The sequence below is a fragment of the Ovis aries genome, chromosome 4 (genome assembly GCF_016772045.2).
Source record: "Ovis aries strain OAR_USU_Benz2616 breed Rambouillet chromosome 4, ARS-UI_Ramb_v3.0, whole genome shotgun sequence".
NCBI classification, from domain to species: domain Eukaryota; kingdom Metazoa; phylum Chordata; class Mammalia; order Artiodactyla; family Bovidae; genus Ovis; species Ovis aries.
In genome coordinates this window covers 107,775,785-107,832,553 of record NC_056057.1, presented here as the reverse complement: position 1 = coordinate 107,832,553, position 56,769 = coordinate 107,775,785, and the positions used below count along the sequence as shown (strand labels likewise).

General features: G+C 41.8%; 2 protein-coding genes across 2 annotated transcripts; one reads left to right on the top strand and one right to left on the bottom strand.

Moving 5' to 3' along the window:
* Nucleotides 1-3,764: 3,764 nt before the first annotated feature.
* LOC132659776 (uncharacterized) lies at nucleotides 3,765-30,354 on the top strand. The gene is made up of 2 exons (XM_060415183.1): nucleotides 3,765-4,409; nucleotides 20,866-30,354. Exon 2 carries the CDS (start codon nucleotides 27,621-27,623, stop codon nucleotides 28,527-28,529), a length of 909 nt encoding a protein of 302 aa, XP_060271166.1. The 5' UTR covers nucleotides 3,765-4,409; nucleotides 20,866-27,620; the 3' UTR covers nucleotides 28,530-30,354.
* A 5,994-nt stretch (nucleotides 30,355-36,348) lies between these two features.
* Nucleotides 36,349-41,282, bottom strand: TAS2R39 (taste 2 receptor member 39). The gene has a single exon (XM_060415170.1). It carries the CDS (start codon nucleotides 40,498-40,500, stop codon nucleotides 39,454-39,456), a length of 1,047 nt encoding a protein of 348 aa, XP_060271153.1. The 5' UTR covers nucleotides 40,501-41,282; the 3' UTR covers nucleotides 36,349-39,453.
* Between the last annotated feature and the right edge of the window lie 15,487 nt (nucleotides 41,283-56,769).

Sequence of the window (56,769 nt, the reverse complement as noted above, 5' to 3'; positions counted from 1 at the left end):
CCTCCTTCACCATCATCATATCTCCTTGTCTGACTGTGACCCTCCTGCCTCCCTGTTATAAAGCCAAGCTGCATAATCCAGGCCAGTCCTTCTCAAGTGAAGATGCTAAACTTCATCACATCCACAAAGTCCTTTTTTCAATGGAAGGTAAAGTACTCACAGGTTTCACAGGTTAGAATGTGGCTATAGTTGGGAAAGGCATTATTCTGCCAATGACAGTCGATATTTGGGCACTGAGTAGTCAGATTGCTCCAGCACTAGTTAAATAATACCCTGTGCTTTCCACTAAAGGGCTGCTCTGGTGGCTCAAACGGTAAAGAATCTCTGCAATAGAGGAGACCCAGGTTCAGTCCCTGGGTTGGGAAGATGCCCTGGAGAAGGAAATGACAACCCACTCAGTATTCTTGCATGGGCGATCCTATGGACATCAAGAGCCTGGTGGGCCACAGTCCATGGGGTTGCAGAGTCTGACATGACTGAGTGACTAAATCCAAGCTTTCCACCGCTCTCCCTTGATTGGTCTTCAGATTCTGTGCCTCCTGCCCGACTCCCAACAACTTGCCCCAAGCCATCTGCAGATTCCCAAGTCCCTTGTATAAAAAGGCAGAGTAATGCAATGTTAATACCTTATAAATAGTTCCTGTGCTCAGTTGCCCAGTTGTGCCCAACTCTTTGCATCCCTGTGGACTGTAGTCCACCAGGCTCCTCTGTCTATGGGATTTCCCAGGCAAGAATACTGGAGTGAGTTGCCATTTCATTCTCCAGGGGATCTTCCCAACCCAGCGTAGCAAATTCAAGTTTTTGTTTTTGGAACTTCCTGGAAATTTTTCCCTCGAATATTTCCCATCTGAGTTTGCTTGAATCTGCGGATAAGGAACCCAGGGATACTATTCCTTTCTTCCTGGCTCCTCCCAGGAATGAGGGGCAGCTGAACTGGTGGGAAATGGGGCTGAATTAGAGACTTCACCCCTCTCTTCTTGCATCCCTGGGACAAGCAGCTGTGGGGCTCAGGCCCAGCTGGAGAAAGGACCCAATTTAAATTAGGTGGGAGATACTGGTTTTGATGACAATAGGACTGAACTTTTCTTTTCACTGAAGGTTATGCTAATAGAGTTTGGCCAAGAGAAAGCACTGGTCATAGCAAACACCCTCTTCCAACAACATAAGATGAGACTCTACACATAGACATCACCCGATGGTCAATACCAAAATCAGATTGATTATATTATTTGAGGCCAAAGATGGAGAAATTCTATACAGTCAGCAAAAACAAGACTGGGAGCTGACTGTGGCTCAGATCATGAACTCCTTATTGCCAAATTCAGACTTAAATTGAAGAAAGTAGGGAAAACCACTAGACCATTCAGGTAGGACTTAAATCAAATCCCTTACAAGTATACAGTGGAAATGACAGATAGATTCAAGGAATTAGATCTGATAGAGTGCCTGAAGAACTATCGATGGAGGTTTGTGACATTGTACAGGAGGCAGGGATCAAGACCATCCCCAAGGAAAAGAAATGCAAAAAGGCAAAATGGTTGTCTGAGGAGGTCTTATAAATAGCTGTGAAAAGAAGAGAAATGAAAGGCAAAGCAGAAATAGAAAAATATACCCATTTGAATGCAGAATTCCAAAGAATACCAAGGAGAGATAAGAAAGCCTTCCTTAGTGATCAATGCAAAAAAATAGGGGAAAAAATAGAATGGGAAAGACTAGAGATCTCTTCAAGAAAATTAGAGATACCAAGGGAACATTTCATGTGAAGATGGGCACAGTAAAGGACAGAAATGGTATGGACCTAACAGAAGCAGAAGATATTAAGAAGAGGTGGCAAGAATACACAGAAGAACTATACAAAAAGATCTTCACCACCAAGATAATCATGATGGTGTGATTACTCACTTAGAACCAGAGATCCTGGAATTGGAAATCAAGTGGACCTTAGGAAGCATCACTATGAACAAAGCTAGTGGAGGTAAAGGAATTCCAGCTGAGCTGTTTCAAGTCCTGAAGATGATGCTGTGAAAATGCTGCACTCAGTATGCCAGCAAATTTGGAAAACTCAGCAATGGTCATGGGACTGGAAAAGGTCAGTATTCATTCCAATCGCAAAGAAAGGCAATGCCAAAGAATGCTCAAACTACTGCACAATTGCACTCGTCTCACATGGTAGTAAAGTAATGCTCAAAATTCTACAAGCAAGGCTTCAACAGTACATGAACCGAGAACTTCCAGATGTTCCAGCTGGATTTAGAAAAGGCAGAGGAACCAAAGATCAAGTTGCCAACATCCGCTGGATCATAGAAAAAGCAAGGGAATTCCAGAAGAACATCTACTTCTGCTTCATTGACTACGCTAAAGCCTTAGACTTTATGGATCACAGCAAACTGTGGAAAATTCTAAAAGATATGGGAATAACAGACCACCTTTTCTGCTTCCTGAGAAATCTGTATGTATGTCAAGAGGCAACAGTTAGAACTGGACATGGACAAACAGACTGGTTTCAAATTGGGAAAGGAGTATGTCAAGGCTGTATATTGTCACCCTGCTTATTTAACTTCTCTGCAGAGTACATCATGAGAAATGCTGGACTGGATGAAGCACAAGTTGGAATCAAGATTGCCGGGAGAAATATCAATAACCTCAGATATGCAGATGACACCACCCTTATGGCAGAAAGTGAAGAACTAAACAGCCTCTTGATGAAAGTGAAAGAGGAGAATGAAAAAGTTGGCTTCAAGTTCAACATTCAGAAAACGATGATCATGGCATCTGGTCCCATCACTTCATGGCAAATAGATGGAGAAACAGTGTCAGACTTTATTTTTTGGGGCTCCAAAATCACTGCAGATGGTGACTGCAGCCATGAAATTAAAAGATGGTTGCTCCTTAGAAGAAAAGCTATGACCAACCTAGGGAGCACATTAAAAAGCAGAGACATTACTTTGCCAGCAAAGGTCTATCTAGTCAAGGCTATGGTTTTTCCAGTGGTCATGTATGGATATGAGAGTTGGACTATAAAGAAAGCTGAGCACCGAAGAATTGGTGGTTTTGAACTGTGATGTTGGAGAAGACCCTTGAGAATCCCTTGGATTGCAAGGAGATCCAACTAGTCCATCCTAAAGGCAATCAGTCCTGAATATTCACTGGAAGGACTGATGTTGAAGCTGAAACTCCAATACTTTGGCCACCTGATGTGAAGAACTGACTCATTTGAAAAGACCCTGATGCTGGAAAAGATTGAAGGAAGGAGGAGAAGGGGACGACAGAGGATGAGATGGCTGGATGGCATCACCAACTTGATGGACATGAGTGTGAGTATGCTCCGGGAGTTTGTGATGGACAGGGAAGCCTGACGTGCTGTAGTTGGGGTCGCAGAGTCGGAACCAACTGAGTAACTGAACTGAATGGATGCTATTTTAATTCCTGACTTGTCTGGAAAGCCATGGGCTCTGCCTGGAAGGCTGCTCAAGGCTTTAAAAGGACTGTTTAGACTGTAAAACCACAGGCAGTGATGGGACAAGAGAATGTCACTTCCCAGGGTCCCTTGAAGAATCCAGCTCATTGAAGAAACGTGGTACAAGATGATTATGAGGGACGTGAGCTTTCAAAATTCTACCCACTCACCCCATGAACTCTCTTACTAGAACTGAGAGGCAGCTGAGTGGGGAAGCCCATGGTTTTCCCAGATGATTTTTCTCTCACCTAGAAATTTGGAGAAGGAGGGAGGGGATGGGAGACTAGAGAAGAGTGGGAGAAAGCTAGAGAGACCTGGACTGATGACTACTGGCATTTACATGGGGAAAGAGAAATAAACAGTCTTTCCAGCCTGTGTTGGCACGATAAGCTGGGGCATGTGGCCCTGAAGGAAGGGCTCAGGTCACACCTCTAGCTCCCAGCTCAGCCAACATACTTCCCAGTATGTCAATGTATGGCCTGCCCAAACCCAGAAACCACTGCCAGAAATCTTTGTGGGCTTCCTTTTTTTTTTCTTTTTCTTTGTGGGCTTCCTAAGAACACCAAGGGGAGAAGGCAATGGCACCCCACTCCAGAACTCTTGCCTGGAAAATTCCATGGATGGAGGAGCCTGGTAGGCTGCAGTCCATGGGGTCGCAAGGAGTTGGACACAACTGAGCGACTTCACTTTCACTTTCCGCTTTTATGCATTGGAGAAGGAAATGGCAACCCACTCCAGTGTTCTTGCCTGGAGATTCCCAGGGACGGAGGAGCCTGGGGGGCTGCCGTCTATGGGGTCGCACAGAGTCGGACACGACTGAAGCGACTTAGCAGCAGCAGCAGCAGCAAGGACACCAAGGAGATGGTGAAACCCAAGTTTCTCTCTGCTTGTGGCTGGAGGAACCTGCTCCCTGGAACACAGTGGACCAAGCCAGGGACAAAGACTAAAAACTGTGAGTACACATCATTTTTTTTTTAAATCGTACGGGATATTTATATATGATTATAATGACTATGTGAAGCAGTCAAAAATAACCGGGATATTAACAGTTGTTTCTGAAGGAGAGAGAGAATGATCTGGGGTTAGATGGTTTTGTTTTTGTTGTTGCTGTTTTGGAGATGATGGCAAAACAAGAGGCATGTTTTGTGCAGGAGAAGAGGTGTTGGGATGTCTGTTTGAATGGAGTGGAGTCATCAGGAAAGAGCGCGGCAGGAAATGAGGACGAGGCAGTAAGACAAGACAAAGTGCTGTGTTCCTTCCGCATCAGTGTAGAGCCTGGGGAAATATGAAGCTGGAGAAGTGGGCCCAGCCCTCAGCTGAGCTCCACGTCCAGAGAGGAGCAACGCGGCTCTAGAGTGGTGTAAGGGCAGCAAAGGAAACATGGAAAACAGGTTTTTGGACTCAGTGGGAGAAGGAGAGGGTGGGATGATTTGAGAGAATAGCATTGAAACATGTACATTACCATATGTAAAACAGATGACCAGTGTAAGGCTGATGTATGACGCAGGGCACCCAAACCCTGTGCTCTGACAGCCTGGAGGGAAGGGGTGGGGAGGGAAAGGGAAGGGAGGGAAGGGGAAGAGAGGGAAGGGGAAGGGAGGGAAGGGGAAGGGGTTTCAGGAGGGAGGGGACACATGTGTACCCATGGATGATTCAGATTGATGTATGGCAAAAACCATCACAATATTGTAAAGTAATTATACTCCAATTAAAATAAATAAATCTAAAAACACAAATAGTGGTGTAGGGAGAGGCAGGGAGTAGTGAAACAGAATTCACTTTTCTTCGGGTTCAAATAGGAATGAAGTTTTTGTTTTTTGAATATTTATTTGGCTGCGTAAGTCTTAGGTGTAGCACGCAGGATCTTTTGTTGTGGTGCAGGAACTCCCTAGCTGTGGCTTGAGGGCTTTGTCGCTCCATGGCATGTGGGATCTTAGTTCCCTGACCAGGGATTGAACCCAAGTCTCCTGCATTGCAAGGTGGATTCTCAACCACTGGGCCATGAGGGAATCCCAGGAATGAACGTTGAAAGCTTTACTCCAGGTTCCTGGCAGATAAGGGAAGGAGGATGTTGCTTATGTATCTACCCCTGGGGGTGCACCCTGTCGTCTTCATGCCCAAGAATCTACCCAGGATGGGCAATGAAACAAAAAACCTGGATTTTTTCCTTTTTCCTTAGGTGGGTGGGTAGATATATCCAGTGGAAGCTGGGTTCTGTCTCTGTATTTCTAGCTACCTTCCTGGAAATGGGTACCTCTTACTTTAAAATTGAACGTGGTAAATTTCTTATTTTCTAAATTAAGGAGATTGTGCCCGGTCACATGTGAGGCTCTTGGTGAGTGATTTGTTGAAGGAAGGAGAGTAGGAAGGAAAGAGGAGAGAAGGAGGGAAGGCCGGAAGAAGGCAAGAGATAAAGTCATGCTTTAGATGTGGGCTGGGGGTGTCATCACACAGATTTGCGTCAGAAAGTGGCCCAGAAAGTTATGGAACAGTTCAGCTCTGGGAAGCGAGTGCCAAGGCTTTGGGTCGTGATGGAGGAAGCAGGGAGGTTATTTCGGTGCCAGATTTTCAAGGTTTGTGGTGGGAGGAGTAGAACCAACCTTACTCTGTGACTGAGGATAAGAAATGTTACCATGAAGATGGAATGAGATACCAGTGAGCTTCGGGACTCTCATAACATGACTCTCCCTGAAGAGTTGCTTAATTGCCTTTCTCTGGGAGCATAAATCAGTCAGATAGAAGAGGCCTTTTGCTTTCTTCATTTACTGCCCTGCTTTAAGATCATTTCGCTCTCTCCCTGGAGCCTCAGTCTCCTGCATCTGTCTGGGTGTTTGATGCTATTTGCCTTGTGTCCTGCACTTGCATTTTATTTATTGATTTAAAGAAATTTTTTTTTGTGGGGGTTGTTATTTGCATTCTGTGGCCCCAGAAGAGATTGCTGTTGCTCTGACTAATGTACTTAGATTACTCTTCCCAAAAGAAAAAGCTATGTAGAATGATACGTTATGGATGAAAATAGAGATGTGGTAGGTGTGAGTGCCTAGATGTTCTGTGTTACTCCACCTACATTTGCATCATGTTTAGAGACGTTTCTATTTACTGTGCTCTTTGGTTGCCAGTTCAGAAATTAGTGACATATTTCTTTGAGGCTTTCCTTCACGTGATTTTTTTTATATCATATTTTCTTAAAATGTGCGAATACTACATTCAAGTGAAAAAAAAATACAGTATTTATAGATAAATTGTAGCTACTTCACAGTGGTTTGGTAGTCCCAGTATATTTATCAGTGTTTATTGAAGGGAAAAATTATCAAGATTTTTGATAAAAATCATTAAAGTATTAATGGTATATTGCAAAGTAAAGATTTTCTTAATGGAAAATTGCACCTATTTACCTTTTTAAGAGTAAGCCATGAAATTTTTTTAAAAAACTTTTTATTTTGTCTTGGGGCACAGCTGATTAATGAACAATGTTGTGATAGTTTTAGGTGTACAGTGAAAGGACCCAGCCATACATACACATGTATCTATTCTCCCCCAAACTCCTCTCCCATCCAGGCTGCCACATGACACTGAGCAGAGTTACATGTGCTATATAGTAGGTCCAAGGTCAGGAGCAGTGACTACGCTTTGCTGGACTGGCCGTGCGGACATACCCCACATCTAAGGTCAGAGAAACCACAGTAAGACGGTAGGTTCTGGAGCAGCTGTGAGGAGATACCCTACGTCCAAGGGCAAAAGAGAAGCCCCAGCAAGGTTAGAGGGGCGAATTCACATTTAGAATCAAACCCCATTCCTTCCAGAGATGCTCAGAGGGCTCAAACATACCTTGTGCACACCAGGACCCAGGAACCCCACAGAGACTGAGACAGAACTGTGTTTGAGCATCTCCTGTGGAAGTACGGGTTGGTGGTGGCCTGCCGCAGGGACAGGGTCTCTGGGTGCAGCAGACTTGGGTATGGCATAAGCCCTCTTGGAGGAGGTCACCATTAACCCCACCATAGGGCTGCCAGAACTTACACAAGACTGGGAAATAGACTGTTGGAGGGCACAACGGAACCTTGTGCACGAGGACTCAGGAGAAAAGAGCAGTGACCCCATAGGAGACTGCCCCGGACTGGCCTGTGGGTGTCTGGGAGTCTCTGGTGGAGGCGTGGGTCATGGTGGCCTGCTGCAGGGTAGGGGGCACTGATTGTAGTAGTACATGCATGGGATCTTTTGAGGGAGGTCAGCATTATCTTCATTACCTCTACCATAGTTGGCCTCAGGTAAATAGCAGCAAATTTGGAAAACTCAGCAGTGGCCATAGGACTGGAAAAGATCCGTTTTCATTCCAATCCCAAAGAAAGGCAATGCCAAAGAATCCTCAAACTACTGCACAATTGTACTCATCTCACACGCTAGTAAAGTAATGCTCAAAATTCTCCAAGCCAGGCTTCAGCAATATGTGAACTGTGAACTGTGAACTTCCAGATGTTCAAGCTGGTTTTAGAAAAGGCAGAGGAACCAGAGATCAAATTGCCAACATCTGCTGGATCATAGAAAAAGCAAGAGAGTTCCAGAAAAACATCTATTTCTGCTTTATTGACTATGCCAAAGCCTTTGACTGTAATCACAATAAACTGTGGAAAATTCTGAAAGAGATGGGAATACCAGACCACCTGACCTGCCACTTGAGAAATCTGTATGCAGGTCAGAAAGCAGCAGTTAGAACTGGACATGGAACAACAGACTGGTTCCAAATAGGAAAAGGAGTACATCAAGGCTGTATATTGTCACCCTGCTTATTTAACTTCTATGCAGAGTACATCATGAGAAACACTGGGCTGGAGGAAGCACAAGCTGGAATCAAGATTGCTGGGAGAAATATCAATAACCTCAGATATGCAGATGACACCACCATTATGGCAGAAAGTGAAGAGGAACTAAAAAGGCTCTTGATGAAAGTGAAAGAGGAGAGTGAAAAAGTTGGCTTAAAGCTCAACATTCAGAAAACGATGATCATGGCATCTGGTCCCATCACTTCATGGGAAATAGATGGGGAAACAGTGGAAAGAGTGTCAGACTTTATTTTTTGGGGCTCCAAAATCACTGCATATGGTGACTGCAGCCATGAAATTAAAAGACACTTACTCCTTGGAAGAAAAGTTATGACCAACCTAGATAGCATATTCAAAAGCAGAGACATTACTTTGCCAACTAAGGTCTGTCTAGTTAAGGCTATGGTTTTTCCTGTGGTCATGTATGGATGTGAGAGTTGGACTATGAAGAAGGCTAAGTGCTGAAGAATTGATGCTTTTGAACTGTGGTGTTGGAGAAGACTCTTGAGAGTCCCTTGGACTGCAAGGAGATCCAACCAGTCCATTCTGAAGGAGATCAGCCCTGGGATTTCTTTGGAAGGAATGATGCTAAAGCTGAAACTCCAGTACTTTGGCCACCTCATGCGAAGAGTTGACTCTTTGGAAAAGACTCTGATGCTGGGAGGGATTGGGGGCAGGAGGAGAAGGGGACAACAGAGGATGAGATGGCTGGATGGCATCACTGACTCGATGGACGTGAGTCTGAGTGAACTCCGGGAGATGGTGATGGACAGGGATGCCTGGCGTGCTGCGATTCATGGGGTCGCAAAGAGTCAGACATGACTGAGTGACTGAACTGAACTGAACTGAAATAGCAGGGAGGGAACACAGCTCTACCCATCAACAGAAAATTGGATTAAAGATTTACTGAGCATGGCCATGCCCATCAGAAAAAGACCCAGTTTCCCCCTCAGTCAGTCTTTCCCATCAGGAAGCTTCCATAAGCCTCTTATCCTTCTCCATCAGAGGGCGGATAGACTGAAAACCACAATCACAGAAAACTAACCGATCTGATCACATGGACCACAGCCTTGTCTAACTCAGTGAAACTATGAGCCATGCCATGTAGGGCCACCCAAGATGGATGGGTCATGGTGGAGAGTTCTGACAAAACGTGGTCCACTGGAGAAGGGAACGGCAAACCATTTCAGTATTCTTGCCTTGAGAACCCCATGAACAGGATGAAAAGGCAAAAAGATAGGACAGTGAAAGATGAACCCCCCAGGTTGGTAGGTGCCCAGTATGCTACTGGAGATAAGTGGAGAAATAACTCCAGAAAGAATGAAGAGACAGAGCCAAAGCAAAAACAACACCCAGTTGTGGATGACTGGTGATGAAAGTAAAGTCTGATGCTGTAAAGAGCAATATTGCATAGGAACCTGGAATGTTAGGTCCATGAAACAAGGTAAATTGGAAGTGGTCAAACAGGAGATGGCAAGAGTGAACATCGACATTCTAGGAATCAGCGAACTAAGATGGACTGGAATGAGTGAATTTAACTCAGATGACCATTATATCTACTACTGTGGGCCAGAATCCCTTAGAAATGGAATAGCCATTATAGTCAACAAAAGAGTCCCAAATATAGTACTCGGATGCAATCTCAAAAATGACAGAATGATCTCTGTTCGTTTCCAAGGCAAACCATTCAATATCACAGTAATCCAAGTCTATGCCTGGACCAGTAATGCTGAAGAAGCTGAAGTTGAACGGTTCTATGAAGACCTACAAGACCTTCTAGAACTAACACCCCCAAAAGACATCCTTTTCATTATAGGGGAATGGAATGCAAAAGTAGGAAGTCAAGAAACACCTGGAATAACAGGCAAATTTGGCCTTGGAATACAGAATGAAGCAGGGCAAACGCACTGGTCATAGCAAACACCCTCTTCCAACAACACAAGAGAAGACTCTACACATGGACATCACAGATGGTCAACACCAAAATCAGATTGATTATATTCTTTGCAGCCAAAGATGGAGAAGCTCTATACAGTCAGCAAAAACAAGACTGTGAGCTGACTGTGGCACAGACCATGAACTCCTTATTACCAAATTCAGACTCAAATTGAAGAAAGTAGGGAAAACCGCTAGACCATTCAGGTATGACCTAAATCAAATCCCTTATGATTATACAGTGGAAGTGACAAATAGATTCAAGGATTTGATCTGATAGAGTCCCTGAAGACTATGGATAGAGGTTCGTGACATTGTACAGGAGATAGGAATCAAGACCCAAGGAAAAGAAATGCAAAAAGACAAAATGGTTGTCTGGGGAGGCCTTACAAATAGTTGTGAATAGAAGAGAAGCAAAAGACAAAGGAGGAAAGGAAAGATGTACCCATTTGAATGCAGAATTCCAAAGCTTAGCAAGGAGAGGTAAGAAAGCCTTCCTCAGCAATTAATGCAATGAAATAGAAGAAAGCAATAGAATGGGAAAGGCTAGAGATGCTTTTAAGAAAATTAGAGATACCATCTTTCCATTTCATGCAAAGATGGGCACAATAAAGAACAGATATGGTATGGACCTAACAGAAGCAGAAGATATTAAGAAGAGGTGGCAAGAATACACAGAACTATGCAGAAAAGATCTTTACAGCCCAGATAATCATAATGGTGTGATCACTCACCTAGAGCCAGACATCCTGGAATGCGAAGTCAAGTGGGCCCTAGAAAGCATCACTATGAGCAAAGCTAGTGGAGGTGATGGAATTCCAGGTGAGCTATTTCAAATCCTAATAGATGATGTTGTGAAAGTGCTGCACTCAATATGCCAGCCAATTTGGAAAACTCAGTAGTGGCCACAGGACTGGAAAAGGTCAGTTTTCATTCCAATCCCAAAGAAAGGCAATGCCAAAGAATGCTCACACTACCGTACACCTGCGCTCACCTCACATGCTAGTAAAGTAATGGTCAAAATTCTTCAAGCCAGGCTTCAACAGTATGTGAACCGTGAACTTCCAGATGTTCAACTGGATTTAGAAAAGGCAGAGGAGCCAAAGATCAAATTGCCAGCATCCGGTGGATCATCAAAAAAGCAAGAGAGTTCCCAAAATATATTTACTTTTGCTTTATTGACTATGCCAAAGCCTTTGACTGTGTGGAGCACAACAAACTCTGAAAAATTCTGAAAGAGATGGAAATACCAGACCACTTGACCTGCCTCTTGAGAGATCTGTATGCAGATCAAGAAGAAACAGTTAGAACTGGACATGGAACAACAGACTGGTTCCAAATAGGAAAAACAGTACGTCAAGGCTGTATATTGTCACCCTGCTTATTTAACTTATATGTAGAGTACCTTATGAGAAACACTTGGCTGGATGAATCACAAGCTGTAATCAAGATTTCTGGGAGAAATATCAGTAACCTCACATATGCAGATGACACCAACTTTATGGCAGAAAGCAAAGAAGAACTAAAGGGTCTCTTGATGGAAAGAGGAGAGTGAAAAAGTTGGCTTAAAGCTCAACATTCAGAAAACTAAGATCATGGCATCTGGTTCCATCACTTCATGGCAAATAGATGGGGAAATAGTGTAAACAGTGGCGGACTTTACTTTTGCAGGCTCCAAAATCACCGCAGATGGTGATTACAGTCATGAAATTAAAAGATGCTTACTCCTTGAAAGGAAAGTTATGACCAACCTAGACAGCGTATTAAAAAGCAGAGACATTACTTTGTCACCAAAGGTCCATCTAATCAAGGCTATGGTTTTTCCAGTGGTCATGTATGGCTGTGAGAGTTGGACTGTGAAGAAAGCTGAGTGCTGAATAATTGATGCTTTTGAACTGTGGTGTTGGAAAAGACTCTTGAGAGTCCCTTGTACTGTGAGGAGATCCAACCAGTCCATCCTAAAGGAGATCAGTCCTGGGTGTTCATCGGAAGGACTGATGTTGAAGCTGAAACTCCAATACTTTGGCCACCTGATATGAAGAGCTGACTCATTTGAAAAGACCTTGATGCTGGGAAAGATTGAGGGCAGGAGGAGAAGGGGATGACAGAGGATGAGGTGGTTGGATGGCATCACCGACTCAATGGACTGGGTTTGGGTGGACTCTAGGAGTTGGAGATGGACAGTGAGGCCTGGCATGCTGTGGTTCATGGGGTTTCAAAGAGTCGGACACGACTGAGCAATTGAACTGAACTGAACTGAACTCAAAGAACTATCTTCACCCTGGACTGCAGGACCCTTATCAGGTACTCCTAACTAGCTCATGCACAATGAAACTGGCATGAATCGACTCTTGGATTAATTTCAACTCACAAAAGGCCCCATGCATTGGACTGGCCTATAAAGAAGATGTCTGACCTCAAAATCACCTTTAAACAATGCTCAGAGGAGAGATGATACTCACACCAGGATGAGAAGAAGATGACATCAGAAGTAGACAGCTTGCCCAAGGTCCTTGACCTGACTCTTATGATCATTTATAATGTTTTCTTGACTTCTTGGACCTTTGTGAATGAATGAAATGTTTTTCTATCATAGGCATGATCCTATGTCAGTCTTCCCTGATAGCTTGGTTGGTAAAGAATCTGCCTGAAATGCAGGAAACCCTTCCTGCATCTGGAAGATCCACTGGAGAAGGGATAGGCTACCCACTCCAGTATTCTTGGGCTTCCCTGGTGCCTCAGCTGGTAAAGAATCTGCCTGCAATGTGGAAGACCTGGATTCAATCCCTGGGTTGGGAAGATCCCCTGGAGAAGGGAAAGGCTACCCACTCCAGTACTGTGGCTGGAGAATTCCATGGACTGTATAGTCCATGGTATCAGAAAGAGTCAGACATGACTGAGCAACTTGCACTTTGATCCGATGTTAGTTTTAACAATCAGTCGAGTTGTTGGGTTTGTAGCCAGTTACCTGTGCGTAGTACTTTTGGGTTACCTTGAGGGATTTCTCCACTCCTAGGCTCTAACTCATTGGCCTCAACAAAATTTAATTTAAAAAAATTATAGTCCTTTTTAGGTCACTTTTGATATTACTAGATGGGATCCCCTCACCCATCCCGTTAATAATACCTGCTCTGACCTTGACCATAACTATGAGTTTTCCTCTTTCACTCAATTTCAATCAGAGTAACAGGCAAAATTTTAGCCAAAAAATTAAACCTTGCACAATTAGGGGATGGATTTATGTAGTTAACACCAGGCTATGGTAATTTAAGCTCCTCTGTGTTGGAAAAATTAAATCATACTAAAGATTATCAGTCTAGTTACATTACGAAAGTAAGCTGGGTACCTATGGGCAATGCCAATACATAGTTTTCCTTTAAGATAAGGACTAGTACAGAACAGACTAAGTCAGGTCATACTGGGTATATACTCTGCTACACCTAATGGAAGTTCTTGACTTAAATTCTTCTTTATGACCTTAATAATGCTGCTAGTTATATTATTTTCTATGCTACCTGTTTCAGAAATTTGCTGTTTCTTCCATTTCCAAATGTGTGACGGAGCCTCTGATAAAATGATGATATGTAGTTCCATATGAGATCAAGAATTATAACAGTGTAACTCTAAATATGGGGGGAAGCAACAAGAGGGAATATTTTCCTGGACCATAAGAGGCCTGTAAGGTAGATGGTCCAGAGACTTGTGCTACTTACAAGGCCTAGTCCAGTAACACAACGTGGAGTATCTTATTAGTGAAATCTTCCCCAGACCTGAGAATGAGAATTCCTAGCACTTTGGGACAAAATGATCATCAAATGTGCCCCAAATCGTGGTCGTATTTATGACCCTGAAGGGGTCAGCCAGCTGGAAACTGGCACTTGCCACTACCTCTCCAAAGGTTAAATCATGGCCACTGCAGCTGCTGACCTTCAGTATCCCCTAAAACGAGTTCAGGGTGGAGACTGGAATGAGGAACTCTGTGCTCTGGAAAAAACTGGCAGAACAGGCCATTAAATAGATAGATATTTTCAGGAGAAGATTTTATGAGTCCCAATTCTTGCATCTTCTCATACCTAGAGAAGCACTAACATCATTGATGGTGACATCTGCTTTGGCTATTAAGGAGAAAATTACAATTAAAAGTCAAAATGGAGTGGCTGTGGTTCCAATAGTCAAGGAAATAGTTAGGTGACACTATGGTTGTGATTTGGACAAGTTCTTGTATTGCTAAGAGCTTGAGTTTTCTGAGATGTATTAGACTTGAGATGCCACCAGTCACTCTCAAAACAACGTCTGCCAGCAACTGGTAACTACAACCTTACCTTTGTATCGATTATATTTTTAGACAGTGACATTGCTTTGAATCATATGTTAGTTAGAAAAGGAAAGACATGTGTAGTGACAAATAGCACCTGTTATCTCTGTGTTAATAGCACATCAAAAGGTAAAACCTACTTAGATAAAACTAGACAACTGGCTGTCTGGCTACAAGTCTCCCAAAGCTCTAGATCCAGACTGGGTTTCAGACTGATTCTCCTGAAAAGAAATGACATCTATTTTGTCTAATAACATTCAGGTTATCCAGCTACTTCTAGCTAGGTTCTTTATACCTACATCAATCATACTAGGCCAATAGAAGAGGACATGAAAACTGTACATATACATGCCAAATGGTTCCATTCCTTTGGATAGGGTAACCCAAGTGCTTACTCTACTTGGACCAGGATCAAAATTGCTATGAAATGTAACCTGGTTCTTACTCCTGCTTGGGCCCCTGGTTACAGTAATTCTTTTACTTATCTTTGGCCTCTGCTTTCTTAATCTACTTGTCTAATTTGTTCTTTCTAAGGACACAATGATTTCCTAGATCAGCTGATGGTGATGCAGAGATTTGGCCACCCCTTGGAAAAGATCCTGCTGGAATAATAACAGAAATCATCCTGGGCCTCTTAACAAGACAGGGCAAGAGCTTTGTGACCCCAACTAGATAGGGTTTACAAGCCAGAAGAAGCTACAGAAGACAGACCTTTGTCCTTCATCTTCCTAATAAAGATTTCCTGGGGTTCATATCTTTCAGGGGGAATTTGAGGCAGGAGATAGTTAAGCCCAGGCTGAAGACTTTCCCCCTTGTGGAGAGAAACTCCATAATAGCAGAAACTCCCTAAAAGCAAAATGATGGAGGAGGCTGGGTCCTACATAAATAGTAGATAAAAGGTCACATAATCCTCATTTTTTTAAACACAGAGATTTATTAAGAGGAATTGGCTCACGTGATTATACAGGCTGAAGAGTCCCACAATCTTCTACTTGCAAGCTAGAGACCAAGCAAATATGGTGCTGTAATTCCTGTCTGAATCCAAAGCACTGAGAGTCAGGAATAATGATGATGTAAGTTCCAGTCTAGGCTTCTGATTCAAGACGATGGAGTAGAAGGACTTGAGCTCATCTCTTCCTGCTAGTGTTGGAGTGTCTCCTGTGAGGTGCGGGTCAGCAGGGGTTCACTACAGGGACAGGGTTACTGGCAGCAGTAGTCCTAAAAGGTCCCCCTTGGCATAGCCCTCCTGGAGGCTGCCATTAACCCTACCAACCACATATTCCTCTTTTTTAAAGTTAAGGAGACCTTCCTGACTACACAGGTGCAGCAAGGCTCCTTGGAGGTCAAGAGAGAGGGGGTGTCACCTCATAGTTCAGTTCAGTTCAGTTCAGTCGCTCAGTCATGTCCAGCTCTTTGCGACCCCATGAATCGCAGCACGCCAGGCCTCCCTGTTCATCACCAACTCCTGGAGTTCACTCAGACTCATGTCCATCGAGTCAGTGATGCCATCCAGCCATCTCATCCTCTGTCATCCCCTTTTCCTCCTGCCCCCAATCCCTCCCAGCATCAGAGTCTTTTCCAATGAGTCGACTCTTCGCATGAGGTGGCCAAAGTACTGGAGTTTCAGCTTTAGCATCATTCCTTCCAAAGAAATCCCAGGGCTGATCTCTTTCAGAATGGACTGGTTGGATCTCCTTGCAGTCCAAGGGACTCTCAGGAGTCTTCTCCAACACCACAGTTCAAAAGCATCAATTCTTCAGCACTCAGCCTTCTTCACAGTCCAGCTCTCACATCCATACATGACCACGGGAAAAACCATAGCCTTGACTAGACGGAATGTCAACTACCCATAGGCCTCTTCACTACAATCCGTCTTGGCTAAAAGATGTGGATGTACACATGAGGATCCTGAGAGACATCAAATACGAACTCAGGACCAGGCCAGCAAGATGATTGACCAAAGGAAACCTGGAAGAAACGCCTCATAAAAGTGACTCAAACTACCATGGGGAGTGAGCCTGCCCATGTGTCTATCCACACATATTCTTTTTTCACCTGCAAGTGAACATTTTACTTGCTTCGCTGCTTTTTGTCTGTATGTGGAAATTTGTTTCTACACAGTGGATGGGCTGGCAGGGCCTTGCCACTGGCCACTGTCCCTGGTGGTCTAGTGCTAGGGTTCAGTGCTCCCACCACCCAGACTCAGTCTCTGGCTGAAACTGAAATCCTGATTCCAGCTGCTGCAGGCGGAGGCCACCTGAGATCAGGCAGAAGTGACTTCAGGAAAACCTTTCTGAAGCAAGATAAAGCCAGACTTTGTTTCTACTTTGGGCCTATGGTGAGCTATTACTATCACAGTACACTGACATGTTTCCAGAAAAATGACTTCCGTTTGTTCCAGGCCTGACAATGTGTCCCTGGCAACAATGACACTGTTAAAAAGGATGTAGTTAATGAAAGTTTGAACTGTATTGATAACGTTCCCTTAGTTCAGTTGGTGTCTTTTGAAACTGCTAATCCTTCCAATCTTCCCCCTCCTCAACAAAAGTGGATGAGACGGGTGTTGTTGTTTAGTTGCTAAGTCATGTCTGACTCTTTTGCGATTCCATGGGCTGTAGCCTGCCAGCCCCCACTGTCCATGGGATTTCCCAGGCAAGAATACTGGAGTGGATTGCCATTTCCTTCTCCAGGGGATCTTCCTGACCCAGGGATCAAACTCACATCTCCTGCATTGGCAGGCAGGTTCTTACCACTGAGCCACTAGGGAAGCCCTGGATGGAGGGTTAGCTGTTACAAATGACACCCATTGAACTTAAAGGGATGTCATGGAGACAGTTCAAAGTCAGGTTGGAGTTAGATATGGAGGAATGCACTGCTCCCTTCTCTTCTGACAGGGACTTGGTCTCATTCATCCCAATTTCCAGAGCTGTGTCCTTTTCACTCTTCTTTCCAAATCCACCTCCATGTGAGCTTTCCATCTGCGCCTAGGTTCTGCTTTGAACGAGCCATTGATTGATTTGTGGGATCTGGCGTGCAGATGCAAATGGCAGTTTTCTCTAGAAGTACTGAATCCTTTTCTGATTTGCATTCTCAAGGCCTGCAGGTTCTCAGAAAACCACATCTTCCAGGCAGCTTGGTGAAGGTTATTTTTAATCTCAGATATAAATGCAAGGCCATAATAGTTCTTAAAATGGAAAGAGCTTTCATTTGCAAGGCAGAGGATAATTAGAGAGAAGAGTTATTAGTTTAGCAAAAATCTGGATCCAAAAAGGAGATAAAAGACTTTGGGGGATAGAGCGAGTTTTGGGGCAGATATGGGTAAGATATGGGGCAGACAGATTTAGAGGTCATTGACTTTTTGAGGGTCTTACTGAATAATGAGAATGGAGGAGTTTGCCCAGGGAGAGAGAGAAAAGTGCAACATGGACCTGCTTTGGGCTTTTCAAGCATCTGAAGTTCTCTTTCAAAGTCTCATTATAAATCATCCCCATTTCTAATATCCACAATGCCTTCTGAGGGTCCCTGTAATCTATTCTCATCACATCTCAGCCTCTTGTTCCTTGCCTCTCACTGATACTGGGCCCTGCCTGGAGATGACTTTATTCTAGATTCTAGTCCAGGGTTTGGATTTGGTTTATGTGCAAATGTATGCACCGTGAGGAATTTGTGAAATCCCAGATGAGCTCCCACAGGAAGTAGGAATGAATTTTAAAATTTGCAAATCGAGGGTGCGAAAAAGCAACTTACATTTTAGAAGTAATTGGTTTAATAGTCAAGCAGTCCCCCCTCCCTGCCCCCATCCACCTGGTGGATGAAAACATAATTCTGAGAAAACGCACTCATGGCATGTTATTCTCACCCCACTCAAGATACTCTCTCCTGCTTTGAGCCTGGCTGCTGGTTAAAGGTAGAAGGTGGTCTCCAAGTAAATGTCCAGTCACCTGCTTGTCCTGCCCATCCGTGGAGTTGCTGCCTGCATCCTCTTTCCTCTAACAGAGACGCCTATGTCCAATATGTTGCCTTTTCTTGTCCCTTGAGCTGCCCCCTTCTCTTGCTCATTCTCCTGGCACTAGTAGCTCCATCTTTGTGTTCAGCTAGGTTTGTTGCACAGAATCCCATTGCTTGATGGCTTGGAGAGTGTCTCCATGGTGATACAGGCACAAGATTCAGGGAATCAGCCGCCATGCCTTCTTATATTATTGGCAGGCAACTTACAGTTGGCTGGGTGGCCTGCATTCTGCTTTTATTTCTTCTCCGTTTATTCTTAAGCTCCTATGAGATAATGCCTGAGATAATGATGAGGGACATACACATTGTCATGGAGAGCACATGCTAAGAGGTCCCATATGAATGTTTTTCTTTAAGGAAAACATCATTTAACTAATGACTTAATTTATGCATAAAACTTCTCATCTTCAGCCTACTAATCAGCTTTCATGAATTTAAGCTTTCTGAAAATTTGCTATGAAACCACTGAGAAAAAGGAGTTGGGAACTGCCACTGTTTCATCAACTTAAAGGGTTGATAAACTTTCCCAAGGAGGAGCCGTGTCACAAAATGGAATTAGCAGATCTATTAACAGGTGAGAAAAATGCTGGCATAAAACAAAAACAAGGTAAACCTGTCATCAGTGGGCTTAATGCTCCAGTTCAAAAATGTCCTTAGAAATTCCACGTAGAAAACCAGTTTGAGGGCGTTTTATGATCCAAAATGAAGATTTGGGCAAAACAAGATTGTCCATGATAATATATTGTAGACATCAAAGCTTAAACTGCTGAAATATACTTCGAGGTTCTTGTATAATGAAAACACTTGTTGAAGGTTTCCAATTTTAAATATTAGATCAAACAGATGCATTTGCTACCCCGCCCCCTCTTCCTTTTGAGACTTCATTTGGGGAAAATCCTTAATAATGAAGAGAGAGGAGTGGGGATGGCCAACAGTAGACTAGAGATTTAATTCCATTTCTTGGATGTGGATCATCAGTGAAAAGGTACTGTAGGCAAAGTGGGGAGGGGGTGCTCAGAATTTGAACATGGTGGACCTCTTGGGATGTGGTGGCTGACCATCTTGCCAGATCGAGAACCCTGGATGTGGGGTTCCCAGCTTTGGATAGTGAGGCATAGCACACACCAGAGGTATCATTAAAATTTTGTCTGCCAGGTAGCTGCTTCAGTGCTCCCTTCCAACCTTTCCCCACGGACAGAACCATTGGCAGCCCCCATATTGACAATCCTTCTCTAGACAAATTGAATACATTTCTCAGAACCTGAGCTTATAATGCTGGTGTTGGCACATAGATTAAATCCCTTCTTACTATGACGTTTTATAGTTCCAGGCTGATGTCAGATTCCTCCCTCTCATACTTAAAAGAAAAGCCACTTGTCAGAAGCCAATTCTGATGAACTGGATGGATGACCCAGTTACAAAGCAGAGCTCTTCATCAGCCTTTCTATTCAGGAGACTGTCCTGGGGAATAACACTTCTTATGCAAAGCAGCCTTTCATTTCCCCTCATGAATTAGCAATCAAGGATTATCAGAAATAGCAAAATCCACAGTTTGAATGAGAAGACCAAGATAAAATTTCAGAGCAAATAAGCCCTGAAGCAATAAAGATCAAAGAACACCTAAAAATTCAAACTTCTATTCTCAGAGAAGGCAGAGAAAATACAGTATTCATAAAATAAGAACTTTGAAAATAAACTTTGAGAAATTAACAATGTGATTTAAAATTGCATTCAGTTAATATATGACTTCAGTAAAAATGGTGGCTCAGAGTTAAAGCATCTGCCTCCAATGCGGGAGACCCGGGTTCAATCCCTGGGTTGGGAAGATCCCTTGGAGAAGGAAATGGCAATCCACTCCAGTATTCTTGCCTGGAGAATCCCATGGACGGAGAAGCCTAGTAGGTTACAGTCCATGGGGTCGCAAAGAGTAGGACACGACTGAGCGACTTCACCTTCACCTTCACCTTCAGTAAAAATAAGATGAAGTCAAAGTGATTCCTCTGAAAGCAGAGCAAAAATCAGTGATAAAAATGAGAACAGAATGGGTAACAGACACAGATGTTTAATCCAGGAGGTCTAGAATCTGACTGAATGGAATTTCAGGGAGCAAGATCAGAGAAAATGGAGAGGAAGCAATTATTTTTTAAAAACAAAAGGTTTCTTAGTGCTGATCAAAGACAGTGTCTTGACTGACAAGCTTCCACAATTTTCACCAAATGGGACATTTGATATTGCCTAAGCCAGGATCATTCTCTCCTCTTTCTGATTAGAACTTCTCTGGTTTTCTTTAGAGTGAAAGCACGCACAGTTAAAAATAATTTCTTCTGCAGATTTCCTGAGGGAATGTCCACATACCCAGTTTTGCCTGTAATGTAGAGGTGATAACTCAGTGTCATAGCCATCCTTGTGACCACGAATGAGAGGCTCAACAATGTGATAAGGGTGGATTTGAGAAGAAGCTAGAAGGATCCTAGCTTTTTAATCACTCCCAAGTAGGAAGTCAAGAAACACCTGGAGTAACAGGGAAATTTGGCCTTGGAATGCAGAATGAAGCAGGGCAAAGACTAATAGAGTTTTGCCAAGAAAATGCACTGGTCATAGCAAACACCCTCTTCCAACAACACAAGAGAAGACTCTACACATGGACATCACCAGATGGTCAACACCGAAATCAGATTGATTATATTCTTTGCAGCCAAAGATGGAGAAGCTCTATACAGTCAACAAAAACAAGACCCGGAGCTGACTGTGGCTCAGATCATGAACTCCTTATTACCAAATTCAGACTTAAATTGAAGAAAGTAGGAAAACCGCTAGACCATTCAGATATGACCTAAATCAAATCCCTTATGACTATACAGTGGAAGTGAGAAATAGATTTAAGGGCCTAGATCTGATAGATAGAGTACCTGATGAACTATGGAATGAGGTTCCTGACACTGAACAGGATAGAGGGATCAAGACCATCCCCATGGAAAAAAAAAAAAGCAAAAAAAGCAAAATGGCTGTCTGAGGAGGCCTTACAAATAGCTGTGAAAAGAAGAGGGGCGAAAAGCAAAGGAGGAAAGGAAAGATATAAGCATCTGAATGCAGAGTTCCAAAGAATAGCAAGAAGAGATAAGAAAGCCTTCTTCAGTGATCAATGCAAAGAAATGAGGAAAAGAACAGAATGGGAAAGACTAGAGATCTCTTCAAGAAAATTAGAGATACCAAGGGAACATTTCATGCAAAGATGGGCTCGATAAAGGGCAGAAATAGTATGGACCTAACAGAAGCAGAAGATATTAAGAAGAGGTGGCAAGAATACACAGAAGAACTGTACAAAAAAAGATCTTCACGACAAAAAAGATAATCACGATGGTGTGATCACTCATCTAGAGCCAGACATTCTGTAATGTGAAGTCAAGTGGGCCTTAGAAAGCATCACTACAAACAAAGCTAGTGGAGGTGATGGAATTCCAGTTGAACTATTTCAAATCCTGAAAGATGATGCTGTGAAAGTGCTGCACTCAATATGCCAGCCAATTTGGAAAACTCAGCAGTGGCCACAGGACTGGAAAAGGTCCGTTTTCATTCCAATCCCAAAGAAAGGCAATGCCAAAGAATGCTCGAACTACTGCACAATTGCACTCCTCTCACATGCTAGTAAAGTAATGCTCAAAATTCTCCAAGCCAGGCTTCAGCAATATGTGAACTGTGAACTCCCTGATGTTCAAGCTGGTTTTAGAAAAGGCAGAAGAACCAGAGATCAAATTGCCAACATCCGCTGGATCATGGAAAAAACAAGAGAGTTCCAGAAAAACATCTATGTCTGCTTTATTGACTATGACAAAGCTTTTGACTGTGTGGATCACAAGAAACTGTGGAAAATTCTAAAAGAGATGGGAATAACAGACCACCTGACCTGCCACTTGAGAAATCTGTATGCAGGTCAGGAAGCAACAGTTAGAACTGGACATGGAACAACAGACTGGTTCCAAATAGGAAAAGGAGTACGTCAGGGCTGTATATTGTCACCCTGCTTATTTAACTTCTATGCAGAGTACATCATGAGAAACGCTGGACTGGAAGAAACACAAGCTGGAATCAAGATTGCTGGGAGAAATATCAATAACCTCAGATATGCAGATGACACCACCCTTATGGCAGAAAGTGAAGAGGAACTAAAAGCCTCTTGATGAAAGTGAAAGAGGAGAGTGAAAAAGTTGGCTTAAAGCTCAACATTCAGAAAACGAAGATCATGGCATCCGGTCCCATCACTTCATGGGAAATAGATGGGGAAACAATGGAAACAGTGTCAGACTTTATTTTTTTGGGCTCCAAAATCACTGCAGATGGTGACTGCAGCCATGAAATTAAAAGACACTTACTCCTTGGAAGAAAAGTTATGACCAACCTAGATAGCATATTCAAAAGCAGAGACGTTACTTTACCGACTAAGGTCCGTCTAGTCAAGGCTATGGTTTTTCCTGTGGTCATGTATGTTGTGAGAGTTGGACTGTGAAGAAGGCTGAGTACCGAAGAATTGATGCTTTTGAACTGTGGTGTTGGAGAAGACTCTTGAGAGTCCCTTGGACTGCAAGGAGATCCAATCAGTCCATTCTGAAGGAGATCAGCCCTGGGATTTCTTTGGAAGGAATGATGCTAAAGCTGAAGCTCCAGTACTTTGGCCACCTCATGCGAAGAGTTTACTCATTGGAAAAGACCCTGATGCTGGGAGGGATTGAGGGCAGGAGGTGAAGATGAGATGGCTGGATGGCATCACTGACTCGATGGACGTGAGTCTGAGTGAACTCCGGGAGTTGGTGATGGACAGGGAGGCCTGATGTGCTGCGATTCATGAGATTGCAGAGTCAGACATGACTGAGCGACTGAACTGAGAGTGTTTTCTCTGGCCTCTAGACTTTGTGTTTTGTTATAAGTATTAGTCATTACATGGTTGCTTTCTGTTAAATCCAGATGTAGTGCCCTGCTAGTGATTCTCTCCGTACAAGAAGATTCTGAAAACTTCTAGAGAAAGAAAATAAATGCGAAAACTTACAAAGGACAAAGGCACATGTTGCCTGGTTTCCAGTTAGTAACAATGAATGCTCACAGATAATGAAATTTCTTCCAAGTATTTAAGGGACATAATTTTAGGCTGAGAATTAATCAAAGTACCAGTCAAGAGTGAGGGCAAAATCCGAACAAAAACGCAAAACCAAAAAAAACCAACCTGAAACATTTCCAACCATTCAAGCGCTGAGAGAATTTGCTTTTTTATGGTCAGCTTTCTAAGGAAGTGACTTGAGAATGTGTTCTAATACCAGGAGACTGGGAGTTAGGGGGATTGAACAAATATTGTTTAAGGGTACAAACTTATAATGAGTAGTAAATAAACCCTAGATAGCTAATGCCAAGTATAGTGAATATAGACAACAATTTTGTATCATAATCATTAATCTTATGAAGAGACTAGAATTTAATGATTCCGGCTATTAACAAAAGGATAATTATGTAACACGAAAGATGTGTTAATTATTGCTACAATGTCAATCATATTACAATATATAAATGTATCAAGTTAACATGTACATCTTAAGTTGACACAATGTTATATGTCAAATATATTTCAATTAGAAAAAGAGTAAGACATGCGATCTAGGAAACAATTGATGGATATACCAAAGACATTCAGTGAAAGAATTTCCAATGATGACAAATGTGAGTCAGGGTTAGGAACCATTTGTCGAGAATGGGATAAGAGGATGAAAGACTTTGAGGGAGCTACTTCTGGAGGGAAAAAAGGGGACAATTACGTCTAATTGATAGTCACATGGTCCAGTCATGTTCCTTCCTGGACACTTTCATGGTGTCAACAAAATGTCGTGTTACTTACTGATAGCTTTTAGGGATGGCACGTGTGGGGAATGCTAGCCAGTACAGCTGAGTCTTCGGCCCAGCGAGGAAATGCCTGCAGTGTCCATGTTTATAGATGGTCCTCTAGACTGGTTATGAAAGGGGGGAGGGTAGTTCACCCTTTTTTCTCTCAGGAGAGTGACTCTTTCCATTCTAGGTCATGAGCAATGACTCAGTCTCAAGTTCAGACCTGCTCTGAATAGATTTGAGTGATCTGTAGCATTTCTTTAATGGCTTGAGAGTTTCAGGGTCTTTATTGATTTTATTCTTTACTTTTATTTTTCTCTTCTTACACGTCCATGGCTGTTGAAGTTCAGAAAATGGGACCCTTGGGAAAAGTCTCTGCTTTTACCTGACATGAAAAAGAAATAGTGCCTCTATTTCAGAAGTAATTTAACCTAGTTCTTTGCAAAATAGGAAGAGAAGGTGGCATAGGTTTTATTTGGTGAATTTATCTTATAAACTCTGGAGATTGGGGTTTAACTTAGTTGCAACCCCAGATGTGACTTTATAAAAAAATAACAAAGTGGCCGTCTTGTATCATTCATTTACCACATATAAATTATCTTAATCATTGTTCTGGACTCCTTTGTAAAATCAGCATTATTATCCCTCTTATTTTATACGTTCCTTGCCTTGTTTAGTTGCTTAATCATGTCCAACTCTATGATCCCATGGACTGTAGCCCATTACGCTCCTCTGTCCATGGGATTTCTCAGGCAGGAATACTGGAGTGGGTAGCCATTTCCTTCTCCAAGGATCTTCCTGAAGTTAAAATTTAGAATGGTTAACTGTTTGATCAAGGATAAACAGGCTATTTTTACCATTCCTTATACTTTCCACACTTTTGGGTATTTTGTTGTCATTGTTGCTACTACTGCTGCTAACTGCCAGCTGTGACAGACCTTGCAGAAGCATGGCCGAGAGGAGCTACCCCTCACTCAAGATCAGGGGCGGCGGCTGAGAGGAGCTACCCCACGCTTGAGGAGCGGTGGCTACCTGGGCCCAGAGGGCGGAGAGGAGTTACTCCACATTCAAGGTCAGGAGGGGTGGCTGTGAGGAGATACCCCTCGTCCAAGGTAAGGAGCAGTGGCTGCGCTCTGCTGGAGCAGCCGTGAAGAGATATCCCACGTCCATGGTAAGAGAAACCCAAGTAAGATGGTAGGTGTTTCGAGAGGGCAGAAACACTGAAACCATAATCACAGAAAACTAGTCAAACGGCACCCCACTCCAGTACTCTTGCCTAGAAAATCCCATGGAGGGAGGAGCCTGGTGGGCTGCAGTCCATGGGGTCGCTAGAAATCAGACATGACTGAGCAACTTCACTTTGCACTTTCATGCATAGAAGGAAATGGCAACCTACTCCAGTATTCTTGCTTGGAGAATCTCAGGGACAGGGGAGCCTGGTGGGCTGCTGTCTATGGGGTTGCACAGAGTCGGGCATGACTGTAGTCACTTAGCAGCAGCAGCAGTCAACCTGATCACACGGACCACAGCCCTGTCTAACTCAATGAAACTAAGCCATGCCCTCTGGGGCCACACAAGACAGTTGGGTCATGGTGGAGAGATCTGACAGAATGTGGTCCACTGGAGAAGGGAATGGCAAACCACTTCAGTATTCTTGCCTTGAGAACCCCATGAACAGGATGAAAAGGCAAAATGATAAGATACTGAAAGAGGAACTCCCCAGGTCGGTAGGTGCCCAATATGCTACTGGAGATCAGTGAAGAAATAACTCCAGAAAGAATGAAGAGACAGAGCCAAAGCAAAAACAATACCCAGTTGTGGATGTGACTGATGATAGAAGCAAGGTCCGATGCTGTAAAGAGCAATATTGCATAGGAACCTGGAATGTCAAGTCCATGAATCAAGGCAAATTGGAAGTGGTCAAACAAGAGATGGCATGAGTGAACGTTGACATTCTAGGAATCAGCGAACTAAAATGGACTGGAATGGGTGAATTTAACTCAGATGACCATTACATCTACTACTGCAGGCAGGAATCCCTCAGAAGAAATGGAGTAGCCATCATGGTCAACAAAAGAGCCCGAAATTCAGTACTTGGATGCAATCTCAAAAACGACAGAATGATCTCTGTTCGTCTCCAAGGAAAACCATTCAATATCACAGTAATCCAAGTCTATGCCCCAACCAGTAATGCTGAAAAAGCTGAAGGTGAATGGTTCTATGAAGACCTATAAGACCTTTTAGAACTAACACCCAAAAAAGATGTCCTTTTCATTATAGGGAACTGGAATGCAAAAATAGGAAGTCAAGAAACACCTGGGGTAACAGGCAAATTTGACCTTGGAATACGGAATGAAGCAGGGCAAAGACTAATAGAGTTTTGCCAAGAAAATGCACTGGTCATAGCAAACACCCTCTTCCAGTAACACAGGAGAAGACTCTACACATGGAAATCACCAGATGGTCAACACCAAAATCAGACTGATTATATTCTTTGCAGCCAAAGATGGAGAAGCTCTATACAGTCACCAAAAACAAGACCGGGAGCTGAATGTGGTTCAGATCATGAAGTCCTTATTGCCAAATTCAGACTTAAATTGAAGAAAGTAGGGAAAACCACTAGACCATTCAGATATGACCTAAATTAAATCCCTTATGACTATACAGTGGAAGTGAGAAATAGATTTAAGGGCCTAGATCTGATAGAGTGCCTGATGAACTATGGAATGAGTTTCCTGACATTGTACAGGAGGAGGGATCAAGACCATCCCCATGGAAAAGAAATGCAAAAAAAGCAAAATGGCTGTCTGAGGAGGCCTTACAAATAGCTGTGAAAAGAAGAGAAGCAAAAAGCCAAGGAGAAAAGGAACGATATAAGCATCTGAATGCAGAGTTGCAAAGAATAGCAAGGAGAGATAAGAAAGCCTTCCTCAGTGATCAATGCAAAGAAATAGAGGAAAACAACAGAATGAGAAAGACTAGAGATCTCTTCAAGAAAATTAGAGATACCAAGGGAACATTTCATGCAAAGATGGGCTCGATAAGGGCAGAAATGGTATGAACCAACTGAAGCAGAAGATATTAAGAAGAGGTGGCAAGAATACACAGAAGAACTGTACAAAAAAGATCTTCACGACCAAGATAATCACAATGGTGTGATCACTCATCTAGAGCCAGACTCCTGGAATGTGAAGTCAAGTGGGCCTTAGAAAGCATCATTATGAACAAAGCTAGTGAAGGTGATGGAATTCCAGTGGAGCTATTTCAAATCCTGAAAGATGATGCTGTGAAAGTGCTGCACTCAATATGCCAGCCAATTTGGAAAACTCAGCAGTGGCCACAGGACTGGAAAAGGTCCGTTTTCATTCCAATCCCAAAGAAAGGCAATGCCAAAGAATGCTCAAACTACTGCACAATTGCACTCATCTCACACGCTAATAAAGTAATGCTCAAAATTCTCCAAGCCAGGCTTCAGCAATACGTGAACTGTGAACTTCCAGATGTTCCAGCTGGGTTTAGAAAAGGCAGAGGAACCAGAGATCAAATTGCCAACATCTGCTGGATCATGGAAAAAGCAAGAGAGTTCCAGAAAAGCATCTATGTCTACTTTATTGACTATGCCAAAGCCTTTGACTGTGTGGATCACAAGAAACTATGGAAAATTCTGAAAGAGATGGGAATAACAGACCACCTGACTTGCCTCTTGAGAAACGTACATGCAGGTCAGGAAGCAACAGTTAGAACTGGACATGGAACAATAGACTGGTTTCAAATAGGAAAAAGAGTACATCAAGGCTGTATATTGTCACCCTGCTTATTTGACTTCTATGCAGAGTACATCATGAGAAACGCTGGACTGGAAGAAGCACAAGCTGGAATCAAAACTGCAGGGAGAAATATCAGTAACCCCAGATATGCAGATGACACCACCCTTATGGCAGAAAGTGAAGAGGAACTAAAGAGCCTCTTGATGAAAGTAAAAGAGGAGAGTGAAAAAGTTGACTTAAAGCTCAACATTCAGAAAACTAAGATCATGGCAACCAGTCCCATCACTTCATGGGAAATAGATGGGGAAACAGTAGAAACAGTGTCAGACTCTTTTTTTTTGGCTCCAAATTGCAGATGGTGACTGCAGCCATGAAATTAAAAGACACTTGCTCCTTGGAAGGAAAGTTATGACCAACCTAGAGAGCAAATTCAAAAGCAGAGACATTACTTTACCGACTAAGGTCCGTCTAGTCAAGGCTATGGTTTTTCCCATGGTCATGTACGGATGTGAAAGTTGAACTGTGAAGAAAGCTGAGCGCCGAATAATTGATGCTTTTGAGCTGTGGTGTTGGAGAAGACTCTTAAGGGTCCCTTGGACTGCAAGGACATCCAACCAGTCCATTCTGAAGGAGATCAGCCCTGATCTCCTTCTTTGGAAGGAATTCTTTGGTGTTCTTTGGAAGGAATGATGCTAAAGGTGAAACTCCAGTCCTTTGGCCACTTCATGCAAAGACTTGACTCATTGGAAAAGACGCTGATGCTGGAAGGGATTGGGGGCAGGAGAAGAATGGGACAACAGAGGATGAGATGGCTGGATGGCATCACTGACTCAATGGACATGAGTTTGAGTGAACTCCGGGAGTTGGTGATGAACAGGGAGGCCTGGCGTACTGCAATTCATGGGGTTGCAAAGAGTCAGACACGGCTGAGCGACTGAACTGAACTGAATTCAATTTTTAAAAAGAGTCAACCCAGTTTTCTTCTTTGAGTATCCTTAATTACTGTTTCCTCAGATTTTGTTTTCAGTTGATTTTTTCTCTCTAGTTTTTTACATGTATCTCTGTCTGTCCTTTTCAACTTGACTGTAGGTTGCCCTTGCTCCAGTGCCGAGTAGAAGAAATTCTTTCTGTTAAAAAAAGCACATGATATGGGGCATGATCCTTTATCACAAATGTTCTGGAAATGAGAGCTGCTTTCTAGGGCTTGTCATATGGACAGTGATGGTAAATTCGAAACTTTTTTTTTATATGGAAAAGAAAGGACTCAGAGAGATGTTTTCCATTTTAGATTTATAAGTGTCAGCTGAAAAACGTCCATAGCCTAAAAGATGAGAGTTGGGCTTCCTCAGTGGCTCAGTGGTAAAGAATCTGCCTGCCAGTGCAAGAGATACAGGTTCCATCCTGGAACCTGGAAGGTCCTGGAAGATCCCACATGCTGCTGATAGCTTACAGTGAATGGTGTCAGATTAGTGATCCCCAAAGAAGATTAAGCTCCGGGACCAGGGGTAGGCTTGATCACTCAAGAGCTTTTGTGTAGCAGAGTTTTATTAAAGTAAGAAGGGCGACAGAGAAAGCTTCTGCCATAGACATCAGAAGGGGGAGAGTGCCCCCCTCACTAGTCTTATCAAGGCCTTATATACTTTACTAGACCCATTCCTACAACATACATCTCAAATTAACAAGAATAGAACTAACAATTGAAAGGTCTCACCAGACCCACTCCCATAATGTATATTTTAAGATGACAGGATTAGTCAGAAGGGTCTCAAGAAGGAGAAACATGTCCTCAGCAGGATACCTTGTTGTTATATATCCTTAGTACAGAGTTTAAGCTGAGTTGCTTTGTTGTATAATCATCAGCTCTGGGCTTAAAGAAAAAGAAAAATTTGTCCTTTTCTTCTCCTTGACAACTCCAGACCCCTATCTCCTCCTCAAGAGCCCCAGACCCCTTTCTCCTCCTCGGGGACCCTGCACTTCTTATCAACCTACCTAGGAATTGACTCTCTCACTGCAGAGCAACTAAGCCTGTGCACCACAACTATTGATCCTGCACTCTGAAGCCTGGGAGCCACAACTCCTGAAGCCTGCACACCTGGAGCCCGTGTTTAGCCACAGGAGAAGCCACTGCAATGAGATGCCCATGCACTGCAGCTAGAGAGTAGCCCCACTCACTGCAGCTAGAGAAAAGCCCACTCATCAGTGAAGACCCAGCATGGCCAATAAATAATAAATAAAAATTTTTTTAAGAAAACTTAAAAAAAAAGTTTAGAGTTATGTTTTATTCAGCAGCAAAACTGAAGACTTAAGCCTGGGACACAGCTTAATTTGGAAAGATTGCTTCTAAGAGATGGTGAGAGAGCCAGGGTATATAGCAGTGCTTGCAACAAAAAAAGGTCAGAACATCGAAAGATTACTGTTAATTAAAGAAAAACAGTTATCTCAAGTTAAGAAATTTAGCACTTTTCTATGGATATGCAGGAGTCTGGGTTCACTGAAATTATTCTTCTGACATGTACCTCAGCTATCTGGGGCCAGTATCCTGTGCTTTCTCAGCCTGAGTTTTCTCAGGGTGCATTGTTGGACGATGTTTGCAGTGTCTGATGCTTTGATGATGGACTTCGTGTTTCCATCCTGCGTGCCCTTAGGGCTCACCATTGGGGTGACCATAATGTGATGGCTTGCTGGCTGCAACACCCTTTGTTTACTGGTATGGCAGGCAATATTTTTCACTCACATAAGCAAACTCCACATGGGACTTCCCAGGTGGTGGTGTGGTGTGGTGGTTTAGTTGCTCAGTTGTGTCCGACTCTTGCAACCCCATGGACTGTATGTAGTCTGCCAGGCTCCTCTGTCCATGGGATTCTCCAGGCAAGAATACTGGAGTGGGTTGCCATTCCCTTCTCCAGTGGATCTTCCTGACCCAGGGACTGAACCCGGGTCTCCTGCATTGCAGGCAGTTTCTTTACTGACTGAGCTACCAGGGAAGCCCCCAGGAAGTCCCAAGTGGAGCTAGTGGTAAAGAACCTGCCTACCAATGCAGGAGACATAAGAGATGAGATGCAAGAAATGCCAGACTGGATGAACCACAAGCTGGAATCAAGATTGCTGGGAAAAATATCAACAACCTCAGATATGCAGATGATACCACTTTAATGGTAGAAAGTCAAGAGGAACTAAAGAGTCTTGATAAAGCTTAAAACTTGACATTCAGAAAACTAAGATCATGGCACCTGGTCCCATCACTTCATGGCAAATAGATGGGGGAAAGTGGAAAAAATGACAGACTTTATTTTCCTGGACTCCAAAAGCACTGTGGATGGTGACAGTGGCCATGAAATTAAAACACGCTTGCTTCTCGGAAGAAAAGCTATGACAAGCCTAGACAGTGTATTAAAATTGTATATTCAGTATAAATCCAATTTTGTTTAACCACACATATATACATTTAAAAATATTAGCAAAAGTTGTCTCTGGGTGGAAGGATAATGAGTGATTTACAGTTTTAATTTCTATACATTTGTGCATTGTTGTTCAGTCGCTCAGTCGTGTCTGATTCTTTGTGACCCCATGAAATGCTGCATGCTGGGCTTTCCCTGTCCTTCACCATTTATCGGAATTTGCTCAAACTCATGTGGGTTGAGTTGGTGATGCCATGCAACCATCTCATCCTTTGTAATCCCCTTCTCCTCCTGCCTTCAATCTTTCCCAGCATCAGGGTCTTTTCTAATGAGTCAGCTCTTTGCATCAGGTGGTCAAAGTATTGGAGCTTCAGTTTCAGCCTCCGTCCTTCTAATGAATATTCAGGACTGATTTCCTTTAGAATTGACTCCCTTGAGCTCTTTGCAGTCCAAGGGACTCTCAACACTCCTCTCCAACACCACAGTTCAAAAGCATCAATTCTTCAGCACTCAACTTTCTTTATGGTCCAACTCTCACATCCACACATGATTACTGGAAAAACCATAGCTTTGACTACACGGACCTTTGTCAGTAAAGTAATGTCTCTGGTTTTTAATACGCTGTCTAGGTTTGTCATAGCTTTTCTTCCAGGGAGCAAGTGTCTTTTAATTTCATGGCGGCAGTCACCACTACAGTGATTTTGGAGCCCAAGAAAGTTAAGTCTATCACTGTTTCCATTGTTTCTCCATCTAGTTGCTATGGAATGATGGGACTGGATGCCATGATCTTTGGTTTTTGAATGTTGAGTTTTAAGTCAGCTTTTTAGTTAGTCTTAAAGATTGTTCTCATAACAACTCAAGAGTTTAAGAAAAAATGTCTTATGTGACCAAGACAAAGCAATGTAGAAAGAAAGTGTTTATCCCTTTCTCCTCCTCAAGGGCCCTGGTCTCCTTATCAGCCTACCTAAGAGTTAGCTCTCTCATAAGGAGCAAGCATCTTTTTTTTTTTAATTTTAATTTTTACTTTATTTTGCTTTACAGTACTGTATTGGTTTTGCCATACATTGACATGAATCAGCCACGGGTGTACATGAGTTCCCAATTCCGAACCCCTCTCCCACCTCCCACCCCATATCATCTCTCTGGATCATCCCCGTGCACCAGCATCTTTTAATTTCATGGCTTCAGTCTCATCTACAGTGGTTTTGGAGCCCAAGAAAATAAAGTTTGTCACTGTTTCCATTGTTTCTCTTTCTCTTTGCTATGAAGTGATAGGACCTGATGCCATGATTGTTTTTTGAATGTTGAGTTTTAAGCCAGGTTTTTCATTCTTCTCTTTCACCTTCATTAAGAGGCTCTTAGTTCCTCTTCACTTTCTGCCATAAGGGTGGTGTCGTCTGCATATCTGAGGTTATTGATATTTCTCCTAGCAGTCTTGATTCCAGCTTGTGCTTCATCCAGTCCAGCATTTTGCATGATGTTCTCTGCATATAAGTTAAATAAGCAAGGTGACAATATACAGCCTTGATGTACTCCTTTCCCAATTTTGAATGAGTCTTTTGTGCATTAATCAGCTTTTAATTTTTAAAGAGCCATGTTTATTTCATTTTCTGTAGCTTCCAGTTCATATTCTTTCCCAATGTTTGAATTTAGTAATTGGTCTTATTGATTTGTATGAAGTCGTTATATATTAGCAAAATTAGGGAGTTCCTTGGTAGCCTAGTCACTAGGATTCTGGGCTTTTACTACCATGGCCTAGGTTCAACCTCTGGTTGGAAACTGAGATCTCACATGCCATGTGATGTTGACCACAAAACAAACCAAAACAAAATAAGCCCTGGCCCCACAAAGATTCTTAATGTCTAATTGAAAAAGTAACATTGAAACATATATATTATCATATGTAAAATAGATAGCCAATGGGAATTTTCTGTATGAGGTAGGGAGCTCAACCTTGGTGCTCTGTGACAACCTAGAGGGGTGGGATGTGGTGGGAGGAGAGAGGGAGGTTCTAGAGGGAGGGACGTATGTATACCTAAGGCTGATTCATGTTAATGTATAGCAGAAACTAACACAATATTGTAAAGCAATTATCCTCCATTTAAAAATTTAAAAAAAAAACTTGAAAAAGTTGCAAAATTACCCTCTTTTAGGATGTGAGCAAGAAATATTATTTGCCAGTTTATTTGTCTTTGACTTTGCTTGTGGTATATTTTGCCATGTAGAATCTTTTCATTGTATGTAATCAGGTTTAATAAACTTTTCTGGTTTATTTTTCTTTTAATGTTTTAGAAAGGTCTTCCCCAATTCCAAAGTTAATTTTGAAGTCTCCAAGCTTTTCTTCTAGTATTTAATTTTTTAAAATATTAAGTCTTTGATAAATTGGTAAGTGAGGTTGGTCTGTAGTGTTTTGACAATTTTTATTGTTTTGATATTAAAATTATATTGATTTCATGAAACAAATTTGGAAGATTCTCTTAATGTTTATGCTGTGAAAAAATTACACAGCCTTAACATTATCTGCTTTTAAAACGTCTGCTTTTAAAAATTCCCTGTGGAAACTATTCTCAGTGCTCTGGGGCAGTGGTCTTGACAACTTTCTGTAGTTCAACTACAATGACTAATTCTGTTTGTATTTTCTACCTCTGTTGGAGTCAGTTTTAGTAACCTACAGGTTTTCTAGAAACATCTATCTTAACCTGGTTTTCAAACTCTTGTTAAAGTTGAACAAGACAGATTCTTAAGAATATTGCAATTTTTCCAATTTGTGGTAACTTTTCCTTTTTTAAAAATTTTGTGTTTATGCCTGTCTCAACTAAAGTTAGCACTATGAATTTTGTTCTTTTTCTCAGTGAACCAATTCTTATATTCATTTATAATCCTCCCCTTTTGACCTTTCATGAAATGAACATTTAATGAATTATGTTTATAAATTGTGCTTTCTTTCTGGTTTGCTTAGATATTTTTGTAATCATTTTTCTAAATTCTTGGGTTTATAATTTTTAAAATTATTTTTAAAAAAATTTTATTTACTCACACAGACCCTTCATGGCTAGGTCTAATGATTTAATTGATCTAACTGATCTACTGCTACTACCACTACCACATCTCATTTGTCCTGTTTATTTTTTAATTTTTTTGTTTAGGATTTTAAAAAACTTTTAATTGAAGTGTTTATACACAAATATACATATGCATTTACAACCACTTAATTTTTTAAACTCTTTATTGAAGCTGCATTGTAACTCAAACTAAAAATAAGTAATTTTCACAACTGAAAATATGTAACTTGCACTCAGATCATGAAACAAAATATAACCATAGTATTTAGCTCAGTTCAGTCGCTCAGTTGTGTCCGACTCTTTGCAACCCCATGGACCACAGCATTCCAGGTCTCCCTATCCATCTCAACTCTCAGCGTTTACCCAAACTCATGTCCATTGAGTCGATGATGCCATCCAACCATCTCATCCTCTGTCATCCCCTTCTCCTCCTGCCTTCAATCTTTCCTAGCATCAGGGTCTTTTCTAATGAGTCAGCTCTTCACATCAGGTGGCCAAAGTATTGGAGTTTCAGCTTCAACATCAGTCCTTCCACAGAATTAGTGCCCCAAAATTAATTTTCACAAACTAAAAATATGTAAACTGCACCCAGATCATGAAACAAAATATTACCATAGTATTAGCACCCAGAAGTCCCCCTTTACTTCTTTCCAGACAATAACCACCCCACATATCTTGTCTTAGAATTGCAAAGAATAGTTTTGGTAGTGCTTACATTGTTAAAAATGCACGGTAACATCTATCCTCTTTTGCATCTGTGCTTATGAGATTTCATTTTTGTAATTTATCTGAATTTCTTCCAGTACTATGTAGTGGTTCACTGTGTATGAAAATGCAGTGAACTTAATTGGGAAACAGTTTGGGAGTGTTGTCTGTAAAAGCTGAAGATATACATGTTCTCCAACTGTGAAATTTCACTACTAATTATATGTTGAACAGAAATGTACTCATGTGTTCAACATGCATATTTTGAAATTGGACATCAAAAAGTAGCTCTTAGAATTTTGAATACCACATACAAATTTGTGATTATGATCTGCTTATAATATCTCCTTTTGCCTGGATTTATTTATTTAAATAATTTTAAATTTTATTTAAACTTAAAAAAACTCCAGTTCACCCATTTTTCTCACCCTACCTTCCCCATTTCATGCAACCACCAATTTGTTCTCTGTATCTAAGTTCACAAAGGGACATTCTTTCTATTGAAACATTAGGAATGCAGGAGAAAATTTGTACTTCTATAGATTTGCTAAGGGGAAGGTGAAGGAATGACTTCCTAATGACTTCCTTCTATCAAAAAAAAATGTAAATGCAACTTTATCAGATGAAAATAAGACACAGAGATGGCAGACTGGATGTTCAGGACTAAGGAAACGAAATGAGCTAATCACTGTGAATAGTTAATGGAGACCTCTTTCATTTCAGTCGCTCAGTTGTGTCCGACTCTTTGCAACCCCATGAATCGCAGCACGCCAGGCCTCCCTGTACATCACCAAATCCCAGAGTTCACTCAGACCCATGTCCATCGAGTCAGTGATGCCATCCAGCCATCTCATCCTCTGTTGTCCCCTTCTCCTCCTGCCCCCAATCCCTCCAAACATCAGGGTCTTTTCCAATGAGTCAACTCTTCGCATGAGGTGGCCAAGGTACTGGAGTTTCAGCTTTAGCATCATTCCCTCCAAAGAAATCCCAGGGTTGATCTCTTTTGGAATGGACTGATTGGATCTCCTTGCAGTCCAAGGGACTCTCAAGAGTCTTCTCCAACACCACAGTTCAAAAGCATCAATTCTTCGGCTCTCAGCTTTCTTCACAGTCCAACTCTCACATCCATACATGACCACGGGAAAAACCATAGCCTTGACTAGATGGACCTTTGTTGGCAAAGTAATGTCTCTGCTTCTGAATAAGCTATCTAGGTTGGTCATAACTTTTCTTCCAAGGAGTAAGCGTCTTTTAATTTCATGGCTGCAGTCACCATCTGCAGTGATTTTGGAGCCCCCCAAAATAGAGTCTGACACTGTTTCTACTGTTTCCCATCTATTTCCCATGAAGTGATGGGACCAGATGCCATGATGTTTGTTTTCTGAATGTTGAGCTTTAGGGAACTACAAATGGAAATGCCCAATGATGTTACTCATGTGACGCCGAAGAGCATGAATCTATAGAAACGTAACTTTATCCGGTGATATCTAAAGCAATCCCAGGCTGCTCAGAAGTAAATGTGGGGTGTTAAACAGTCAGGTTCACCTAGATGTGCGATTGTTCCACATGATGGGGATGAAGACTCATGATGGCAAACAGGGGCCAGGAAATTAAAAGTGTGTAATAAGGTTTTATAATTCATTTATATAAGAATATTAGGGAAGATTTCAAACACCCCCTGAAATAGACTAGTATAAAAAACCACCATGTACCTCACCATGGTGCCCTCCTTGTTTGAAAAAACTTAACAGCCTCTTTACTCCTTTATCCTCTGCTAAATTATCTCAAAGCAAATCTCAGATATCATTTCACTTCACCTGTAAATACTGAAAACATTTTTAAGGGTGTGGGTATGATTAGCCAGTAATCCAAACTGATATGAAGGAAAGTGAAGGGGGGTGCCAATAGAAGGACAGAGAACCTAGCCATGTCTGTGGATTGAAAGCTGGTGACTCTCCATAGGAGCCCTTGAGCTAATAAAATGAAGAATAGGAGGGAGTGATAGGAGTGGAGATTTTTAGTTTATCATTATTGAGGTCTGTGTTTTTAATAAAAATAAACAGAGGTTCAATTAACTAATTAAGATACATAGTTCTTTCCCAAATAACGCTTCTCCCTTACCTAGTTCTCTTTGTAATTAAAGTGAAAGTGAAAGTCACTTAGTCCTGTCCGACTATGTGACCCCTTGGACTATATAGTCCATGGAATTCTCCAGGCCAAAATACTGGAGTGGATAGCTGTTCCCTTCTCCAGGGGAATCTTTCCAGCCCAGGGATTGAACCCAGGTCTCCCACATTGCAGGTGGATTCTTTACCAGCTGAGTCACCAGGGAAACCCAAGAATACTGGAGCGGGTAGCCTATCCCTTCTTCAGCAGATCATCTTGACCCAAGAATTGAACTGAGGAATTGAACTTTGCAGGCGGATTCTTTATCCTTGAAATTAGCCCTTGAAATTAAAGAAGCAACATAAACTTATAATTTTAAAATTAGTGCATACAAGTTCTAAGTAGTTCAAACAATGGAAAAAGGTTAAAATTGAGTGCAAATATTTCATTATCCCCAGACACCTGATGTCACTATTCAGGAATAGTATGTTAAATCATTTTTGGTACATCCTTCTAGAAACATTATATATACATAGATATACAGGAAGCATTATATTCCATTAAAACACATAAATGAAATCATAAAATATCTGCTTGCATTTTGAACTTAACGATATATTGGTGATATTTTCATTTCATGACACAGTCATCTGTCTCATTTTAAAAATGCAGGCGTATCCTTTTCAGAGGTATGATTTTTCTCATTGATGAATAGTCCTACAGTGATAATCTTCCTGCAAATATTTCTTCACTGGTATGTACATGACCAAATCTTTGGGGAAAGTTCTTAGACAATAATTTTTAGGTTGAAAGGTATTTTGTTGTTTAATTGCTAAGTTGTGTCTCTTTTGTGACCACATGGACTATAGTCTGCCAGGCTCCTGTCTATGGGATTTCCCAGGCAAAAATACTGGAGTGGGTTGCCATTTCCTTCTCTGGGGGATCTTCTCAACCCAGGGATTGAATCTGGGTCTCCTGCATTGGCAGGCAGAATTTTTACCACTGAGCTACCAGGGCAGCCCTGAAAGGTATTTTTTGTATTATTAATTCTGATTCAGTTCAGTTCAGTTCAGTTTAGTCACTCAGTTGTATCTGACTCTGCAACCCCATAGACTGCAGCATACTAGGCTCCCTTGTCCATCACCAATTCCTGGAGCTTGCTCAAACTCATGTCCGTCAAGCTGGTGATGCCATCCAACCATCTCATCCTCTGTAATCCCCTTCTCCTCCTGCCTTCAGTCTTTCCTAACATCAGGGTCTTTTCAAATGAGTCAGTTCTTCACATCAGGTGGCCAAAGTATTGGAGCTTCAGCTTCAGGATCAGTGCTTCCAATGAATATTCAGGACTGATTTCCTTTAGGATTGACTGGTTTGATCTCCTTGCAGTCCAAGGGACTCTCAAGAGTCTTCTCCAACACCACAGTTCATTAATTTTGATAAATATTCCAAGTTACTCAGATTATGTTTTTAGAGGATGGAGATAAAATGCATTTCCAGGTGTTACTCAGAAAGCTTCCTGAATAATCTGAATCTGTTTAAAAGACATGTGGACGGGGAAGGAGAGAAGTTGCCAGAAGTTCAAGTTATAAAGCCTTGCTATATTTTGGTGGCTGCATCAACTCAGGCTCCTCAGAATCACCTGGAGAACTGAACAAATTGTCCAAGTTCCAGCCCCGGAAATCTTGACTTCATTGATTTGGGGCCAGCCTGGACACTGGTATTAAAAAACAATTTCCTCTAGAGATTCTGATGTGTGGCCAGTGTCCACACTCACTGCTTCAGATAAAGAGGGTGGGGTAGAAATGGAAGACTCGGGTGAAGAATTTGTCAAGCATCACTAAGATTGTGCCCTTGAAGCAAAAGAGAGAAATGAAGATCCACCTCCAATACCAAAAACACACCAAGTGAAAGGATCAGATCAGGTCTGGGGAAGAAAGAAGGTAGGAAGAGAGTGGTCTAGTTGAGGAAAAGGCAGAGCTGGTTGGGGCAGGTGCTTTGAGTGTGAATCTTAGAGACTACTTTTTAAAATAAAGGTGGACTTGAGCCTGAAGCCTCTTCCAGGCTCTTTTCAGCCCAGGGTTGTCCTGAATCAGTAGAATGGAATGGGCCACAGGGTAGGTAGCCATGATGATTTTGCACAAAATATTCAAGGGACTATTGATGTCAAAGAAGTTGGACATGTAGAGAAAAAGAGCAAGTACTTGGAAAATATAGAGAATGAGAAAGTAGCTGATAGCTCTGATGGCCCCCAGGTGAGCCTCCGTGCTGGGATCTCTGGAGCCAGTGGCATTGCTTTTCATGTGGAAGATGTGTCTTTTGAGAGAGATGATCAGCAGGGTGGCTGCCAGGATAAACATGATCAGAGGGATGAAGATCCCCAGGTTAAGGAAAAGAACCAGGTTGATCACAGTGGCCTCCGAGAAGGACTTTTTCTTAGTGGAGTTGAAGGAGGGGAGAGAAAAAAGATTGTTACAATTCATAGTATAGATGTTTTGGAAGAAGAGCACACTCTGGCCCAAGGAAACAAACACTGAAAGCTGCAGAAGCCAGGGCATCAGTCTGGAAATTCTCCACTTCAGCTTGAGGAAAAGGGGGTAGGAGAAATTCGCCACCTTCACGAAGTAGAAGACACTGAGCCAGGCAGCAAACCAGAGGCTGCAATGATTTAAGAACATGAAACATCCTCTGAATGTGTGATACGTGATGTCGTCATTATAAAACTGTGGGGATGTTGAGCTTAAGGTAAGTTCTAGCATCATGAAGCTTTGTAGAACTATTCTGGATACACCCAGGAAAAGCAAGATCTTGCCACTGGTGGAGAGTACCTTATTGTGAATCCATTCAGCTGTGTTTATCGCTGCAATGAACCCATTTGCGAGAATACCAAGGATGCATTCCGTGCCGATAATTATTAACATCAAAGTGACAAGAGATGGTGACAGATCCTTTTCTGAGGAACTGCAGGTTTGGATCATCCTGAGTGGTTGCTCTTCTTTGATGTCTGGAGGAAAACGGCTCCTTAGCGCTTGATGTGCGGGTCTGTGATAGCTCCCACTTGTCATGTCACAAGAGGAAGCAGTTGATGCGTCATTTCCAAATCTACATCATTTGTTTATTTTAAAAGTCTAAATCTGGAGCTGCAAATGATGGAAGGATTTGTTTCCTGTCCCCTCCCATATATTTTTGGATGCGCTGGTGTGTGATTTCAATCGTGGGGCCCAGGGGAGAACTTGAGAAGACTTTCCTTTATAAATCACTAACACAGAATGGAGAGCTGTGTTTCTTAATAGCTCCAGTTAAGTCAACCATCTGTTTGCCAAGTCCCTGTTTAACTGTTTCGCTTGTGACCTCAGAGAACTGATTGAAAATAATAATAACTTCAAATATCTATATCTGTCTCTCCCTATGTATAGTTCTTATGTGCTAGGCACTGTCCAAACGCTTTCACATGTATTATGAAATTTGAACCGTACAACAGCCCTATGAAGAATGTACTTTTATTTTCTCCATTTTGCAGGTCAGGAAACTAACTTGTCCAAAGTCAAAGAGGGAGAGAAAGAAGGAGAGAGAGCTGGGATTCAAACCCAAGTCACGTGGCCCCAGAGACCCTGTTCCTACCCACTGTTACACTGCCTACACGTGTGGATCCTTCTGTGTGCACCAAAGGCTAGATGCAGGGTTGGCTTAACTGTGACGTTTCATCCTAAAGTTCTTTTGTGGTAGCCTCACTACCTAAGGAAAGAATAACTGAGTTGAAAAAAACCACACCTGTGAGTCGGTTTATTTATTTTTTAACTACTCAGAACACTTTGGACACTTCTGGTCACTACACATGTGTGTTCCCCATCCCCCCCCCCCATAGTAAACAGTTCTGCAACACCAGCTGGGTGTCCTACAGTTTAACTCAGTTCTGACTCACTCTACCTGGAGATAACGTCAGATCCACAGGTTACGGGCTCAGTCCCAGAAGACTGTCCTCACTTCAGATGCCCGTCCCAAGCCCAGGTTGTCACCCATACTTGTGTCCTATTGGTTCTAAGTTGAGTTATGGCCCCCTTTTGGGGTTCAGTTGTTGAAGTGGCTTACAGAACTCAAGAAAACAGCTTATTTACATTTACCAATTTATTATAAAAGGATATGATGATAGATGAACATCCAGATGGAAGAGACACAAACAGTGAGTTTGAGGACCCGGGGCACGGAAGTTCCATGCCCTCTTTGGAGTGCCACACCCCCACACCTCGTATGTTTACTAACTTGAAAGCTCTTTGAACCCTGTCATTTTGGGGTGTTATGGGAGGTTCGTTGCCTAGGCACAAGTGATGAGATCATTGACCACTGGTGATTGGTTCAGCATCCAGCCTCTCTCCCTGTCCTGGAAACCAGAGATTGGGACCGAAATTTCCAACCTTGTATTCACAGTTCATTCCCCTGGCAATCAGTGCCCATTCTTGGGGTATGTTCCAAAAGTCACCCTGTAACATGGCAAAAGACTGTTTTTAAAAAATATTTTGATTTATTTGGCTGTGCTGGGTCTTTGTTGTGGCATTCGGGCATTAGGGTCTTCTTTGTTGCAGCATACGGGATGGGATCTCTTTTTAGTTGCAGTGTGTGAATTCTAGTTCTCTGACCAGGGATCAATCCTGGGCGCCCTACACTGGGAGCACGGAGTCTTAGCCATTGGACCACCAGGGAAGTCCCAACAAGAGACATTTTTGTTGATCTTCTCACTTCGGAAATTCCAAGGGTTGTAGGAATTCTGTGCCAGAAAAGGGGATAAAGACCGGTGTATTTCTTATTATAAATCACCATATTAGAATAATAAAGCCAGAAGACACTGATTTTGAGAGACGGTTTCTTTACAGAGGCCAGTGTTTTTACACAATAAATGACTTGAGAGACAATAAATCTATTTATATACAAATGGTTGCACACACACACTTGTGCACACACAAACACATGTTTACCTTTCATCTTAAACAAATCACTAGGAAAATGAGGGTTGAAGGAAGAGTTCCTTGTTCCTTTACAAGGTAGGCAAATCACCATGGGGTGAAAACAGCACCCCAAGTCATGTAATCTGTTTTTGGAATATTAAAACCAAAAGAAGTGAAGAAAAGAATCAGTTTTATCTCGGGGAGGTTGTTTCTGATTTTAAAATGTGAGTGCAGTACACAGGATGATAAAATGGACTTCTAAACTCGGAATCAGTGAACTTTTATGAGTGTACCTAACTCTACAATAGTAAAGTAATTCCAGTAAAGAGAAGGTTGATGGGTGAGATGTCTCTGAAAATGTTCATCATATTTAGTTTTCCCTTTGCTCAGGACTTCTTTCTTTACTTGTAGTTTTAATTTTTGCTTGTTCTGCGACTTTGTCGCTGTGCACAGGTTTTCTCTAGTTGAGGAGGGGGTGGTGTTTTCTAGTTGCAGTGCCTGGGCTTCTCTTTGCAGTGGCTTCTCTTGTTGTGCAGCACAGGTTCTGGGCACATGGGCTTCAGTAGCTGCAGCACATGGGCTGAGGTTCTCTGCAGCATGTGGGATCTTCCCCGATCAAGACTTGAAACTGTGTCTTTTGCAGTGGCAGACATATTCTTATCCACTGTGGTGGTGGTGGTGTTGGTGTTGGTTTAGTAGCTAAGTCATTTCCGACTCTTGTGACCCCATGGACTATAGCCTGCCAAGCTCCTCTATGGGATTCTCCAGGCAAGAATACTGGAGTGGGTTGCCATTTCCTCCTCCAGCTTACTCACTGTACCATCAAGGAAGTCCAGGACTTTTTAAAACAAGGCAGAAAATTTCAGAAAGTTTTCTGCCCTGATTAATAGTTTTAGGCAAGTTGTTATGAATTTAACCATTGTATCTTTAAATCTCTATTTCTGAACTCTAAATGCTTCCCTTGAATACCATGTCATAAACAACTGCTACCCTGCTTGTTTCCATCCACTTGTATAAGTAGGTCTGTAGCATCTTGGGACCTCCTATTTGGTTTTCAAGAAACTTTTTCTTGTCACGGACTTTCTTCCTCTTCTGCTGACCCAGGCTTCTGAGAGCATGAGGGATAATGGAAAACACTCTCTGAAGAGTTTGATGCCACTCTTATAATTTGTTTTGCTCATTACTGTATTAAAAAAATAAGATTCAAACTGAGTAAATTTGGAAATGGAATTGGCTCTTCTCAGTGATTTATGAATCAGGCAGCAAGTAGAAAGAAGCTCAGAGAAGCTGTACAAAATGGAAGAATTTTATAGGCAGAGGGGCCAAAAAAAGGAAGTTTCTGTCTAAGAGTGGCGTGTTTCAGATAAGGTCACCTTTCTTTTGATGGAAGGTGGGGAATCTATCAGGTAGGTTACCTCACTAGTGCTGATTGATTGGTTAAAGGTCACATTCCTGAGAGAGGCGGACTTATTACCTAAAGTCTCAGTTTGCTGGTATAGGACCTAGCATAGGTGACTCCATTTGGGGATTGTTTTTTTTTTTAAACAACTATATCTCATTCCTGGCTCCTAACATAGAGCCTGACCTCCCAGTACATGGATACTTGCTGGTGAATGAATGACCAGACTAGTGAGTTCTGAATTTCAGGGAAGTTCTTGATACTCAAAGACAGGCAGAGAAATGACAGTTCTACCACCTGTTAAGTCTTGAACTCTTGGAGATCTGATTCCCAAATCAAGTGTGGGAACAGGAACAGTGAGACTGAGTGAAAAACACAGCAGTTCTTTGTGGTTCTGTGAGAGAAGTGCTGGTGGGAGACAGAGAGGACAAAAGAAGGACATAAGACTGGAGTGACCTCAGCGTGGGGGCTGGGTTTCACAGTGTTGGGTCCTGCGGAGAGGTAGTGGGCAGGAGCAGGGACCATGCACACCATCAAAGGCATTTTTAATTTAATTTTTAAAATTGAAGCATAGCTGATTTACAAAGTTGTGCCAATCTATGCTACACAATAAAGTGACTCAGTTATGGATGTACGGCTGCTAAGTTGCTTCAGTCGTGTCTGACTCTGTGCAACCCCATAGATGGCAGCCCACCAGGCTCCCCCATCCCTGGGATTCTCTAGGCAAGAACACTGGAGTGGGTTGCCATTTCCTTCTCCAATGCACAAAAGTGAAAAGTCAAAGTGAAGTCGCTCAGTCGTGTCCGACTCTTTGCGACCCCATGGACTGCAGCCAACCAGGCTCCTCTGTCCATGGCATTTTCCAGGCAAGAGTACTGGAGTGGGGTGCCATTGCCTTCTCCATATGGATGTACAGACGTTCTCTTTTTTTTTTTTAATATCCTCTCCATTATGGTTTATCACAGGATATTGAACATAGTTCCCTGTGCTGTACAGTAGGCCATGTTTATCCATCCTATATATAATAGCTCACATCTGCTAATGCCACGCTCCCACTCCTTTGCTCCCCGACTCCCTTCCTCTTGGCAACCACAAGTCTGTTCTGTCTGTGAGTCTGTTTCTGTCTTGTAGATAGGTTCACTTATGCCATATTGTGGATTCCATATATCAGTGGTATCATATGGTCTATGTCTTTCTCTTTTTGATTTGCTTCACTTAGTATGATCTCTAGTTGCATTCATGTTGCTGCAGTCATCAAAGGCATTGTAGAAGAGGCTGTGTTTGCCTTGCCTTCTGGCAGCGTTGATTCCTGCAACGGAAAGAATACATTTTCTTTTGGTTGCACCATGCAGCCTGCAGGATCTTAGTTCCCTCACCAGAGAGCGGGCCCACACCTCCTGCAGTGGAAGTGCTGAGTCTTAACCACCAGACGTCCAGGGAAGTCTCAGGAATATTGCTGATGGGAATTCCCAGGGGTAGTCTGAAGTGGGGTGAAGTGACCTTTCTAGGTGAAGAGGTGATCTTTTAAAGTAGTACTGGTGGACCACTATCTAGATGGACATCCAGTTTGCTAAATATATTCTGATATATTCAAGTGTATTTCTAGCCATGGAAATCTGATGGAGAAAACTGAACCATTAGGTCTCTTTAAAGAATGGCTTTAAAAGGTCCAGTTTATTTGGTTATATTTTTTACTTATTATATTTTAAAATTTATTTTTAATTGGAGGACAATTACAATACTGGATTGGTTTCTGCCATACAGCAAGATGAGTCAGCCATAGGTATACATATGTCCCCTCCTTCCTGTACCTCCCTCCCACCTCCCACCCCATCTCACCCCTCTAGGTTATCACAGAGCACCAGCTTGAGCTCCTCATGTTTTATAGTAACTTCCCATTAGCTATCTGTTTTACTTATTATTTTGAAGTAGTTTTTGATGTCGAGATGGCTTATAAAGATGGTCCAGAGAATTCCCATATACCTTTCATCCAGCTTCCCAAATGCTCACATCTTATATAAATAACCATGGTACAGTGATCAAAACTATGAAATTCGCTTAATTACAGTACTGTTGGCTAAATTGTCGGCTTGATTTGGATTTTTCCAGTTTTCGACTAATGTCTTGCTCCAAGCTCTAATTTAGAGTGCTGTGTTGCCTTTGGTCATTCTGTTTCTTCAGTCTCCTCCAGGCTGTAGTAATAGATTCTTGGTCTTTCACTTTTTCTTTTTATGACCATGACCATTTTGAAGAATGCTGGTCATGTATTTTGTAGAGTATTTCTCAATTTGGATTTTTTTCACGTTTTCTCGTGGTTAGCCTGGAGTTGTCTAATCTGTTCACCCAACCCAATCCCCAAGTCTCTAGCAACCACTACCTTTTTTGTCCCAATATTTTACTCTTCTTAGATGGCATATAATTAAATTTATACATTATATAGCTTTTTGAGTCTGACTTCTTTTGCTTAGTGAAATGTATTTAAGATTTAACCATGCTGCTATGTGAATTGATAGTTGAGCCACATTTATTGTTGAGTAGTATTTCATGGTTTGGATAAACCAGTTTGTTTATCTATTAAATATTTTCTCTGTTGAAGGACATCTGAGGCACAGTTTCTGGCAATGCTAACTGATAAGCCTGCTATCAACATTCACTTATATACATGTATATTTCACTTGGGTAAATTACTTGGGCTTCCCTGGTAGCTCAGATGGTAAAGAATCTGCCTGCAATTTGGGAGACCCAGCTTCAATCCCTGGGTTGAGAAGATCCCCTGGAGAAGGGAATGGCAACCCAACGTGTAGTAGTATTTATTTCCTCATGATTTTAATTGGCACTTCCCTAATGACTAGTGATGTTGAACATCTGTCCATACACTAATTGGACACATGTATACCTTCTTCAGTCAAGTGTTCACAGATTTTTGCCTATTAAAAAAAATTGAGTTGGTTGCTCACAGCTGAATTTTAGAAATTCTTTATGTATTCTGGTTATAAGCTCTCTATCACCTATGTGCTTTGCAAATATTTTTCCTCAGTCCATGGTTTAGTTTTTCATTCTCTTAATAATGTCTTTCACAGAATGAAAGTTTTACATTTTGATAAGTTTCAATTTATTAATTTTTATACAATGAATTATGCTTTTGTTGTTATGTTGAATAACTCTTTGCTAGACACAAGGCCACAAAGGTTTTCTCCTTTGCTTTCTTTGAGAAGTTTTATAATTTTACCTTTTATGTTTACATTGATGATCTATTTTGACTGAACTGTTGTATAGAACGTGGAGAATGTGTGGAGGTTTTCGTTTTGCTTTTTGCGCATAGATAGCCAACTGTTCCAGAACCATTTGTTGACATAAGTGTTCTTTCTTCATTGAATTGCCTTGGCACCCTAGTCCAGAATCAGTTGTCTGTATTTGTGTGGGTCTACTTCTCAACCATTTCTTCCATTCTGTGGATCTATGTGCTTATCCTTTTGTAAATAACACCCTGTATCAATTAGAATACATTTTATAACTTTATAAAAAGTTTTGAAATTGGATAGTGTGAATCTTCCAAATTTCTGGAAGTTTTTCAGAACTATTTTGCTGTGAGTGGAGGTTCTGATGCTTTTCAGCAGTAACCACCATAGCATTTCAAAGGGGCATTTTCTTCCTGTGGTTTCTGCTTCCGGCCACAGAAACTGCCATATCTTTCAGCTGCTTTTTGGACTGAAGTAAAAAGCAGAGAAACGTTCTCTTCTTTCATTTTTTTTTTTTTTTTTTTTTTGTGGCTGCACAGCACGGCATGTGGAATGTTAGTTCCCCAACCAGGGACCAGGGATAGAACCCATGACCTCTGCAGTGGAAGCATAGAGTCTTAACCACTGGGTGGCCAGGAAGTTGCCCATTCTTTCTTTCTTTTTTTATATTTGTATCATTATAAATCCAGAGGCAAATGATAATTTAGACTGATAATTGTAAGATAATAGGAGTTTAGATTTCACATTTATTGCACTCTATACGATGCTCAAAATTCTCCAAGCTAGGCTTTAACAGTACATGAATTGAGAACTTCCAGATGTTCAACCTGGATTTAGAAAAGGCAGAGGAACCAGAGATCAAGTTGCCAACATCTGCTGGATCATAGAAAAAGCAAGAGAATTCCAGAAGAACATCTCCTTCTGCTTCATTGACTATGCTAAAGCCTTAGACTGTGTGGATCACAACAAACTGTGGAAAATTCTTAGAGAGAAGGGAATACCAGACCACCTTACCTGCCTCCCAAGAAATCTGTATGTAGGTCAAGAAGCAACAGTTAAAACTGGACATGGAACAACAGACTGGTTCCAAATTGGGAAAGGAGTACATCAAGGCTGTATATTGTCACTTTGCTTATTTAACTTATATGCAGAGTACATCATGCAAAATGCTGGGCTGGATGAAGCACAAGCTGAAATCAAGATGACAGGGAGAAATATCAATAACCTCAAATAGGCAGATGACACCACCCTTATGGCAGAAAGCTAAGAGCTAAAGAGCCTCTTGATGAAAGTAAAGGAGGAGAGTGAAAAAGCTGGCTTAAAACTCAACATTCAGAAAACTAAGGTCATGGCATTGGGTCCTATCACTTCGTAGCAAATAGATGGGGAAGCAATGGAGACAGTGACAGGCTTAATTTTCTTGGGCTCCAAAATCACTGCAGATAATGACTGCAGCCATGAAATGAAAAGATGCTTGCTCCTTGGAAGAAAAGCTATGACCAACCTAGACAGCATATTAAAAAGCAGAGACATTACTTTACTGACAAAGGTCCATCTAGTCCATGCTATGGTTTTTCCAGTAATCATGTGTGAATGTGAGAGGTGGACCATAGAGAAAGTTGAGTGCTGAAGAATTGATGCTTTTGAACTGTGGTGTTGGAGAGGAGTCTTGAGAGTCCCTTGTACTGCAAGGAGCTCAAGGGAATCAATTCTAAAGGAAACCAGTCCTGAATATTCATTAGAAGGACTGATGCTAAAACTGAAGCTCCAATATTTTGGCCACCTGATGTGAAGAACTGACTCATTGGAAATGACTGATGCTGGTAAAGATTGAAGGCAGGAGGAGAAGGGGATGACAGAGGATGAGATGGTTGGATTTCATCACCAACTTGATGGACATGAGTCTGAGCAAGCTCCAGGGGTTGGTGATGGACAGGGAACCCTGTTGTGCTGCAGTGCATGGGGTCACAAAGAGTTGGACACAACTGAGTGACTGGACTGAACTGAACTAAACTGAAGAGATCCCCATAGTTGATTTTGTTGTTAAGGTTTTTGTTTCCCTTATGGCATGATGACCATTTCATTATGTAACAAGCTCTGTGTTTTTGTTTTTGTTTTCCTCCAGTGTGCGTGCTATGACTCTTGTTTATTTATAGGAATTCCATGAAAATATATTATGTGATCAATTACAGTTTTGATAATAGTGATTTTTGTATGAAAAATGTAGAACATTTTAAATAAAAAATGGAAAGGACTCATGATTCTATGACTCAGAAATGACCACTGTACTCAGTATTTTTATATATCTAATTTCTACATGTATTGTTTTAAAATTTCTTGTAAAAGCAATGAAAGAATCATGAACATTTTGTCCTAGATAAAAGCCATTTAGTTGTATTTTATAATTGGTTCAGATATGCTAGGAAAAAACCAACTTAAAAGTTTATTTATTTGCCTGCCTTGGGTTTTAGCTGTGGCGTGCAGGGTCTTCATTTGTCATGGGGAATCTTTCACTGTGGTGCACGGATTCTCTGGTTGTACTTCGTGGGCTTCAGCAGCTGTGGCCTGGGGGCTTGGTTGCTCCATGGCATGTGGGATATCTTATTTCCCCCACCAGGGGTTGAACCTCAGTCTTAACCACTGGACCATGAGGCAAGTCCCCGAAAACCAATATTTGACATTTTGCAGTTCTTAAGAGCTGGAGAAGGCAGTGGCACCCCACTCCAGTACTTTTGCCTGGAAAATCCCATGGATGGAGGAGCCTGGTAGGCTGCAGTCCATGGGGTTGCAAAGAGTCGGACACGACTGAGCGACTTCACTTTTGCTTTTCACTTTTGTGCATTGGAGAAGGAAATGGCAACCACTGCAGTGTTCTTGCCTAGAGAATCCCAGGGACGAGGGAGCCTGGTGGGCTGCCGTCTCTGGGGTCGCACAGAGTCGGACACGACTGAAACGACAGCAGCAGCATCGGTTCTTAAGAGTAATTCATCTGAAGTCATTGTTTACATAATAATGCCAGCAATAGCAAGCAGTACTTAAATAAGAGAAGCTTCAGTTCAGTTCAGTCGCTCAGTCATGTCTGACTCTTTGCAACCCCATGAATCGCACCACGCCAGATCACCAACTCCCGGAGTTCACTCGGACTCACGTCCATCGAGTCAGTGATGCCATCCAGCCATTTCATCCTCCGTCGTCCCCTTCTCCTCCTGACCCCAATCCCTCCCAGCATCAGAGTCTTTTCCAATGAGTTAACTCTAAGTACTGAAGTTTCAGCTTCAGCATCATTCCTTCCAAAGAACACCCAGGGCTGATCTCCTTCAGAATGGACTGGTTGGATCTCCTTGCAATCCAAGGGACTCTCAAGAGTCTTTTCCAACACCACAGTTCAAAAGCATCAATTCTTCGGCGCTCAGCTTTCTTCACAGTCCAACTCTCACATCCATACATGACTACTGGAAAAACCATAAGAGAAACTTGCTGCTGCTGCTGCTAAGTTGCTTCAATTGTGTCTGACTCTTAGTCTCTATTATATTTCCATCTGGAGGTAAGAGGTCCACGATGGACAGTAACTCTCCTTCAACAAGTCCTCAGACACAGTACTTCTTTCAGGTCATTGCTCCTCAGATTCAAGGTCATGGCCTCTGCAGTTAGGGCAGTAGTGTGGAAGAAGGGCAAAGAGGAAGAGACAAAAAATGTTACCTCTAAAGTAAGACTCCCACACACTACAGAGTGGCAGCTCTTGCATACCACTGGCTGGCTTTAGTCACACCGCAACATTTATCTGCAAGGGAGGCTTGGAAATGCAATCTGTTTCTAGGTAGTTGTGTAACTGGTTGAAAATCTTTTTACATTGGATAAAGGAAAATGAATATTGAGAAAAAGCCAGCCATGTCTGCTAGAATCATAATATATTTAAAAATATACTGATGAATTCAATTCATTAATATTCTATTTAGATTTTTGCATTTGTATACCTTAGACTTATTTGTGATGTTCTTTTCTTGTACTGTCATTACTTAGGATTTAATTATTCCATAAAATGAGTTGGATAGCTTTCTCTTATTTTAGTCTCTGAAATTGTTTATTTAAAATAAGGATTTTTTTTTCCTTGAATATTTGGTAATCCTCACGTAGTAAATCTCTACTATATCCATATTTATTACATGCTATTGTCTTTCTAATATTGCCTGTGTCTTTTCTCACTGCTTTCTATTTAGAGATTTGCTTGTTTAACTAGATTTCCCATCCTCACCCTGAAGATTCAGTTCTGGGTTTTGTTTATCCTCCATTGTTTCTTTGGTTCCTGTTGAATTAATTTTTCCAATTATCTTTAATATAATTTTCACCATCCTTTAGTTTTACTTTGTCAACTTTTTAAAGTTTCATGAGTTGAGCACCTAACAAACTCATTTCCAGTTTCTCTTATTTTTTTTTTTAATAAAGAAGTGTATACATTTACTGCTAAGTACCAGGTTACACGAACCCTGTATAATTTCATGTGTAGTGCTTCCATTGTCATGTGTTGCTAAATATTTTGTACCTTCCTTTATGATTTCCTCTTTGAGAATGTTTTGAATAGGTAAAACATGCACATAGTAACGTATTTTTGAGCACATAGTTTATGCCGTCATGCACGATACAGAAATGAAACACAATACCCTCAAGATGTTCTAAAGATCAATGTTTATAGCTTTCACAGGTATCAAAGGTATTTCCTCTTAGTGGCATGTGTGTTTCATGTTAAGTATGTCTCTGACTGTGTCAGCCTGAATGTTTACTAATCATGTTGCCTTCAGTGGTTGGCAAGATGAACCTGGTCGGATGAGGCTGCGATTAATGTCTAGTATGTGTGTGCATAAATCACCCCTCTTTGTTCCTGGTACAGCTAACCTCAGATAGTGATCTTGTAAACAGTTACCTTGACAGCAAAAAATAATGCAACTAGGTCACATATTTTTAGTTTAGTGTTTATAGTGTTTTTTCAGTGTATGCAACATTTAAAGTCATATTTCTATATGGGGTTTTATTTAGGAAAAAACTGCTTTCTGTTACCACCTCATTTTCCCTACTCAGAGGAATCCATTTGCATCTCCTTTCTTTGTTTTATTTGATATTTTTCTCCATGCCTCTGAATAACTACCTATTCTGCTCCCTCTTGATTCCTCGCCCCTGCTCCCCCACCCCCACCCCTAGTCTCGGGCATTTTTTTTTTTTTACTTCCAAATTAGGAAGATGCATTTATTTATTTATTGTTGGCCCTGAGTCTTCATTGCTGTGTGTGGGCTTTCTCTGGTTGTGGTGAGCAGGGGCTACTCTTCGCTGGGGTGTGTGGGCTTCTCACTGTGGTGGCTTCTCTTGTTAGAGAACACAGACTCTAGGTGCTTGGGCTTCAGCAGTTACAGCTCACAGGCTCAGTAGTTGTGGGTCACAGGCTTTAGTTGCTCTGTGGCATGTGGAATCTTCCTGGACTGGGAATCAAACCTGTGTCCCCTACATTGGCAGGCAGATTCTTATCCACTGTACCACCAGGGAAGTCCAAGATGAGGCTTTATCTATTTCATTCTCTACACTCCAGCTTAGTACACATACACACACACACACACACACACACACACACACACACACATACTTTCTAGTATGTTCCCATGCATTTTAATATTAGTTCAAATGGTACTCAATTTTTACATTGTTCATTTCAGTTCAATCGCTCAGTTGTGTCCGACTCTTTGCGACCCCATGAATCGCAGCACGGCAGGCCTCCCTGTCCATCACCAACTCCCGGAGTTCACGCAGACTCATGTCCATCAAGTCAGTGATGCCATCCAGCCATCTCATCCTCTGTTGTCCCCTTCTCCTCCTGCCCCCAATCCCTCCCAGCATCAAAGTCTTTTCCAGTGAGTCAGCTCTTCCCATGAGGTGGCCAAAGTACTAGATTTTCAGCTTTAGCAACATTCCTTCCAAAGAAATCCCAGGGCTGATCTCCTTCACAATGGACTGGTTGGATCTCCTTGCAGTCCAAGGGACTCTCAAGAGTCTTTTCCAACACCACACTTCAAAAGCATCAATTCTTCGGTGCTCTGCCTTCTTCACAGTCCAACTCTCACATCCATACATGACCACAGGAAAAACCATAGCCTTGACTAGATGGACCTTAGTCGGCAAAGTAATGTCTCTGCTTTTCAATATGCTATCTAGGTTGGTCATCACTTTTCTTCCAAGGAGTAAGCATCTTTTAATTTCATGGCTGCAGTCATCATCTGCAGTGATTCTGGAGCCCCAAAAATGAAGTCTGACATTGTTTCCACTGTTTCCCCATCTATTTCCCATGAAGTGATGGGACCGGATGCCATGATCTTCGTTTTCTGAATGTTGAGCTTTAAGCCAACTTTTGCACTTCCTCTTTCACTTTCATCAAGAGGCTTTTTAGTTCCTGTTCACTTTCTGCCATAAGGGTGGTGTCATCTGCATATCTGAGGTTATTGATATTTCTCCTGGCAATCTTGATTCCAGCTTGTGTTTCTTCCAGTCCAGCGTTTTACATTGTTATGACAATGCAAATATAATTTGTATTCATCCCTGAGATACCCTGTGATTACTTTTTGTTTCAAATGCATTTTTTTTATTCTCCGTTAGTTCAGTTCAGTCGCTCAGATGTGTCCAACTCTTTGCAACCCCATGGACTGCAGCATGCCAGGCTTCCCTGTCCATCACCAATTCCTGAAGCTTGCTCAAACTCATGAAACCAGGAATCCTAACTGCTAGATCAAGTAGGAGAATAACAAAAAGAGACTTTGTTTCTTAGTTTTTAATGTGTTTGTCACCAATTTATTACATATTTGACCCTAAATTTTCAAATATTTTTTCGATATGCTCAGCCACATCAGGTGTTTTGTATCTCTAGCATATCCCCTTGACCCTTCCTGCTTGCTCCAACCTGGACTAGCTCTTTCTCGTCTTGCTCATACCTCTCCCATCCCCATTATCCTGTTGATGCTCTCTGCTTCTGTCTCATGCTAAATTCCATTTTCTGGTTCCCATTTTTCTTCTTTCTTGGTTTACTTCCTTATTTTGGCAGAGTACATACTCCAGTTGCTTCCTGAGAAAGGATTGCAAAAATTATTGAAAACCTCAATGAAAATAGAGTCAGGAGGCCACAAGGGGGAGCTCTCATAACCCATGATGATAGCAGAGCCCAAAGAGGAAGGAAAAAAGATTTCTTTTTCTTTCTGGGTAAGAGTTTAATCGTGAGAGACAGTCACAACTCAGCCAATGAAAAGCCAATCTCTGGCTTCCTATAGCTCTCTCAGCTTTCTTTACCCCCTCTATAAAAGAGTCATCCTCTCTATTTCTGTGGAGGACTTGCAGGTGACTCACCATAGTTGCAGACCTTGAATTATATTTGCTAAGTGTGTGTGTGTGTGTGAGTGTGTGCGCACACATGCACACACTATGTTGTATTTGACTCTTTGCTACCCTATGGACTGTGGCCCACCAGGCTTGGTCCATGGAATTTTCCAGGCAAGAATACTCCAGTGCGTTGGCATTTTCTGCTCCAGTGATCTTCTCTACCCAGGGATCAAACCGCATCTTTTGAGTCTCCTGTGTTGGCAGGTGGATTCTTTACCACTGTGCCACCTGGGAAGCCCAATTCTTTGCTAATCCTGAATAAATCCATTTTTTTTTTTGCTGGAGAAATAACTGGCAGTATTTGTAGTAGGTTGCCAGGGTGAATGAGATAAAATTTATTTTTCAAATTTGTGTATTAAAAATATGTTTATTCTAACTTCCTGATTGATGGTATGGCTGTGAATAGAATTTTGAGTTGGGACACATTTTCTCTTGGAATTTCTTCCAGCTTCCAGGGTTGCTATTGACGAGTCTAACCAGTCTTGTTCCTTTGTGCTTACTTTACATTTCTTTCTCTGGAATCATGAATACCTTCTCTTTGTCTAGTAGTATCCTAAATTTTCATTTCCTGATATGCTTTGCTGCATGCCTTTTTAACCCATTGGATCGTGAGTTTAATCTGGAAAATTGCGTCTTCTAATTTAGACAATCTATTGGTCATTTATTTAATGATTCTTTTTACTTTGTTTTCTCTCTTCCCTCTCTTCTGTATTCCTAATGTTCAGTGTTGGCCTTTAACATTTTTCATCTCTCTAGCACTGTGTTTTGGAAGATTTCCTTGACTTTGTTGTCCAGCCATTCCATTGAGTGTTTTCGTTTTCACTATAATATTTTAAAATTCCTCATGTTTTTCCTCCCTTCTGAATGCTCCTTTATAATAATGACTGTGTCTTACTGTATCCATGAAAGTGAAAGTTGCTCAGTCATGTCTGACTCTTTCTATACAGTCCATGGAATTCTCCATGCCAGAATACTGTAGTGGGTAGCCATTCCCTTCCAGAGTATCTTCCCAACTCAGGGGTCGAACCCAGGTCTCCTGCATTGCTGGTGGATTCTTCACCAGCTGAGCCTCCAGGGAATCCTCTGTATATGCATAAAGGTACTGTTGCATATATGTCTATATGTATGAAGCTGAAGGTTCAATACTTTGGCCACCTGATGTGAATAGCCAACTCCTTGGATAAGATCCTGACTCTGGGACAAATTGAAAGCAGAAGGAGAAGAGGGTAACAGAGGATGGGATGGTTGGATGCCATCACCGATTCATTGGACATGAATTTGGGCAAACTCTGTGTGATGATGAGGGATAGAGAGGCCTGGTCTGCTATAGTCCATGGGGTCTTGAAGATTTGGATGTGACTTGGTGACTGAACAGCAACATGTCTCAGTATGTGTCTTTATTTTGGATATTGTTGCTGAAGTTAATTCATAAATGAGCTCTATTTAATTGATAAAGAGAAGTAGGCACTTAAAAGCAAATAATTCTAAGTGCAAGAGAAATTAAGCTAAATTTGGATTTCAAGTTCATGTGAACTGGGAAATATTCAGTATCAAATTGACACTTGTTACACAATTGCCAAGGCCACAATACTCTTTGGAAAAGTCCCCGATGCTGGGAAAGACTGAGGGCAGAAGGAGAAGAGGGCCTCAGAGAATGAGATGGCTGGATGGCATCACCAATACAATGGACATGAACTTGGGCAAACTTTGGGAGATGGTGAGGGATAAGGTAGCCTGTCATGCTGCAGTCCATGGGGTTACAAAGAGTTGGGCAGCTGAACAACAACAGTATCTTTCAATCTGTCCTTCTGATGTTGCTTCCAGTCTCTTTACCTGAATTCTTATTAGACCCAGTTTCTCTTTACTATTATTTCAAGTTTTTGGTATTTTTGTCTTCTTATTCTTCTTTCCATGTAGGATCACCATGTAATTTATGATGAAAATGGGACACTTTTGGAGTGAAAAAGTGTGCTACAATGATTAAGTTTATATAATTATTTCAGTATGAATTTATTGGCTGAAATGTTTAAATTATATTTTTGGTAAGTTGATAAAATATTCCGAAAGTATTTTTAAAAAATCTTTCTAAAACTCCCATAACCCTCATCTCTAAAGCAAAGTAAAAATTACTTCCTTATATTGATTAACTAAACATTCAGTTCAGTTCAGTTCAGTTGCTTAGTCCAACTCTTTGCAGCCCCATGAACCGCAGCACACCAGGCCTCACTGTCCATCACCAACTCCTGGAGTTTACCCAAACTCATGTCCATTGAGACAGTGATGCCATCAACTGTCTCATCCTCTGCCGTCCCCTTTTCCTCCTGCCTTCATTCTTTCCCAACATTGATT

Excerpts from the sequence above, each read along its gene's own strand:
- TAS2R39 (XM_060415170.1), bottom strand. The coding sequence starts at position 40,500 with ATGACAAGTGGGAGCTATCACAGACCCGCACATCAAGCGCTAAGGAGC.
- LOC132659776 (XM_060415183.1), top strand. The coding sequence starts at position 27,621 with ATGAACAAAGCTAGTGAAGGTGATGGAATTCCAGTGGAGCTATTTCAA.